This window comes from Bos indicus, chromosome 13, assembly GCF_029378745.1.
Source record: "Bos indicus isolate NIAB-ARS_2022 breed Sahiwal x Tharparkar chromosome 13, NIAB-ARS_B.indTharparkar_mat_pri_1.0, whole genome shotgun sequence".
Classification (NCBI taxonomy): domain Eukaryota; kingdom Metazoa; phylum Chordata; class Mammalia; order Artiodactyla; family Bovidae; genus Bos; species Bos indicus.
Genome location: NC_091772.1, coordinates 58,154,684 through 58,226,074, shown reverse-complemented (window position 1 = coordinate 58,226,074; position 71,391 = coordinate 58,154,684). Strand labels below are relative to the sequence as shown.

The 71,391-nt window shown below is 48.1% G+C and overlaps 2 protein-coding genes across 2 annotated transcripts; one reads left to right on the top strand and one right to left on the bottom strand.

The window, feature by feature from the left end:
• Nucleotides 1-4,435: 4,435 nt before the first annotated feature.
• Nucleotides 4,436-20,262, top strand: CIMIP1 (ciliary microtubule inner protein 1). Its single transcript, XM_019972695.2, has 4 exons — nucleotides 4,436-4,589; nucleotides 11,930-12,011; nucleotides 13,415-13,516; nucleotides 19,858-20,262. The coding sequence occupies exons 1-4, from the start codon at nucleotides 4,522-4,524 to the stop codon at nucleotides 20,017-20,019; spliced, it is 414 nt and encodes a 137-aa protein (XP_019828254.2). The 5' UTR covers nucleotides 4,436-4,521; the 3' UTR covers nucleotides 20,020-20,262.
• Nucleotides 20,263-55,742: 35,480 nt separating this feature from the next.
• ANKRD60 (ankyrin repeat domain 60) lies at nucleotides 55,743-66,409 on the bottom strand. Its single transcript, XM_019972694.2, has 4 exons — nucleotides 66,011-66,409; nucleotides 61,017-61,147; nucleotides 59,129-59,294; nucleotides 55,743-56,210 (listed from the first exon to the last, which is right to left on the bottom strand). The coding sequence occupies exons 1-4, from the start codon at nucleotides 66,363-66,365 to the stop codon at nucleotides 55,909-55,911; spliced, it is 954 nt and encodes a 317-aa protein (XP_019828253.2). The 5' UTR covers nucleotides 66,366-66,409; the 3' UTR covers nucleotides 55,743-55,908.
• Nucleotides 66,410-71,391: the final 4,982 nt, after the last annotated feature.

Here is a 71,391-nt window from a genome sequence, read left to right as displayed (position 1 = left end):
TCCAAACTCCCCACCCCAAGTCTGAGCCACCAGGGAAACCCAAAGTGAAAATGTTAGTCACTCAGTCATGTCCGACCTTGTGACACTATGGACTGTAGCCTGCCAGGCTCCTCTGTCCATGGGGTTCTCCAGGCAAGAATACTGGAGTGGGCAGCCATTCCCTTTTCCAGGGGATCTTCCTGACCCAGGGATCGAACCCAGGTCTCCTGCACCGCAGGCAGATTCTTTACCATCTGAGCCACCAGGGAAGCCTAGCACATAGAAATGACTAGATATTAGTTGGTTGAATGAATGAGTGGTCATTCAAAGTCATCTGGCCTTAAGCGTCAACCAGTGGAGGAGGGGAGAAGTTTGCCCGGTGCCACCTGGTGGGTAAATGCCTATGTTTGTAATCTTAGGGAATAGAGCCTGGAAACCAGCTCCCTCCTCACCTCCTTGCCCAGTGATCCATTTTCCCATAAAAAGCCTCTGTCTGGGGACTTCCCTGGTGGTCTAGTGGCTAAGACTCCAAGCTACGAAGTCAGGGGCCCCAGCTTCGATCCCTGGCCAGGGAACTAGATCCTGCATGCTGCAACTAAGACCCGGTGAAGCCAAATAACAATTTTTTAAAAAGTATGAAATTGTTAAATAAAACAAACAAAGAAACCCCATTTGACCCTCTGTCAACAGAACACAGGGCAGCAGGTCCTCTCTGGGATCTGAGCCCTCTGCATGGCCAGTCCAGCTCCATAAAATACCTCTGGGATAATAGATAATTACTGTACTTACAGTGCCATGCAAGTTCAGTTTTTGTGACTTGAAGCTACGCCTAAACCCTTCAGAGGTGACACCCCTGTCCTCAGAGCATATGCATCTCCAAGCTGTATTCTTGCCAAGCCCTTCATTGCAAATGCACAAATACCTTCTCTTTCCAATCCTAAGAGCCACCAGAAGAAGGTGGGGGTCCAGGCACCTACCACACTAAATGACCCAGATCCTCCAGCCACATTCACACCTGGAAATCAAAGTTAGTTTCTTTTCTTTACATCCAAATTCACTTTCCTTTTCACACAGGGCTTGGGCTTTTCTCACATCATAAGGGCTGTGACAAGAGAGGCAGGGGAGAAAGAGCAGGACACATGGAACCCTCGCCTGCGGTGGGGTCTCTAATTGGAGCAATAATTGATAATTAAGCCGGATGGTGAACAGGCTCCAGAGGGAGGCTTCTAGGGTGCTGCGGGGGTGGCAAGGGGAACTCAGCTTTTTTCTTCCACCACAAGGCACAGAGAATGACAATAATTGCTACTTTAGGTGTGTGGAGTGTAGACTATTTGTGAAGGAAGACAAGAGTTCTTTCTGCTGGGACTAAAGAGAGCATAATGGGTGTGTGAAGGCGAGAACTTTCAAGATCCTTAAGCTGAAGCTCCGGTAAGCCATCAAGTACATTCCGTGCAAATTGGCACCTTCAGTTCAAGCCTCCGCGTCTTTGTTGTACAGTCGAGATAATAATCAGCCATGCTGAGAAAAACGGCACACTGGCTGGCAGGGACCGCTCCCCGCACAAAGCCTTCTTTGGTTAAAAAAAAAAAAAAATCATACAATAAAAAAGAAAACTGTTTAAGCTTAAAACACTAAAAGAAGCAGTTGGCTCCAGTTGTTGGGATGTTTTATAAAGCAACAGCAAGATGAAAAAAATAAAAAATCAGAAATCAACCATCCTGAAATGCTGAGAGAGGGCCAAAATATTGATATACAGGAACATGGCAAAGCCTCTGCAAGCTATAAACACTGTCTCCATTTCCCACATCTAATCAACAAATATGGCCTTTTTATCTCTCAGCTCTCCCTTCAAAATCTGTGCTGCAAAACACGTTTTCCAATAAAATAAAAGCAATAGGTGAATAAATTATGTCTGTCAGAGGTCCATGAATCTTTTGTTTCAAATATCCTAAGGAGGAGATTTCAACCCCTTGAACCAGGACAGAAGGCGGATGTGTATAAAACAAAGAAACACAGGCCACCAGAAGTAAAAAATAAATAGAATTTCATATATGCACATGTATTTGTTTGAGTGTGGTAGGTACACTGGTGAAGAAACTCACCAAGGGTAGGGTGGTCATATAAGATATGGATGCCCAGCTATATTTAATAAATACATAATGTCTTAGTATATAGTATAGTATAGGTGTGCTTCATGAAATTATGTTGTGTTGTGTATTTCCACATGCAACCCTACCAATAGAAGGCTCGCTCTGGTGAGAATGGGCAAGACTGGCAAACTCTTATTCATCCTTCAAAACCCCACTCACTCATCACCTCCTCTATACTTTCCTGCCTCATCTGGGGTGCTCTCCTCTTATTGGTATTTCATCTATCAGGCTTCATTCTCACGTGGCTGCATTCACATCTGTGTGCTTACTTAGTAAAACTGGAAGACATTGTGCTTGTTTTCTCATTTCTGCACCTGGCCACGTTTTCCAGGAAGCCCTCCAGGTGCACTGGCCTCCTCACTGGCCTTCAAACACCCTGGGCTTGTTCTGCCTCAAGACCTTTGTCTTGCACCTCTGTCCTCCATGGAAAGGACAACGTGGGCTTCTGACCCCTTTGCATGGGGGCCTCCCTCCCCAGTTCTGTGCTCAGTCATCCTTTCCTCAGACAGGCCTTTCCTGACCACCCACTTAGAATAGGCCCTTCACTGGACCTGTCACCTCGAGCCCTCTTACCTGATTTAACTTTCTTGGCAACACACATCTCTGTCCGGGGTGACAGTACATTTGTTGATCCGTCTTCACTTGCTTCATTGTGTGTCTTCCTTCCAGACAAGTCAGCCCCAGGAGGGCAATGACTTTGTCAGCCTTTTTCCTTCCTGGATCCCCAGGCACATGGAGGCTCTCAGCAAACATTTGAAGAATGAATGAACCCTTGGTGTCTGGCATACAGACATTTAGCAAACAAATTTATTCTTAATTAATCATTGTAACAAAATCCTCTTAGAAACTTCCCAAGAGAGTAGCAGACTTTGTCCCCTATACAACAGATCCTCTTCTCTTCCTAGTATCCACCATTCACAGTTCTTCCCAGGACACCTTCTCTCCCGTCGTAGGAATGGCGATCTCAGAGACAAGGCTAGGCAGGAAACTCCAGGCCCACCTGCATCCCTGTCCACCTGCAGCAATTCAGCCTGTCGGGCTGGCTCGCTCAGCTGTGGCCATGGGGTGCTAACCATTAGCTGGTGAATCCCCACAGCTCTGATTCCAGCCCCTGCCTGGCCCCCTCAGTATTTTATTTGAAGCAGCAGTAGGGACCACCCAATCCTGGGCCTCCACCCAGCATTTCCAGCAGCAGAGAGGAGCATCACCCAGCTGACTGTGGGGAACATCATCAAGAGGGGAAGATACATCATCCAAACACTGTGATAAATGCTCAAATCTGTGAATACCCCAGGAGGTCAGGGATAGGGAGGGAGGGAGACTTATCTGCCAGGGAGAATCCCCCATCTCCAGTGAGGAGATGAAAGCACTCACAGGCTCTCAGTCATCTGGAGACGATCTTTCGGTCAGTGAAGCTTGCTGCCTCCTTCTCTCAGCACCACTAGGTTCTGGACACCTCTGTACCCTGCGGCTGCTCAAGCAGAGGAACCTTCCCCTGCCCTAGGAAGTGGATGCATGTTCTGTTGTTTTAGACACATTTTCAGTCCCAGGCCAATGACAACATGGTAGGATGGAAGCTAGGGCAGGGAGGTCAATAGGTCAGTCAACAAACACCCCATGAGCATCCCAGTGATGAGGGATTAGTGTTGATGGGCATGAAAGAGAGGTTGGGGTGTGGGGTTGGAAGGCAGTATTATCTTTGAGCTGCATTTGGAGATAATTATAAAGAGTGGATGCCAAAGAAATGCATGTATAGCCACATGCATGTGTAGCCAAAAGTCACGTGCGCTGAAATTCACAGCAGCACTTTCGTGGAGGCCCCAAAGATTGGCCCCAGTGCCGTCTGCATGGAAGTGACCACACCCTGGGTACTCGCGGCAATACGGCTGAACCTCTCAAACGTAACACTGGAACAAGGAAGCCAGAGAAAAACGACACCAGGATGCTAAGAGCAGTTGACAAAAGAAGTGGGCTGGGGTGACCTATTTCGTAATCCAGGAGGTGGTTACAGGAGTCTCTATGACGGAATCCATTAAGCTCGGTACGCTTAGGCTTGGTACACCTGGCGAGTATACTTGCGTGACAGGTCTAAAAGGAGGAGGGCGTGTAAGGTTTTGAGGTTTCCCCAAGGTTTTCCCCAGAGGAGGAGGGCTGTGGCAGCCCCGGACAAAGCAGGTGGGCAGGGAGGCGCGCGAAGAGCGTGACTGTGGACCGCGGTTGTCAGTAGGCGCCCTGACGCCTGGAGAGGAGAGCCCGGCTGCCCCAATCTCTCCAGGTGCGGCCCCGGCTCCGCCTCCGCGTCCCGCGTTGCTCAGCAACCGGTCTCCAAGGAGACTTGAGACGCTGAGCCCGAGGCCTGAGCGCGCGGGGGCGTGCCAAGACCCCAGGCCCCATGGCGCAGAAACCGATCAGCACGGCTGCGGCCGAGCGCATGAACCTCGTGGCCCAGGATGAGATCTGGTAAGGCCGGGGACTCAGTAACCCAGTGGGCTGGACTGTTCCCACCCAAAGTGTGCACACCTGGCAGCCTCAGTTTTCCCACCAAGTCCTGGAAGTGGTCGACTTCTGGGTGCTAGGAGTGTGTGCTGGAGGTGGTGGGGGTGCCTTGCGGAAAGAGCCTTTCTCTTTCTCTTCTCTTTGGCCCACCACAGAGGCGTGAAACATTTTGCATCTGGCCCTACAGCCCTCCGCAAAGCTTTGCTTGTTGAGAGCCGACGGTTGAGTGCTTATTTTTAAGATTTACCCAATGTTTTAAAAAATCTTAATATTTGTTCTGGAACTCTCTTGCTTTTTCCATGATCCAGTGGATGTTGGCAATTTGATCTCTGGTTCCTCTGCCTTTTCTAAAACCAGCTTGAATATCTGGAAGTTCATGGTTCACGTACTGCTGAAGCCTAGCTTGGAGAATTTTGAGCATTACTTTACTACCGTGTGAGATGAGTGCAATTGTGTGGTAGTTTGAGCATTCTTTGCCATTGCCTTTCTTTGGGATTGGAATGAAAACTGACCTTTTCCAGTCCTGTGGCCACTGCTGAGTTTTCCAAATTTGCTGGCATATTGAGTGCAGCACTTTCACAGCATCATCTTTCAGGGTTTGAAATAGCTCAACTGGAATTCCATCACCTCCACTAGCTTCGTCCTGGTTTTAGAAAAGGCAGAGGAACCAGAGATCACATTGCCAACATCCTCTGGATCATCAAAAAAGCAAGAGAGTTCAAGAAAAACATCTATTTCTGCTTTATTGACTATGCCAAAGCCTTTGACCATGTGGATCACAATCAACTGTGGAAAATTCTGAAAGAGATGGGAATACCAGACCACCTGACCTGCCTCTTGAGAAACCTATATGCAGGTCAGGAAGCAACAGTTAGAACTGGACATGGAACAACAGACTGGTTCCAAATAGGAAAAGGAGTACGTCAAGGCTGTATGTTGTCACCCTGCTTATTTAACTTATATGCAGAATACATCATGAGAAATGCTGGGCTGGAAGAAGCACAAGCTGGAATCAAGATTGCCGGGAGAAATATCAATAACCTCAGATATGCAGATGACACCACCCTTATGGCAGAAAGTGAAGAGGAACTCAAAAGCCTCTTGATGAAAGTGAGAGAGGAAAGTGAAAATTTTGGCTTAAAGCTCAACATTCAGATAACTAAGATCATGGCATCCGGTCCCATCACTTCATGGTAGATAGATGGGGAAACAGTGGCTGACTTTATTTTTTTTGGGCTCCAAAATCACTGCAGATGGCGATTGCAGCCATGAAATTAAAAGATGCTTACTCCTTAGAAGGAAAGTTATGCCCAACCTAGACAGCATATTAAAAAGCAGAGATATTACTTTGCCAACAAAGGTCTGTCTAGTCAAGGCTATGGTTTTTCCAGTGGTCATGTATGGATGTGAGAGTTGGACTATAAAGAAAGCTGAGCGCCGAAGAATTGATGCTTTTGAACTGTGGTGTTGAAGACTCTTGAGAGTCCCTTGGACTGCAAGGAGATCCAACCAGTCCATCCTAAAGGAGACCAGTCCTGGGTGTTCATTGGAAGGACTGATGTTGAGGCTGAAACTCCAATACTTTGGCCACCTCATGTGAAGAGCTGACTCATTGGAAAAGACCCTGATGCTGGGAGGGATTGGGGGCAGGAGGAGAAGGGGATGACAGAGGATGAGATGGCTGGATGGCCTCACCGACTCGATGCACATGAGTTTGGGTGAACTCTGGAAGTTGGTGATGGATAGGGAGGCCTGGCGTGCTGTGATTCATGGGGTCACAAAGAGTCGGACACAACTGAGTGACTGAACTGAACTGAGTATTTGTTCAGTTCGAAAGAGAGCACTTTATATTTACTCTTGCTTATCCTGGTTTTTCAACAAGTTTTAAAGAATTAAATTCATTTTCTAAAAAATTCATATTCAGTAAACATCTATAATGGATGTTTCTATTTGCCTTTCTGTCCCATTGCTAGGTAATATCCCATCTCTTTGAAGTTTTAACCAATATGGAAAGTTACTAATTTAGATACAAATAAATAAATGCAGTGTTAGTCACTCAGTAGTGTCCAACTCTTTGCAACCCCGTGGACTGTAATCTGCCAGGCTCCTCTGTCCATGTAATTCTCCAGGCAAGAATACTTGACTGGGTAGTCATTTCCCTTCACCAGGGGATATTTAGCAACAACAAACCATCATTGCTAACCTCTTAAACTTCAGTTATCTTATTTTCATCTCTTAAGACTTATACCATTTCCTTGAAAATCCTGTAATAGTCACTTCATATTTTTCTTTAAATTAGCTTTGTTTGACCTAATAAACTTCTTTTTATAGAAAACTTTATATCACTCTTGAAAATGGAAAGCCAGTGTTATTTGCAATAAATACAGGCTATTATTATTTTTTTAATCTTTATTTTTATCCAGGTACCCACAGTAGGAAATATTATACTACCATAGCAGGGTCTGTTTCCTCTGCTTAGAATGCCCTTTTCTCTCTTCCCCCACCAAACAAACTCCTACTTATCCTTCAAGACCCAAATCAGAGGGCCCCTCGTTGGTGAACAGAGCCAGTTAAGCCCTTAGACTGTTCTGCCCCATGTCACAGTGGCTGTTGAGCACTGGATAGGTAACTATTCCAAATTGGAATGAGCTATAATGGCACCCCACTCCAGTACTTTTGCCTGGAGAATCCCATGCATGGAGGAGCCTGGTAGGCTGCAGTCCATGGGGTCGCTGGAGTCAGATACAACTGAGCGACTTCACTTTCACTTTTCACTTTCATGCATTGGAGAGGGAAATGGCAACCCACTCCAGTGTTCTTGACTGGAGAATCCCAGGGACAGGGAAGCCTGGTGGGCTGCTGTCTATGGGGTCGCACAGAGTCGGATACAACTGAAGCGACTTAGCAGTAGCAGCAGCATAAATATAAAACACTAGATTTCAAAAACTTCATGCCCCTAAAAAGTGACACCAGAATTAAATTTACCTGTTTATTTTCGCTTTTTTAAAAATGTGGCTCTAGAATATTTTAAGTACATATATGGCTCATCTTTCTGTCTCATGTTACACTTTCTTTGGAAATAGACTCAGCTTTAGGTGCTCAATGATTCCTAAAATGTCAATGTTCACTCTTGCCATCTCCTGTTTGACCACTTCTGATTTACCTTGATTCGTGGACTTAACATTCCAGGTTCCTATGCAATATTGTTCTTTACAGCATTGGACTTTACTTCCATCACCAGTCACATCCATAACTGGGCGTTGCTTTTGTTTTGGCTCTGTCTCTTCATTCTTTCTGGAGTTATTTCTCCACTGTTCTCCAGTAGCATATTGGGCACCTACTGACCTGGGGAGTTCATCTTTCAGTGTCCTATCTTTTTGCCTTTTCATACTGTTCATGGTATTCTCAAGAATACTGAAGTGGTTTGCCGTTCCCTCTCCAGTGGACCATATTTTGTCAGAACTCTCCACCATGACCCACCCATCTTGGATATCTCTACATGGCATGGCTCATAGTTTTATTGAGTTAGACAAGGCTGTGGTCCATGTGATCAGTTTGGTTAGTTTCCTGTGATTGTGGTTTTCATTCTGTCTTCCCTCTGAGGGATAAGGATAAGAGGCTTATGGAAGTTTCCTGTTGGGAGAGACTGACTGTAGGGAAAACTGGGTCTTGTTCTGATGGGCAGGTCCATGCTCATCCAAAAAAGATGTCCTTTTCATTATAGGGGAATGAAATGCAAAAATAGGAAATTAAGAGATACCTGGAGTAACAGGCAAATTTGGCCTTGGAGTTCAAAATGAAGCAGGGCAAAGGCTAACAGAGTTTTTGCTAAGAGAATGCACTGGTCATAGCAAACACCCTCTTACAACAACATAAGAGAAAACTCTACACATGGACATCACCAGATGGTCAATACCAAAATCAGATAGATTATATTCTTTGCAGCCAAAGGAGAAGCTCTATACAGTCAGCAAAAACAAGACCCGGAGCTGACTGTGGCTCAGATCATGAACTCCTTATTGCCAAATTCCGGCTTAAATTGAAGAAAGTAGGGAAAACCACTAGACCATTCAGGTATGAAAAGAAAGTGAAAGTAAAGTCTCTTAGTCGTGTCTGACTCTTTGTGACCCCATGGACACCAGGCTCCTCCATCCATAGGATTTTCTAGGCAAGAGTACTGGATTGGGTTGCCATTTCCTTCTCCAGGGAATCTTCCTGACCCAGGGTTGAACCCAGGTCTCCTGCATTGTAGACAGATACTTTACTATGATCTAAATCAAATCCCTTACAATTATACAGTAGAAGTGACAAATAGCTTCAAGGGGTTGTATCTGATAGACCAAGTACCTGAAGAACTGTGGACAGAGGTTCATGACATTGTACAGGAGGCAGTAATCAACACCATCTCCAAGAAAAAGAAATGCAGAAAGACAAAATGGTTATCTGAGGAGGCCTTACAAACAGCTGAGAAAAGAAAAGAAGTGAAAGGCAAAGGAGAAAAGGAAAGATAAACCCGTTTGAATGCAGAGTTCCAAAGAACAGCAGGAGAGATAAGAAAGCCTTCCTCAGTGATTGATGCAAAGAAATAAAGACAAACAATAGAATGTGAAAGACTAGAGATCTCTTGAAGAAAATTAGAGATACCAAGAGAACATTTCACGCAAAGATGGGCACAATAAAGGACAGAAATGGTATGGACCTAACAGAAGCAGAAGATATAAAGAAGAGGTGTCAAGAACACACAGAACTATACAAAAAGATCTTCATAACCCAGATAACCATGATGGTGTGATCACTCACCTAGAGCCAGACATCCTGGAATGCAAAGTCAAGTGGGCCTTAGGAAGCATCACTACAAACAAAGCTAGTGGAGAGGACAGAATTCCAGTTGAGCTATTTCAAATCCTGAAAGATGATGCTGTGAAAGTGCTGCACTCAATATGCCAGCAAATTTGGAAAACTCAGCAGTGGCCACAGGACTGGAAAAGGTCAGTTTTCATTCCAATCCCAAAGAAAGGCAGTGCCAAAGAATGTTCAAACTACTGAACAATTGCACTCATCTCATATGTTAGCAAAGTAACGCTCAAAATTCTCCAAGCCAGGCTTCAACAGTTACATGAACCGTGAACTTTCAGATTTTCAAGCTGGTTTTAGAAAAGGCAGAGGAACCAGAGATCAAATTGCCAACATCTGTTGGATCATGGAAAAAGCGAGAGAGTTCCTGAAAAACATCTACTTCTGTTTTATTGACTATACCAAAGCCTTTGACTGGGTGGATCACAACAAACTGTGGAAAATTCTGAAAGAGATACCAGAATTTCTGGGAATACCAGACCACCTGACCTGCTTCCTGAGAAATCTGTATGCAGGTCAAGAAGCAACAATTAGAACTCAACATGGAATGACAGACTGGTTCCAAATAGGAAAAGGAGTACGTCAAGGCTGTATATTGTCACCCTGCTTATTTAACTTATATGCAGAGTACATCATGCGAAAATGCTGGGCTGGAAGAAGCACAAGCTGGAATCAAGATCACTAGAAGAAATATCAGTAACCTCAGATATACAGATGATACCACCCTTATGGAGGAAAGCGAAGAAGAACTAAAGAGCTTTCATCACTTTCTTGATGAAAGTGAAAGAGGAGAGTGAAAAAGTTGGCTTAAAACTCAACATTCAGAAAACTAAGATCATGACATCCAGTCCCATCACTTCATGGCAAATAGATGGAGAAACAATGGAAACAGTGAGATCAGACTTTATTTTTCTGGGCTCCAAAATCATTGCAGATGGTGACTGCAGCCGTGAAATTAAAAGACGCTTGCTCGTTGGAAGAAAAGCTATGGCCAACCTAGACAGCATATTGAATCACAGAGACATAATTTTTCCAACAAAGGTCCATCTAGTCAAAGCTATGGTTTTTCCAGTAGTCATGTATGATTGTGAGAGTTGGACCATAGAGAAAGCTGAGCACTGAAGAAATGATGCTTTTGAACTGTGGTGTTGGAGAAGACTCTTTTTTTTTTTTTAATTTTTTAAATTAATTTTATTTTATTTTTAAACTTTACATAATTGTATTAGTTTTGCCAAATATCAAAATGAATCCACCACAGGTATACATGTGTTCCCCATCCTGAACCCTCCTCCCTCCTCCCTCCCCATACCATCCCTCTGGGTCGTACCAGTGTGGAGAAGACTCTTGAGAGTCCCTTGACTGCAAGGAGATCAAACCAGTCAATCCTAAAGTAAATCAGTCCTGAATATTCCTTGGAAGGACTGATGCTGAAGCTGAAACTCCAATACTTTGGCTACTGATGTGAAGAACTGACTCATTGGGAAAGACCCTGATGCTGGGAAAGATTGAAGGTGGGAGAAGAAGGGGACGACAGAGGATGAGATGGTTGGATGGCATCACTAACTCAATGGACATGAGTTTGAGCAAACTCCAGGTGTTGGTGATGGACAGGGAAGCCTGGCATGATGCAATCCATGAGGTCGCAAAGAATCCGACATGACTGAGTGGTTTAACTGATTTAGGTGCTCAGCCCCTCCCCCCCGGGGAAATAGCTTGGGCCTCAGAAACTGTTGAGACATTAAAGGGGGCTTGGGGTGCAGACACTGGTTCCAAAAGAGGAAAGGAAACTTGAAAATCCAAATGAATAAATGTTTAATCAGTTTTTTGGTAAAAGACACACCTGCACTTCAACTGAAACTCACCTCAGCTCGTGGGTAGTTATGTATAAATTATATCACGTGTGCAGCAAAAGCAGGGCCAGGATTAGGGTGGAACAAACGAGGGGCCTGGGGTGCAGTGTTTAAGGAGGGCTCCCTGTCACGGTCATGCAGGTTCTGGCTCTGCCCTTGCAAGAACTGGGAATGGGTGCCTCCTTAAATTTTGCACCCTAGTACCTCACTCTGCCCTGGTCCTTGCTCTGGCAACAAAGGAACTTTACTTATACCTCCATCATGATTTAACACTCCCCCATTACTGCAGGTCCAAGGGCCCCTAAAATAAGGGATCCAGTATCGAGATGACCCCTAGGGCAGAGGCAGCCCTAGTCTTGTCTGGTCCTTGATGTACTATCCAACCAGCATCTCTGGTTCTAAGACACGTGTCTCCCTTTCATGAATGACAATCCCCCAGTGACAGGGCCTCCCACTCTCTCCCTGTTTGGGAATCATCACTCAGTCCAGGTGCATCAATGAAGGTCAAATTCTCCCCAGGGCACCTTTTAGGGTTTGCTATGTCAACCCTTTTCAAATGTTGTACATCACTTAAGAACTCTTCCCCCCGCCTCCCCCCAGGAAATATCGCCTGAAGGCTGAAAACGAAGCACGGCAAAACTGGGCCCAGAATTGGGGATTTTTATCAACACCCTTTGAGGAGGTAAATGTAAAGTTGATGACCCTGGAGGTTATAGACCCAATCATTTCCAAGAATAAGTGGTTATGAAGTGTTTAATTCAAAGGAATAAATTTATAGAGCATGTTGAAGATGGCTGACACCTGAAAGTTCCTTTGATTTAAAAATTTATTGAGTTTTACTACATGCCAGGCACATTCTAGGTGCTTCATCCAAACCAGCTTGTTGAATCCATAAGACAAGCCCTGTGCAGAGAAGGATGCTATTTGAGGCCCATTTTACAAATGAGGAATTTGAGCTCTAAAAAGTACAGTTACACAGCTAAGAAAGGCACCAAAGGAAGATGCTGGTCTGATTGATTCCAGGGCTACTCAGCCTTGGACTTGCCATCTGTAAAATGGGGTGATAGTCCTCACTGCCTCATTGGGTGACTGTGAGGTTCAGAGGGAAAGAAAGGAGAGGCCAAGTGAATATCTGCAAGATTATTAGGAAAATAACTCTTGGTATTTCCTACACCAGAAATGAGGGAAGGGACCAGAGATAATAAATAGGGAGTATTGGGGACATCAGCAGAGACCTCTGACCCCAGCCAGAGGCACCAAGATCAGCCTTGCTGAGGGCTCACAGGCAAGACAGACTCAGCTGCATTTTCTGATTGTTCAAGAGAGTCTGGAAATTCAGATGCTTTAATGAAAATGTCTGAGTCTAGAATAGTGGCTCCATTTATAAAACACCATATAAAGACCCACATATATGTGGGCTTGTGTGGACTTCACCAGCATGGTGGCCAGCGGTTTGCAACCTTCCATGAGATCCCTAGAACACAACATGAGGAAACCACGTTTCTCTAGAGGTGAGGCAGAATCACTCAAGGGCCGCATAATTCAAAACGTACTTGATTCTAGACCATATAAACCCCCTTTGTAATTCACCCTGTCCCACTGGCTCTGAAATTATGCCATTCTTAATGAGCTTTCTTAATACTTGGAGAGTTACACAATTTGAAATTTTATGCATAAAATGAGTCCTTATTAATATGATATGCATAAAGGAATCTGTATTAATAGTCTTCATGTGTAATTAAATCAGGATTTTGAAGAGCTCAAAATTGCTTTAAAAATTAAAAGTTGGGGGGTTGGAGGCTATCCTCCTAGTTTAGAGGCTGGTCCTGAACCTTGCTGGCAGGTTTTTAGTTTGAGTCCATAAGCTGTAACATGTTCTCACATCATGGGTAGGGCAGTAAATGGGCAGTCTGGGAGAGCCTGGGCCTGAGCTGGGCTGCCGGCAGGTCCCCACTCTGCCCCTTTCTAACATTGACCTGAGTCCCGCCTTTGTCAACTGAGAAGAGTCTTGTTCTGGGGGGACTGCGAAAGGAAGCTCCCGAAGGCTCAACCAGTGGGGCCCTGCCTCTGGGGATTGTGTTTCAGCTGATCAAGTGTGAAGAAGAACCAGCCACCCCAAAGCCCAAAATCGAGCTTCCTGAGCGGTTCCGCATCCGGCCGGTGACCCCAGTGGAGAAATACATCAAGGTTCGCAAAATCTTTTTAAGTACTTGTTTTCCTAAGTAAGAAATCTCCACCCCACCAGAAACAGTGTTGCTTCAGGTGGGCCAAGCCTTGGGCACAGGTAAGGACACAGCAGTGCCCAGGCCACAGGGACATGGGTTTCCAGTCCTTCCTAAGCCCACACATGGGAGACACAGCAGGTTATTGGTCCCTATATGTGCAGGACCTTAGAGTCCAGAGGAAGGAACTGGGATCTGAGCCTGATTTGCAGAGGGAAGCAGGGCTGCGGAATATTGAGAATTGCCTTCTTAAAATGTCACTCTTGTTGCTGAGTGAGTGACTGGGTCATCCAGAGGGGAGAAGACATAGATAGTATTCCTACCAAAGACCAGTCAGATGTGGATGTGGGGTAGATGCCTCTAGAAGTTGCTGAGCTCTGTATATCCCTGGTCTTCTCTCATGGGAAAAGTGAAAGTGTTAGTGGCTTAATCATGTCTGACTCTTTGCGACCGCATAAACTGTAGCCCACCAAGCTCCTCTGTCCATAACATTCTCCAGTCAAGAATACTGGAGTCGGTACCCATTTCCTCCTTCAGGGGATCTTTCCAACCCAGGGATCGAACACAGGTCTCCTGCCTTGCAGGCAGATTCTTTATGGTCTGAGCCACCAGGAAAGCCCTTCTCATGCCTTCTCTGTCATTTTAATCCTGGGTTCTGCTCTCCATCCACCTATGGAGCAGGCACTTCCGTGTCCCGATGTGGGGAGGGGGGATGAAAACTCAGGATGAAGGAGGCCAGGGATGGGTGAGTTCGATTCTGGATTTTCTTTCTCTGACACCCTCAGGGTCAGATGGGATGGCCAGCTTGTTTGAGTTAGGTGCTCAGTGGGTACGACCTATTAGCTGAATGAATGAAAGAATGCATTCCACTGAGATATTGAGAGGGTTCCTCTGCTGATTATACAGCAAGAGAGACTTGCTGACTTTTCTAGAAATGCAGCAAAATATAAATCATAAATTAAAATATCCATATACATACACTGACCCATGGTTAGCATTTGGGGGAGTTCTTCCAGATGCCTTCTACGCCTCATGTACCACCAGTAAATGCTGGCTCATATTCTTTTATTATTGCCCTTTAGTTGCTCCCCATACTGAGTGCTTTACATGATTATCTTATTTCCACAACATCCCTGGAGAATGGATATAACTGCCATCAAACCCATTTTGCAGTTGAGGAAACCGAAGCTGACAAAGACTGAACAACTTTTCCAAGGTCAAGTGTATCTGATTTCAGAGCCCTGCTCTTAAGTGCTATCCTCAGCTACTCCTTCAACACACACACACACAAACTCATACATGCATATATACATATTTAAAAATAAAATTCCACAGACTGCTTTGTAATCTTTTTTCATTCAACAATATAGCCTATTTATCTTTCCATGCAGTCACCCATAGCATTCTGAATCATTAATATATTAATGACTGCATTTTTCTTAATTGTACGAATTGACCATAATTTATATAATTCTTCCCTTAACCCTGGACGGGCTTCCCTGGTGGCTCAGCTGGTAACGAATGCAATGCAGGAGACCCGGTTTCAATCCCTGGGTCAGGAAGATCCCCTGGAGAAGGGAATGGCTATCCACTCGAGTAATCTTGCCTGGGAAATCCCATTGACAGAGGAGCCTCGTGGCTCTAGTTCAAGGGGTCACAAAGAGTCGGACACAACTGAGCAGCTAATATACACAATTTATACCATATTTTACACATTTTATACATCGTTTTTCTCTTAGCAGTTTATCTTCCAAGTCATCCCATCTCAGAACACACAGCTGCCTCCATCTTTTACATTGCTGTATAGTTTTCCGTGGTGTGGAGGGGCTGTGACTGAATGGGTCTTCAGGGGATGGACATGTGGGCTGTCCAGGCGCCTGCTGTGACACGCAGGGCTGCAGTCAGCCTCCCACAATAATCTTGGTGCGTGCACATGCAGGTATTTGGATGTCTTAGGATAAATGCTGAGAGGTGGATTGTCAGGTCAAAACATGTTTGTGTTTTCCTTTTTCATAGATGGCGGTAATGTTGCCCTTCACAGATTTTCCCTCTAGACCTTTGTTGACGGTGGTGTCTTCATCTCTTTGCCAGTCTGATGGGTGAAGTGTGAGCTCCCGGGGTGGATTCTGACTGCATTTCTCTTACAAGCTGGACTTGAAAGCTAGTCTGTGTGCCTGACAGCCAGTCTGGACCAGCATTGTGGAGAACTTGCTGGCTGGAGGAAACTGGCCCCACCAGCATCTGTTCATGACCCTCCCTGCATGGGGCCTCTCAGGAGATTAATGTTAATAGTTCATCAAGAACATATGTTAAGGGGCTTCTGCCACCAGTGGCAGCTGGCCCACCAGGACTGTCCCCTCTCGCCACCGCCTCATTCAAAGACCTTTGAGCTAAGCGTGAACTCATAACCCCAAGCATATTAAACCTCTTCATCTCAGTTCTTCTGCTTGAACGAATATTCCTCACTGCTGTCTTGGTTCAAATCCCCCCATAAGAGCAGAACAGAAGGTTATTTCAAATAGAAAGGCAAACCCTGCATAAGCATTCACCCACATTTTCCAAAAATTTTTCAAATTTCAAGGAATTGACAAATGAAATTGTGTTTTTTCATTTCAGATAGAATCCCATTTCCTTTTTGGTTTTTAATTAAAATCAATTTCTTTCACTCCTGTGGTATCTATGGTTTGGTGTGTGTGTGTGTGTTTACACACGTATCATAAAGCCTTCTAATCAAATCTGGAAGGTCTATAACTGCCAGGATACCATCTGACAATATTGCCATATATTTTATAAAGGGCACTATAAACTGTGGCTCCCCTGGTGCCTCAGTGGTAGCAAACCTGCCTGCCAATGCAGGAGACACAGGAGATACAGGTTTGATCCCTGGGTCAGGAATCTCCCCTGGCGAAGGAAATGGCAACCCACTCGAGTATTCTTGCCTGGAGAATCCCACGGACAGAGGAGCCTGGCGGGTTACAGTCCATGGGGTCTCAAAGAGTCAGACACGACTTAGCAACTGAACAACTATGAACTATAATAGTCTGTATATCTGCACCTTGCTTTTGTTTCTCTTTTTTGCTCTTTTACCAAATGAAAGTTATTTTACTGGAGGTCATGAATTAAATATGTTAAACGTTATGAGATAAAAAGACATGTTTGATGATTGATCATTATTTTCAGGGAACATGTGATCTCTGAGTCCAGCGGGTTGGTGCGTACTTACATTCAGTGAAACTTACTTAGGGACACTGGCTCTTCTTTCTGTCTTTTCTGACTTTTTTCTTCACTTTATTGACCTATAATTGACATACATTACTGAGTAAGTATAAAATACACAGCATCAGAAGTTGACTTACGTACATCATGAAATGATTATCACGCTAGGATTAGTGAAGATCCATCAGTCACTTCAGTCATGTCCAACTCTGTGCGACCCCATAGACAGCAGCCCACCAGGCTCCCCCTGTCCCTGGGATTCTCCAGGCAAGAACACCGGAGTGGGTTGCCATTTCCTTCACCAATGCATGACAGTGAAAAGTGAAAGTGAAGTCGCTCAGTCGTGTCCAACTCTTAGCGACCCCATGGACTGCAGCCTACCAGGCTTCTCCATCCATGGGATTTTCCAGGCAAAAGTACTGGAGTGGGGTGTGACTTAGCATATCATCTCATACAGATACAAAATTTAAGAACTAGAGAAACATTCCTCCTTGTGATGAGAATTCTTAGGATTTATTCTCTTAATCGTAACTGTTTTTGTATATAACATAGAGCAGCATTCATTATATTTATCATGTTGTACATTACATCCCTGGTATTTTTTATCTTATAACTCGAAGCTTGTACCTTTTGACCACCTTCATCCTATCCCCCTCCTCTCCAGCCTTTCCTCTGGTAACCTCAAAACTGATCTCTTTTCCTATGAGTTTGTTTTAGAAGTATAATTGACCTACAATGCTGTTGGTTTCTGTTATACAGCATAGTGACTCAGTGTTTCTAAACATTTCAAAATGATCACAAGTCTAGTTATGATCTGTCACCATACAAAGATATTACATAATTACTGACTATATTCCCCACACTACGTTTCATACCGTGACTCATTTATTTTGTAGCTGGAAGTCTGTACCTCTTAATCTCCACCTATTTCTCTCCTCCTCCACCTCCCCTCTGGCGACTACCTGTGTGCTCTTTGTTTCTGTGACTCTGTTTCTGTTGTTCATTTGTTTTTTAAGAATCCATATGTAAGTGAAATCATGCAGTATTTGTCTTTCTCTGTCTGACTTATTTCACTGCTAAGAATTCTTCTAGGCCCACCTATGTTGTCACCAGTGGGAAGATTTCGTTAGTTTTATTGCTGAGTAATATCCTGTTGTGTGTACAGACCACATCTTTATTCATTCACCTATTGATGGGCATTTAGATGGCTTCCTTATCTTGGCTATTGCAAATAATGGTTCAGTTAACATTTATTGCCATTTAGTCGTTAAGTCATGTCCAACTCTTTGTGACCACATGAACTGCAGCACACCAGGCTCCTCTGTCCTCCACTGTATCCCACAGTTTACTCAAACTCATGTCCATTGAGTTGGTGATGCCATCCAACCATCTCATCCTCTGTCATCCCCTTCTCCTCCTGCCCTCAATCTTTCCTAGCATCAGGGTCTTTTCCAGTGAATCGGCTCTTTGCATCAGGTGGCCAAAGGATTGGAGCTTCAGCTTCAGCATCAGTCCTTCCAATGAATATTCAGGGTTGATTTCCTTTAGGATTGACTGGTTTGACCTCCTTGCAGTCCAAGGGACTCTCAAGAGTCTTCTCTAACACCACAGTTCAAAAGCATCAACACTTTGGCGCTCAGCTTTCTTTAACATGTTCAATTAACATAGAGTTGCATATATCTTTTTGAATTAGTGCTTTCATTTACTTTAGATAAATATCCAGGAGTGGAATTGTTAGATCCTACAATAGTTCTATTTTTACTTTTCTAACAAACTGTTTTCCACAGTGACTGCACCAGTTTACATCCCACCAACAATGGCACCCCACTCCAGTACTTTTGCCTGGAAAATCCCAGTGACGGAGAAGCCTGGTAGGCTGCAGTCCATGGGGTCGCTAAGAGTCGGACACGACTGAGCGACTTCACTTTCACTTTTCACTTTCATGCATTGGAGAAGGAAATGGCAACCCACTCCAGTGTTCTTGCCTGGAGAATCCCAGGGACGGCAGAGCCTGGTGGGCTGCTGTCTATGGGGTCACACAGAGTCGGACACGACTGAAGTGACTTAGCAGCAGCAGCAGCAATAGTGCACGAGGGTTCCCTTTCCTCCACATCATTGCCAGCACATTACTTGTTGTCTTTTTGATGATGGCCACTCTGACAGATGTGATGTTTGGTGACACTGAACATTTTCGTGTGACTATTAACTGCCTGTATATCTTCCTTGGGAAAATGTCTACTCGGGTGCTCTGCCTACCTTTCAATTAAGTTGTTTGTTTCTGTGATGCTGAGTTATACGAGTTCTTTGTACATTTTGGATATTAACCCTTAATCGGATACGTTTGCAAATATCTTCCCCCGTCAATAGGCGGCCTTTTTTGTCCTATTGATAGTTTCCGTTTGATGTAGTACCCACTTGTTTACGTTTGCCTTAGGAGACATATCCAAAAAATTATTGCTAAGACCAACATCAAAAAGTGTGCTGCCAATGTTTTCTTCTGGAAGTTTTATTATTTCAGATCTTAGCTTTAAGTCTTTAATCCATTTGAGTTCATTTCTGTGCATGATGTGAGAAGTAGACCAGTTTGCTTCTTTCCCATGCTGTTGTTTCGCTACCAAGTCACGTCCGACTCTTGTGACCCCGTGGACTATAGCCCGCCTGGCTCCTCTGTCCATGGGATTATCCAGGCAAGAATACTGAAGTGTGGGTCGCCACTTCCTCCTCCAGGGGATCTTCCCCACCCAAGGATCAAACCTGTGTATCCCATGTCTTCTCCATTGCAGGCAGATTCTTTACACATTGAGCCATTGAGTAGCTGTCCAGTTTTCCCAACACCATGTTTTCCAGAGGATGTCTTTTCCCCATTATATATCCTGCCTCCTTTCAGGTGGATTAAGGGCCCATAGAAGTGCAAGTTCATTTCTGGGCTCTCTGTTCTATTCCATTGACCCATGTGTCTGTTGGTGGCCTGTACCAGGGTTCTTTCTGTCTTCTCCACACCAGGTCTCACACGCCGATCCTGATGCGTCTGGAGACACACCTCCTGTGGCTGTGGCCCAAGGCAACTCATCCTCTGTCCTTCTATTGCAGGTGCTTCCCTCCCCCCCAGTCCCGAAGACCACACAGGGCTTCATCGGCTGGCGGTCCGGGGTGCCAGGCCTGAACAAGTGTCTGGAGCACGACTATGAGATCAGAAGCTGCAAAGGGGCATATGCCAAGGAGCTAAACTGGCCGAAACAAGGCATACACTGAGTCCAGATGGAGACCCCGGCCCCTGGGGCAAGGAAGGGCAGACCGCCAGCCCCAGTGCCCATGCCCAGGAAAGGACAAGCTCCAGGCCTCCCCCGAGGTCAGAGTTCCCCCCAACACGTGTTCATGGGATGCTGTTGCAAAGAACACAAAACAGTCCTTAGACGTTTTCATCAGTTCTTCCCTTCTGGAACATTCTTGTAATGCATTCATTCTTGGCTAATGCAATGAATAAGGCAAAATAGACTCCCTGAATATTTTTTCATACCTTGAGAAATTTTAGGGATAGCTTTAAAAGACACAATGTGATCTCATTTTTAAATATTTGTCTAAATCCTTATTGTCGTCTTCCATCCCCTTTCTCACCATCCTTGTTAAGATGAGGTGGTTGGCCAGGTGTTTCTGTACCTCAGCACCCCTGGGCCTGCTTTTCAGGAGGAATAACGTGCTCTGAGGACCCCTCCCCAGTCATTCCCCAGGATATCGGCAATATGTCAACAGCTTTAAAGCAGAAACAAGCACAAAATTAGCAGTGAGCACAGATTTCCAGGAAGGATGGGTTTCCCAGTGCTCCCTAGAAACCCCATCCTGACCTGGTCCGCCCCCCACCCAACCACCCTCCCACCCACTACAGCAAAGACAGCAGCTGAGCTGGCCAGCGTCCTTCCCCTGGGGGCCTTTGACATCCACCCTGTGGTCAGCATTTGAGTTCACTGCCGTCTCTGAGGCTTGGCTCCAGTTCCTACAAATGGGGGTGGACGTGGGGAGTGGGGCATCCAGTTGGTGCAAGAGGACCAAGAGGAGCAGCCAACAGGCCCTTGGGCCCCACCAGCTGGACCCCAGGGAGCCGGAGGGGGAGAGTTTACACGTGGCCTGTGGAGGCCTGTGTTTCGTTTCTGAGTAGCAGAGGATGGTGTCTCCTTCAGCCCCGGGGTGGGCAGGGCAGGGGCAGCAACATCAGTTACCTGCCCTCCCTGACGTCACGCTCCTTCCTCCTCTTGGTGGTCCCAGTGTCACTGTTTATGGGGTGGGTTCCTCCCTGGGTTTGCTTGACCGAGGTGGGCTGCAAGCACTTGTACCTGGTGGAACCCACCTGCGAGGCCCACCCATCCTCCTGCTCACCTTCCTGTCCAGGTGTGGTGGGTATGCTTTACCAACCCAAGATTCCCTCATCTAGAAACGTCCCCTGACCCTAGCATGCTAGGCCTCAACTAGCACACTTCTAAAGGGGCTCTGTGACTCTGGGGCACCCAGTGCTAGGGGGAGAGGATTATTGCTGAGTCTGGGCCACCATCCCCTCCAAGTTCTGGGCTCAGTGTCGGAACCCCACAGGCCCTGGGGGAGAATTGCTCTTGTTCGGGGAGTGGTTCTCTATAAAGTCTGCAGGATGTTCCCTGAGGGATCGGTCTCCCTACTACCCTGGGGGTGGGGGATGGGGCCTGGCCGCAGACAGCTGCGGAGCCAGCTGATCAGACACTGAGAACAGAGGCACAGCACAGAGCCTCCTCCCAGCCTTCTCGATGGTTCTCTGCCCCCCAAGGCTTGCCTCCAAACCAGAGAAGGAAACTCGGGCTCTCACAGGCTACCTGGCCTGAAAGAGCCAGAACACAAGAGAATCAGCCCTTCAAGATGCCTGGTCATTCCTTCTGAGCATGGTGCCTGCCCTTATCGCCTGCCGCGTGGATCACATGGACCACGGCCGCCAGGAAATCCCTCAGTCATCCTGCTGATATCCCAGGGGCCACACATACAAAGGAGAGATGCCACAGCTCTTCAGGTCCTGAGAAACAGACGGCCAAGGTATTACGGGATGAACCGTGTACCCCCCAAGAAAGATCTGTCGTAGTTCTAACCTCCAGCACTTGTGAATGTGGCCTGATTTAGAAACAGGGTCATTGCAGAGGGAATTAGTTAAATTAGGATGAAGTCATACTGGAGTTGGGGCGGGGAGACTTAATCCAATATGACTGGTGTCCTTGTAAGAAGAGCAGAGACACAGGGAGGAGACAGCCAGGTGGAGACACAGACACATGGGGAAGAAGCCATGTGATGAGGCAGAAATTGGAGTGATGTATCCACAAGCTTCCCTGGTGGCTTGATGATAAAGAATCTGCTTGCCAACGCAGGAGACGTAGGTTCAATCCCTAGGTCAGGAAGATTCCCTGGAGGAGGAAATGGCAACCCACTCCAGTGTTCTTGCCTGGATAATCCCATGGACAGAGGAACCTGGTGGGTTAGAGTTCGTGGGGTCGCAAAGAGTCAGACATGACTGAGTGATTAAACAGCAGCAATCTATAAGCCAAGGATGCTGAGAATCGCCAGCAAATCACCAGAAGCTGGGAATAGACAAGGCAGGATTCCACCCTACAGGCTGCAGAGGGACCATGGCCCCGCCGACACCTGGATTGCCCTGGGAGAGGACCAACTCCTGTTGCTTAAGTCACCCGGCTTATAGTCCTTGGTTACAGCCATGCTGGAGCCAGGCAGAGTCTGGAGTAGATTTCACTGCCTCCTCTCCCTGCTCAGAAAACACTGTCTTCGGAGCATTTGTCTTTCACTGCTCTTGATCCAGGCTGTGTTCACATGAGACCAGGTCATGTGGCTCATTCACCTCCAAAGATGTCTCCAATCACGCAGATGTTGAGCCCGATGTAGACTAAACACCAGGATGCTCGGCCAAGTCCTCCCCACTTAAATCCTAATGTTTTGGCATCTCGGTCATTGCTGCAGGCAAGGCATCTACCCTTGAAGAAACCCATGTCCCTTGTTGTGATCAGATGCCGCTGCAGTCGAGCGGAGCAGCCAGACTCTTCTGTCTGCCAGCTTCGTCTCGACCCCACCAGGACCACATTCCCGTCTGACTGCTGTGCGTGACACAGCACATCCCTGCGGCCCAAATGTGATTCTGATTTTTCTTTTTGTTCTAATTTCTGATCATAAAATGAATCTGAGAGCCATCTTCCATGACAGTTTGTCAACAAAAATATCTAGCAAAATGGATGGGCTCCCTTTTGTCTGGACCCCAATTCAGTATATCTGGTTTGACTCTTCTGAAACTTTTTTTTGGCTGTGCTGAGTCTTTGTTGCTTTACACAGGCTACTCTAGTTGTGGGCTTCCCTGGTGGCTCAGACAGTAAAGAATCTACCCACAGTGTGGGAGACCTGGATTTGATCCCTGATTGGAAGGATCCCCTGGAGAAGGGAATGGCTACCCACCTGTATTCTTGCCTTGAGAATTCCATGGATAGAGGAGCCTGGCAGGCAACAGTCCATAACGTCAGAGTCGGACACGACTGAGCACCTTTCACTCCTTCACTCCTCTCTAGTTGTGGCGAGCGGGGGCTGCTTTTCACTGCAGTGTGTGGGGTTCTCATTGCAGTGGCTTCTCTTATTTCAGAGCACAGGCTCTAAGGCACATGGGCTTCCGTAGTCGCGGCATATGGGCTTAGCTGCCCTGCAGCATGTGAGATCCTCCCAGACCAGGGATTGAACCTGTGCCCCCTGTATTAGCAGACAGATTCTTATCCTCTGTATCACCAGGGACATCCTTCTTCTAAAACTTTAATTCTCACTTTAATTCGTTGGTCTGTGTTAATCAGTAGCCAGGCTGTAGGGAGACTGGTCAGTACTGTCAAAGGAAATGATCTGGAGGAGTAGAGCAGACCACGCCGTGGCTGAACAGCTGGACCTTCAGAAAGACCAGAAGTCTGGGTTCTAAAGGTTTTCAGGGCTCTCCTGGCCCTGGTGCCCACTGTGTACCAGCAGAGGAAATGGGCGCATCCATACTTAGATCTGGTGGACTTCAGTTCCTTGAGGGAATAGAAATTCAAGAGATTCGGATCAACCCTGTGTGCTGTCGGTGGGAATGTAAATTGACATGCTGCTATAGGAAACAGTCATGAAGATTCCTCTAAAAGTTTAAAATAGAACTGTCATATGATCCAGCAGTTCCACGTTTGGGCATTTATCTGAAGGATATGAAATCTCTATTTGGAAGAAATATCTACACCTCTGTGTTCACTGTAGCATTTTGCACAGGGTCTAGGTTTGGAAACAAGCTAAGTGCCCATCGATGGATGAACACAAGAAAATGTGGTGTGTGTATATACAAAGAAATGCCATTCACCATCAAAAGGAAGGAAACCCTGCATTTGCAACAACACAGATAGACAGAGAACACGATGCTAACTCAGAGAAAGACAAATGCTGTATGATTTCACTTCTATGTGAAATCTTAAAAAAAAATGCAGTCTCTTAGAGACAGAGCACAGATTGATGGTTGTCAGACGTGGGGGGTGGTGAAAATGGGTGAAGGAGGTCAAACGTACAAACTTTCAGTTATAAGGTAGATGAATCGTATGGCATGCACAATTGTATGTAACATTCAGCATGGTGACCATAAACTCTAAGATTTCTTTAAAGAGAGGGAGAGACTCAAATCAAAATCTGAAGACACACGTCCTCCAGACAATGAGAACACAAACACATTTAAATTTCCAGAAGACTATTTAATGCTCTTTGCTACTTAATTTAGATAATGCTTACTCCAATTTATGTCCATGTGTCTAACACCCCATAAAACTACTTCTACTTAAAACATTGATGTACAGAGATTCTTTTTTACCCTTTTGTGCTGGTCAATACACAGGTAGTTAGGTTTTATAAACGAACTAACATCTCAGAAACCTCAGTTGGTAGGATTTTTTTTCCTGCCTCCAGTAATATATTCACCAACTAACCACATATACGTTTTATTTGAAAAATAAAAATGAGACAACGTTCCTGCCCGTCTCACTTGACACTGCCCGGAGCCTCCCCACCCCAACCCCCCGGATTCAGACGACCTGAGTAATTTGGTTGGCACTCATGGGCTTGTAATGGAGCAGGAATGTCCAGCCAAAGGACATCTGAGAATGGGAGTGGACAGCATCAAGGAGTCCATCACCCTGGACCGTCTCAAACTTGACATTTAATCTATGGAAATCAACCTCCTTGTGGGTGTCCAAATGACCTCATAAATGTCACCACATTTCCAAGGTCAAGACGAGGCTGGCGAACCTGGATACAAGATGCTGAAATACATCACAGCAATGACCATCCAGACGGCCTCAGTCTAAATGAGAGACCTCGGAAATGAAGCAAAACATAATCGGGCCAAGGACTCGGAATGGATGCTGTCACAAGCACAGCTCATCCAAGACAAATTAGAAACTCTGATGCTTGAGTTTCAAGAAAATGACATGATCGAAGGAAGTAAGGCTAGTGGAAAACACATCTCTTGCTCTTACGTGTTCAAACACACCCGAGTACCCACCCAATGGACCCTGGGCTTTCAGCATCCACAGCATGGGACCAGAGGTGTCTGAGAATTTAGAGCTTTGTAGATTTTAGATGGTGCATATATTATGTATTACATAACCCTTCTGCTAAGGTCTGGGGCTTCCCTGATGGCTCAGACAGTAAAGAATCCATCTGCGAAGTGGGAGACCCAAGTTTGATCCCTGGGTTGGGAAGATCCCCTGGAGAAGGAAATGACAGCCCACTCCAGTATTCTTGCCTGGAGAATAACATGGACTGAGGAGCCTGGCGGGCTATAGTCCATGGGTTCACAAAGAGTCAGACACGACTGAGCGACTAACTCTTTCACTTTGACTTTCTGGTATGATCTAGGGCAGCCCCTCCAAATGAAATCCATTTGTATTTTTGTTGTAAAATGTATGAATGCTCACACTGAAAGGAATCAAGACTCTAAAGATTCTTGGTTCAGATTTTGCTACCAAATGAACTTTGCTGTCAAATGAGTATTTCTGGACCTGGAAGTGTTTTGGAGTTTGGAATTGGTAAGTCATCTGTCTTGGACATAAAATATTGTCACCACTTCCCAGATGAGGTTACAACAGGCTATGACTCCAGGCCCAGCTGTGTTCTCCTCTCCGTCTCCCTCCTGTTTCTTTCTTTCTCTCTCTCTCTCTCTCTCCCCCTGATGAGGCTGGCTGCCATGTCATGAGATGCCTGGTGGAGATGCTCACATGCCAAGAAACTGAGGGAAACCACTGTCCAACAGCTCATACGGCCTTGACCCTATGGCCCATGAGCAACTGAATCCTGCCAGTGATCCCATGAACAAGCCTGAACCCGATCCTTCCCTATGGAGCTTTGCGATGGCCACAGCCTGCGAGAGACCCCGACCCAGGGGACCCAGACAGGCTGCACCCAGGCTCCTGGCCCCCAGAAGCTGGGAGGCCACAAATGGTGTTTTAAGCCGCTCAGTTTGAGGGTAATTTGTTACACAGCAGAAGCTAACACCATTTGTGTGGTTTTTGGAAATAACTCATCAATAAAAGCTGTTTCCTCTGCTTTAAAAAAAAATGACTCGGTCATGTTTGTGTATGGCAGAAACCAACACAATTATCCTTCAGTTAAAAATACAGAAAAAAGTGAGTTTGAGCAAAAGTGACATAAAAAGGAAGAAGTTACTGAGACGTACTACAACATGGAAGAACTTCAGAAATGTGATGCAAGTGAAAAAAGCCAAACATAGATCGCCCATTATATGCTCCCATTTGCACAAAACGTCCAGATTAGGCAAATAAACAGGGACAGAAAGTAGATCTGTGGCTACCAGGGTCTGGAGAAAGGGGGCTTGAGGATCGCCAGCTAATGGGTACAGGGTTTCCTCTTGGGGCAATAAAGAAGCTTTGGGACTAGACAGAGGCAATGATTGTACAACGTGGTGAATCCATGAAACAACACTGAGCTATACTCTTTAAAATGGTTCTTTTTACGTAATGTGAGTTCAGCTCAATTTTTCTTAAAATGACTGAAAGTTATATTAAGTTGTCAATTCTGGGTAATGTGCATGAAATTACTCTTTTATATATATATTTTTATATACCCGACATAGATAACACAGAGACATATATTTCCCACTGCAGAGGGCAAGCTGAGTACAACCAGCCCTCAAGCCACCAGTTTGCCACGTCAGATCTCAGTCATTCATGGAGGCCATGTGGTCACTGCCTCTGTTGGCCATCTCCGCCCCATGGACCTGTTTAGTGGGATCTTTCCCAGCCTCAGGAAAACAGTTCTGGTGGGATCAGAGATAAAAATAAATCTGCAGGATGCTGGGCCAGAGAAGCCAGATACAGAAGAGAACGTGTTGTATGATTCCATTTATATAAAGTGCAAAAACAGACAAACCGAATGGATGCTGAGAGAAGTCAGCATGGTAGCATCTTTTTGGGGCTGGGACAGGCAACGGGAGAGGGTGGTCACATTTCAGGTCTCAGTCTGGATGCCAGTGACACAGGCATGTTCTGTTGGTGAAAACACATCAGGCTGAGCACTTATGATGCATGCATATTCCCATCAGACTCCTCTGTCCATGGGATTCTCCAGGCAAGAATACTGGAGTGGGTATCCATTCCCTTCGCCAGGGGATCTTCCCAACCCAGGGATCAAACCCAGGTCTCCCACACTGCGGGCAGATTCTCTACCATCTGACCCACCAGGGAAGAATGTATTATGATAGACTTCAGTATTAAAAAGTTTAAAAGTAAATAATAAATGCATAAATCCATTGGATACATTTAGGAGATTCATTTAGGAGATACATTTAATTTCCTGCCAAACTTTTGAAACACTGGCCAGGGGCTTGGCTTCAGGTGGCAAGCTCCAAGACGGGCAGGTTTGTGGCTCCAGTCCTCCAGGCCCTGGGATGCTGTTCAGATGCCATTTAAGGAAATCAACGCTCAGGAGGTGGATGGAAAATGCTTATTACAACTTCTCTCTTGTGCAAACAGGAGTGTGTCTTATCCCCTGCTCAGGGTCCTCTCTGCACTTAATCTTAGCCAGAAGGCCAAGAAGCTCAGGGTCCCCTCTGGAGATTAAGAGCTAAGTGCCTGCAATTTATCACTTCAGCCCCACCCAGCACAGGGAGCAGAGGGTCCAAAGCCACTCTCACGGACCCTGAAATGTGGGATATGAAGCGGGGGACTGGGACGTTACCATCCCAGACCAAACTATTCCTGGGCTTAGAGTTAGGGAAATAAACGTGGACTCACAGAGGGCAAACACTTCTCTAATTTCTTCGGAAAGAATCCAAATGCATAGGACTGTTACTAAGTCCTTGGAGAAGCTGCTGGCCCCCACCTCCCCTCCTTAGGCTTGCAGGCACCAGGGACTGGCCCCCCAAAATGGCCTTTCAGATGCCCCCTGTCAACCCCAAGCGAGGCCCAGCACGCCTGACCCTGTGAAGAGATCTTACCACTTCAGCCCAGGCCCTGTCAGCATGAGGGGTGACATGCAGAGTGGGTGCCCTCAGGGTTGGGGGAGAGGCAATTATCAGGTTATGCTTGGAGGCACCGTGCGCATCCACACGCACGCACACACACACACCAGGTGGGCAGCCTCCCACAGAGCAGGGCGGGGAGCCTGCCGATTCCTAGACACTCCAGATGCTTGCAACCCACGCTCTGCTCCAGTCCCCAAGGAGCACCTCAAATCCCCAACCCTGGGCTGGCAGAGCGGGGGGCGTCCGTTCACCCTGTTGGTGTCAGCCAGTCTGCCTCCTACTAAGAGGCACCTCCTGCTTCCTGGTGACAGTGGGGGCCTGACATTTAACACTGAGGATGTTTCTGAATTGGGCCTCGACAAACAGCAGTCGCTTCTGAATCCACTCCTCAGAAAGGTCACCAGCCAGACACGCACAGAAAAGCCAGCCGCCACTGCCACCCATCTGGGGACCCCCTGCCACCCATCGTCTTTCTCCACCTCCGTCTCCTCCCCCACCTGTCTGGCTTGTAGAGCCCGGCACAGGCGGGAGGGCACCAGCCAGGGCCCCCACCTGCCAGGATCATCACCCTCTTGACTTCTGCCCTTCCCCGAAACAGCCTCTGGAGGTGGCAGCAAAAAACGCTTGTGCCCTCTCCTGAGGACCAGGAAGCCCCTGGGGTCAGACGGGTGGGCTTCCCTACGAGGCTCTTTCCCTTCACCTGGAGATGCTGGGGCCCCTGAGCCAGGTGATAAGCCCCACGTCCTGAGGAGGAAATTGTTCATGAAAGCACAGCAACTGCAGATCCGTGCTACTTCTTCCCTTCGCCACATAAATGGAGAGCAGCTGTCACAAGCCTGGCTCCATTCAGGCAGTCTGTGAGCCTCAGCCACTTGGCCACACTGTTCAAAGTGCGGGGCCCAGGGCTGAGAGACTGGATTGCAACCCCCACCATTCCCCCATCCGGCTTCCCTGGTGGCTCAGTCAGTAACAAATCTGCCTGCATGGCCACAGGAGCCTGGCAGGCTACAGTCCATGGGGTCGTGAGAGTCAGACACAACTTAGCAACTAAACCGCCACCAACCCCTCCCCAGTGCTTCAGGTCGAGGGAGGGACAGAGGTTGTCCAAGACAAGGCGTCACAGCCAGCCCCCCACCCACCAGGGGGAGGAAAGTTCTTCTCCCAGACAGACCTGTGGGCCAGGACAGCTGAATATAAGGAATCAGCCGCTTTTCCTGGGGAGAGAAATCCAAAAGCCTCTTCCGTGATCAGCACGCATTCTTTGTTTTCCTTCTATGAGAAGTGAAGTGAGTGAGTCAAGTCGCTCAGTCATGTCCGACTCCTAGCGACCCCATGGACTGCAGCCTACCAGGCTCCTCCGTCCATTGGATTTTCCAGGCAAGAGTACTGGAGTGGGGTGCCATTGCCTTCTCCGCCTTCTATGAGAAAATGGAACCAAATCCTGGCTGCAGCTGACGACTCTGCCTCCCTACCCCTCAGCCACCCTGTGACACCTCCAGGCCGAGGGCTCACCACATTCATTTGTTCTCTTTTTCTTCATTCATCAGCACGTACTTGGGTGAGCACTTGCTCTGTGCCAGGGCTGCACTGAGCCAGGCCAGGCATCCTAGCCCCTTGGGGTTGATCGTCTCGTGAAGATGTCACCCCAACAGCCACGGATCCAGAGGGAGAACTAGCCAGTTGGGACCAGGGCTCTGAGACACCTGAGAAGGTCACAGCGATGCCGGGAGTTTGGCCAGGAGAGAGGGACTGGGGCAGAGGGAGGGGGTGGAAGTGGGGCTTGGGTGGGTGCTCCAGAGAGCCGGGAGCTTGCCAGCACCCCTGCCAGCTCCTGTTCCCATAACTCAGAGGCTGGCCACGGAGCACTCACCTGTGGGCCCGGGGTCCACATCCAGCAGGTGCAGGAGGCCTGCCCCTTGGCAGCTGGCTCTAGACAAGAGCTTGGCACCTCTGTGCCCCAGTTTCCCCATCCGAGGCTGCAGGTAGAGGCAGGGGTAGAGCAGCAATGTCTCACACACCTGGGTCTGCTGACCCTGAACCCTTGCTTTGGAGGACATCATGCTCTCTCTGTGGACCTCGAAGTCTCTGATTGGCCCACAGGGAATTTATCAACTCTGGAAATGTCTGCTTTTTGTGCTGATCATGCTGGAGAACCAATCGAGGGGGGTGTCAGGCAGTCAGAGGGGGCACCTTCCCCAAGGGGTCGGGAGCTGCCTCTGGGGCCAAATTCTGGTGCTAGAATCCTGATCCACTCCTTTGTGCTGTGTGACCTTTGGCAAATTACTTAACTCCTCTGGGCCTCCATCTTGATGAGAAATGGGAATAATAGTAATACCTGCCTTATGGGGTTACTGTGGGAAGTAAAAGGATTAATAACATGTGATCAGCACAGTATGTCAGTAACTATTGGGTCCTTGAGGGTGTGACTTTTCAGAGGGGAGCAACGCACTCTGCCCTTTGGAGGGGACAGTGGGCAGGCACTGATCAACCAGATCCAACCCCTCAGCCATCCACTTGTCTTCATCTCAGAAACCACTTTTGACCAAGCATCCTGCTAAGAGCTCATTTTAGCTACATTTTCTCAGTTAATATATCTCTAAATGTGCTCTCATCTGAAAGTCTTGATTTTTTATGGTTTTCTTTTCAAATTATGAGAAGCAATGCCTACTCACCTATGGTTAAAAAAAAAAAGTAAGTAAATGCAGAAAAAATGCAGAAAGATGAACAAAAGTCCCTCCACCACAGTTGGCATGGAGTGGGGGTGGAATCCTCCAGCTCCAGGTGTGACTCTCAGAGCCTGGGATGCGTCCCAGCTTCCTGCAGACACACCAACACCCGAGACATCAGGCTTCCTGGAGCCATCCAAAGTGACTGTCCTGGGAGCATCCATTCATTCTTCACACCCGGAAAAACTCCACCTGCCATTGCTTCACTCTCTGGTTCATGCGGCTAGCTAAGGCCATCACACCTGGGTCTGAATCCTGTGACCCTGGGACCTGGGACCTTTCTTCATGCATAAAATGGGTCTGCCGAAGGAACAAATAAGTCAAACTCTGCAAGAGCCCTCGACACAGCTCCTGGCATACATTAAGTGCTCAATTAACAGCACCAATAATGTTATTTCTGGTGGCCATATGATGGACAAGGGTGGTGTTATCAAGGCCAACAACCACCAGGGAGTCCCACTCAAGCCCACCTAAAAACTAGGGGAGGGGCACCCAGCATCCACTGCTCGTCTCACCTGCAGACAGAGAGCTGGGTGTTCATCCTCCACTCCCACCGCCTTGGCTGGGGGCTGCTCTGGGCGGCCATGAGCTCCTCGGCACTTGGTGAGTGCTGAGAGGGAGCGGACAGGACACCCAGCTGGAGCCACAGGGAGATCTCTAAGCCCCACTAAGCCCGGGTAGCCTGCACATCTCCAAAGAGGGGATTACAGTAGTGACCGCCTCTTGGGGCTGCTGTGCAGTCAGGGAGAGAAGAGTCTGGCACATAGTCAGCATTCATACTTATTTTGTCTGTCTGAACGTGTAGATTTCTTTTCAGTTCAAACCCAAGGGGGAAAACGCTGTTCACCAAAACAGAACTCAAAAGAAGTTCCTCCCTTTCACCATCCTTACCTGGGAGAGGGACTGTCAGCAAGGGATTAAAGAGCAGCCTTTTCGGGTGCTGTTACTGGGGACTGTTTGCACCAAGAAGGAAAAGCTCTAAAAGTGGGAAGAAAAAAAAAAAAAAACGCCCCCAGGTCTCAGGCTGGGAATGCACGTGCCCATGCCGCCCCCTTCTGGGCAGATGTGGAGTTGCAAGAGCAGAGAGCCCAAGGCTGAAGGCTCCTGGGATCCCTGAGGAATGAAGCTGCAGAGCTGGAGTCCCAAGCGCCTACCCTGCGGAGCTCTGGGTTCTCTTTAGGGGCAACTAATGTCTTAAAGAAGAGAGGGAGGGGCTGACTGGCTGGGGAGCGCTGAGGGAAGGGATCCTGGCAAAGGATCGCCCCAAGTCAGAAATGAGTACAGGTGGTCAGTTCAGTCGCTCAGCCGTGTCCGACTCTGCGACCCCATGAATTGCAGCACACCAGGCCTCCCTGTCCATCACCAACTCGTGGAATTCACTCAAACTCACGTCCATCGAGTCGGTGATGCCATCCAGCCATCTCATCCTCTGTCGTCCCCTTCTCCTGCCCCCAATCCCTCCCAGCATCAGTCTTTTCCAATGAGTCAACTCTTTGCATGAGGTGGCCAAAGTACTGGAGTTTCAGCTTTAGCATCAGTCCTTCCAAAGAACACCCAGGACTGATCTCCTTTGGATCTCCTTGCAGTCCAAGGGACTCTCAAGAGTCTTCTCCAACACCACAGTTCAAAAGCATTAGTTCTTCAGTGCTTAGCTTTCTTCACAGTCCAACTCTCACATCCATACATGACCACTGGAAAAACCATAGCCTTGACTAGACGGACCTTTGTTGGCAAAGTAATGTCTCTGCTTTTGAATATGCTATCTAGGTTGGTCATAAGTTTCCTGCCAAGGAGTAAGCGTCTTAATTTCATGGCTGCAATCACCATCTGCAGTGATTTTGGAGCCCATAAAAATAAAGTCTGATACTGTTTCCACTGTTTCCCCAACTATTTCCCATGAAGTGATGAGACTGGATGCCATGATCTTAGTTTTCTGAATGTTGAGCTTTAAGCCAACTTTTTCACTCTCCTCTTTCACTTTCATCAAGAGGCTTTTGAGTTCCTCTTCACTTTCTGCCATAAGGGTGGTGTCATCTGCATATCTGAGGTTATTGATATTTCTCCCGGCAATCTTGATTCCAGTTTGTGCTTCTTCCAGCCCAGCGTTTCTCATGATGTACTCTGTATAGAAGTTAAATAAGCAGGGTTACGATATACAGCCTTGACGTACTCCTTTTCCTATTTGGAACCAGTCTATTGTTCCATGTCCAGTTCTAACTGTTGCTTCCTGACCTGTATACAAATTTCTCAAGAGGCAGGTCAGGTGGTCTGGTATTCCCATCTCTTTCAGAATTTTCCACAGGTTATTGTGATCCACACAGTCAAAGGCTTTGGCATAGTCAATAAAGCAGAAATAGATGTTTTTCTGGAACTCTCTTGCTTTTTTGATGATCCAAAGGATGTTGGCAATTTGATCTCAGGTTCCTCTGCCTTTTCTAAAACCAGCTTGAACATCTGGAAGTTCACGGTTCACATACTGCTGAAGGCTGGCTTGGAGAATTTTGAGCATTACTTTACTAGCGTGTGAGATGAGTGCAATTAACTGTGAGTAGTTTGAGCATTCTTTGGCATTGCCTTTCTTTGGGATTGGAATGCAAACTGACCTTTTCCAGTCCTGTGGCCACTGCTGAGTTTTCCAAATTTGCTGGCATATTGAGTGCAGCACTTTCACAGCATCATCTTTCAGGATTTGAAATAGCTCAACTGGAATTCCAACACCTCCACTAGCTTTGTTCGTAGTGATGCTTTCTAAGGCCCACTTGACTTCACATTCCAGGATGTCTGGCTCTAGGTGAGTGATCACACCATCGTGATTATCTGGGTCATGAAGATCTTTTTTGTACAGTTCTTCTGTGTATTCCTGCCACCTCTTCTTAATACCTTCTGCTTCTGTTAGGTCCATACCATTTCTGTCCTTTATCGAGCCCATCTTTGCATGAAATGTTCCCTTGGTATTGCTAATTTTCTTGAAGAGATCTCTAGTCTTTCCCATTCTGTTGTTTTCCTCTATTTCTTTGCATTGATCACTGAGGAAGGCTTTCTTATCTCTCCTTGCTATTCTTTGGAACTCTGCATTCAGATGCTTGTATCTTTCCTCTTCTCCTTTGCTTTTTGCTTCCCTTCTTTTCACAGCTATTTGTAAAGCCTCCTCAGACAGCCATTTTGCTTTTTTGCATTTCTTTTCCATGGGGATGGTCTTGATCCCTATCTCCTGTACAATGTCACGAACCTCCGTTCATGGTTCATCAGGCACTCTATATATCAGATCTAAGATCTAGTCCCTTAAATCTATTTCTCACTTCCACTGTATATTCATTATAGGGGACTGGAATGCAAAAGTAGGAAGTCAAGAAACACCTGGAGTAACAGGCAAATCTGGCCTTGGAATACAGAATGAAGCAGGGCAAAGGCTAATAGAGTTTTGCCAAGAGAACACACTGGTCATAGCAAACACCCTCTTCCAACAACACAAGAGAAGACTCTACACATGGACATCACCAGATGGTCAACACCGAAATCATATTGATTATATTCTTTGTAGCCAAAGATGGAGAAGCTCTATACAGTCAGCAAAAACAAAACCGGGAGCTGACTGTGGCTCAGATCATGAACTCCTTATTGTCAAATTCAGACTTAAATTGAAAAAGTAGGGAAAACCACTAGACCATTCAAGTGTGACCTAAATCAGATCCCTTATGATTATACAGTATAGGTGGTACCTGGGTTGAACAGGCCCGCCCAATGGATCCCCAGAAATGCCATCCTTTCATGGTAACTGGCCTCTGGGAGCTGCTCCCCCAAGGCCACAAGTGGGGCAAATGGGGTGCAAATTTTAACGAGACATCCCCAAAACACAGTGTTCAAAATAAATACTATTTTAAAAATTCAAAATTTCCATGATAAAAAAAAATGGAAATTTTAAAGTGAAAACAGAATCATTATTTCTGATTTTTCCCTTTGCTTCAGGCACCAATGTGGCTCAGAACAACCCTGTTACTTCTTCCTGTTTAAAGCTTTGATATTTTGTTCATCATGGATTTTTGTATTAATTTTGATTTTTTGCAAATTGCATGAAAATACCATATATCTCGTTTACTGTTTCTGGCATCTCCTTGAATTTTGCCCCAGAGGTGAATGCGGCACTTGGCTCACCCTATTCCTGGCCATGCATGGCTCTCCCCCAGCTCCTGGGCCCTGTGGCCCCTGTCCTTGGGCCCTGCAGGCAGGCAGACCTGGTGGAGTCCCATGTGGCTTATCATCTGGGCCACTTGGGGTAAACAGCTCAACCTCTCTGATCCTCAGCTTCCTCATCTGCTACAGAGGATCACAGTTGTTGCTGCAACACAGGTTGTTGGGAGGATTCAATGAGCTACTCTCGGGCGTGCAGCAGTGAACCTTGAGCCAGCATTTTCACAAAGGCCTGTGACAGCCTTTGTTTCTACAGTACATGATTCAGAACCCAGCCGTGATTTAGAGGGATGTATACGCGCAGCCTATTAGCAGAAGGACTAACGTTCCTCTTACCAAGGATGCTTACGGAGGAGCAAAGCCCTGGGCAAAACACTGCTGCCTTTCGCAACAAGTCACTAACCATGCATCCTTTCTGAACACCTGTCCCTTCCAAATCCCCCAGTACCTGGCCTCAGGGAGGCAAGAGTCCAAAGACCACCCCTGGCTCCACCCTCCCTCACTGGGACTCCTGGGACAATGACATTCATTCTTGGACCCTCTGTTACCTCCTTTGTCCAATGGGAATGCTGGTCATGTCCCCTAAGGTCCCAGGAACAAGCGTTTGAAGAGTCCTTGGCACTATGATATGTACTAACTAGTATTACCTTCAGCAGAAGAATCGTAACTGACAGTGCTGGAAGAGAGTATGGGTCAGGGCAGACCTGTGCCCTTGGACACATGACCTCACATCTCCCAGCCTCAGTTACCTGGTCTGTGAAATGGAGTGATGACTATGACCACATGACATGTTCATTGGTGAGATTAAGTGGCATGATGCACATAGAAAGTTGCACTCTCTGCCTGGCCCATAGAGGGGCTGTCCTGCTGCCCCGACTGCCCGCAGGAGGAGAATGACCCTAGGGGAACTGGTGGGAGAACTGAGTCCAGGCCTCTCTCCTCCTTGGTAGCTCAGTTCTCCCACCACTCCCTGCACCACCAAGCACCACCACATCATTGAAATGTGAGATTCATCCCACTATTTTTCCCATGGTCAGCTGTCATTTCATATAATTCCTAGCATCAGGAACCAACCTCACGGGACTCCCCACATGCTCTTGGTGGTTTATGATCCCTACAGATGGAATGATAGCTTTATGATGTATAATTGGCCATATATAAGCCACATTTTATTTTTATTTATCATTATTGCTAATTATATGAGCAAATCCTTGTCACTTAGGGGAACATATAAATTATATCTCAATCATTTGTGCAGGGCTGATTCCCAAAGAAAAGAGAGTCAGTGGGCCCATCTAATATATAGATTTTATATATCTAAATTATACAGACACAGACACACATTTATATATACATACATGCTCACATAAATACATATATGTATGTGTGTATACATATATAGATACACATATTTATATTTTTTTCACACCTCTTTCAATCTCCCAGAATTAAGAGCACATTTTCAAAGAAAGACTGTCAAGGGCAGGCAGCTTGCTGTGTCAGCTTGGCTAGGCTACTGTCCCCAGTGATTCAGTCAAGCAGTGATTCATGTGTTGCTGATAAGGTACTTTGCAGATGTGGTCTTAGCCCATAGTTAGTCGTCTTGAAGCAAGGGGGATTGTCCCAGACAACCTGGGTGGGCCTGGTCCCATCAGTTGAAAGGTCATAAGAGCAGGACCGGGGTTCCCTGGGGAAGAGGAAATCCTGCCCGTGAACAGCAGCCTGAGTCGGTGCCTGGGAGTTTCAGCCCTTCCTGAAGACACATCCCATGATTCTAGGCCAGCCCAGCCAACCCCACGGGCACCTAAGCCAACTCCCCTCCCTGACATTCATCTGAAGCTGGTTCACTCTCTGGTTGAACCCTGACTGAGACAAGAACCTGGAGAATGACAACTCACAGGGCAGGCCAGGTGCCCCTGAGCTGGCATCGGGTATAAACACGTCTCATGGAAGTGTTTCTTGACACACCCACTCAAAGAACCCAAGAGGGTATAACCTGTCACAGCCAGGCCCCAGACTGAGGCAGTGTCACAGCCATCGCATCCTGCCAATCAGAGCAGACCAGGGCCAGCCCCGGTTCAAGGGTGGGTAAGCACCCCGCCGTGGATGGGAGGAGGGGTGTGTGCACGGAAGGGGTGGGCAGGAGGAGTTGTGGGCAGCTCTGGGGCTGCAGGATGGCTCCCAAAGAGTGAAGCTCCTAGTCCCAGAACCTGTGTCTCTGTACCCTTATAGGACAAAAGGGATTTTGTGGGTGTGATTAAATTAAGAATCTTAAAATGGGGAAATGATCCTGGATTATCAAGCTGGACCCTAAATGGGGAGGGGGAGGGGCCTAGGAAGGGGGAGGAGAGGGGAAGAGAGAGGGGGTAGGACTCAGATCCCCCTGTCCAGTCCCCCTTCCCCATCTCAGCTCAGAGCTCCTGCCACCCAGACCCTCCTTGCACAACAGGGAAGCTCCCAGCCCTCCCTCTGGCCAGGCCTGGCTCACACTGGTCCCCAGTGACTCCATTGGGATCCTAGGTGGTCACAGGCAACGAGGCCAAGACCCCCCTACCTGCCTCCCACAGATTTTCCACTTTGCATGCTAAACTGATGACTCTTCCCCAATTCCTGCCGGATACTCCCTCCCCTCCCAAACATAATGCCTTGGCTTTCAGTACAATTTCAGTCATGTTAATGGAAAAAAAATATGCTGAACGAATGCTTCTAATAACCAGCCATGCATTTCTACTCACCAGCCCATAGGGGAATGGATCTTGCTCATTCACTGTCCCCAGTGAGATCTGGGGTAATGTGTCCTGAACCTAATTCTCAGACTATAATGGTAGGGAGAACCCATTTGGGGGCCACATTTTGAGTTAATGATATATACTCATTTAGTGGATGGACAGCTAAAAGCAAAAATGCAGCAGCTAGAAGATTACTATCAAACTCTACTTTTTTCTTTTTTTTGCTTTAGTTTTAAGTTCCATGTATCACAAGAGCTCTGAAACTTCTCAAAGTTACATAAAATCCACACATGAAGTTTGGTTTCCAAACTAGGTCAATCTAGGGGAAAAAGAGGATGTTGCCTTTGTTTAATTATCAAAGAATGTATTGAATAGAAAAGTGTATTCTTTCTGCTCAACATTCTTTGTTTCCGCAAACTGCATCTCACACTCCTGCGATCTGTGAGTCCACAATCAAGTGTCAGTCATGGTACCCCACCCCCAAGAGACGTACTGAGCCGTGAATCAGGCTGGCCAATAAGAAGGCTCCATTCTACTGAGCATGTGACCCAAACAGACCAATCAGGGTCTTCCCTGGGACTTTATGCTAAGGGAGGAAATTCTTTCTCAAGCCGTGAAGACCACATAAGCTGGAGATTCCTGGCACCATTGTCCCCTGATGCACGGAGGGACCCAACTGCAAGAAAAGAGAGGGACATGTGAGGAAAAAAAGCAGAGCTTAGTGGAGATGTGAGAGGAAGAGAGAGAACCTGGTGGGATCATTTGATCCCTGGAGCCCCTCGACCCAGTGGTTGAGCCCACTGGGTTTCATGAGCCCAACAATGTCCAATTTAGCGTATGCAGTTTGGGTTGATTTTCTATCCTTTACACCCAAAAATGTCCTGAGTGATACAGAGAATTTCTGCCATTCAGTCATTCATTCACTCACTTGACCAAACACAAAAGACACTGTCCCAATCTTGAGAGTTGAGCAGAGACAGCAGCCATTATACAGACTGGCCCAGAGAGTTGGTCCCTGACAGGGTGATGAGGGCCACCAAGGAGAAACTGGGGTTTTCAGGGCATGTGCCAAGGAGGGCCCCCCCAGTGGGGAACTTGGGTGCCCTCCCCCAGAAATGACCCAGAAATGACCACAGCTCCTGAACTCTCTGCTATTGTTTCAGAGGGTTTCTTTTTTGAGTTCTAAAGTCATCACGGATACCAGCTCCTCTGGGGGAAATAAACATTGTCACTCACGTCTCTGGAGGGAAGCCTCTGCTTCCTCCTGTGCAGAGATAAACACTTTCCTCGCTGCACAGAGGCTAGGGTGGAGGGGGTGCAGACAAGCCCCTGAAACAATGTGTGGAGGGAGCCACGTTCTCACCACACCCCACCCCTCAAGGCCTGACTGCTCAGCGTCTCCCAGGAGGATGCATGGGAGGCATGCAGACCGGAGGCCCAGGACCACATTATGCAGGGTCCCACACAGAAAACCTTCCCGGGAGGGTGCCAGCCCCACTGCAGTCTCACCAGAGGTAACAAATACAGACACGTGCCCACAAGCAGACACACACACCACCACAGGTAAACACACATGCACATACCGACATGCACACACATGGAGACACAAATACATACACACATGCACTTGCACACAGGTGTGCACACACAGTACATTCACAGAAACGTACGGACACAGGCATGCACAGACACATGTTCAATCATAGACATGCACATGTGGACATGTGCACACACACGGAGTCACAGATACACACACACACACCCTGAGACGCACGCCTGCACATACATTCACACACAGACACACAGCAGAGGGGTGTGGAGGATGAGGAGGCGTAAGGAGAAAGCAGGCCGGAGGTGAAGAGAGTGTCTGAGGGTCTCTGCGGCCTATAAAGTGTGTGAGGGGACTGGGGCCCCGCGTGGAAGGGACCAGGCTTCAGCCACTCTGGGTGTGCTAGACATTCAGGGTCCAGACCCCAGCTCCTCCCCTAGCCCCCGAGCTTCCCTGCACCCAGTGGAGATGGCAGGGCTGCCCTTGTCAGGGAGGGGGCATGAGCCCTGCCTGAAGTGTTGAACTAAACAGTCATAGCACAGCACGTGGCCAGGATCGAGGAGGGGTCCCAAGTTGCTGGAATAGTGAGAAAGGAGCACCATGTCTGAGTCAGAGAAAGGAGCCAGGGAGCTGTACAGTCAAAGCAGAAATGGGGAGACGTGGGGCCCATCAGCACTGATGGGGACCCCCATCCCCAGCCCTGGCCCAACAGCAACGCAGGGGTCAGGGTCTTGTCCCTCCGCTGCAGCCCAGACCTGCTGGTGCTGTGGCAGCGCCCAGGGACACCAGCAGAGGGCAGTGATGACCCACAGACAGACCAGCTCAGGAGTACTTGGGTATCAACCTGGAGTCCCCCGGAAACTCGGAGGTGGAGGGCACACGGGCTTTCCCAGGAAGATGCCTGAACGGTTGACAGTAGAATTCAATGCACCCCAAGCAAGAGCGCTCCACAGCCGGGAAGAGTGACCCTTGCCACCCCGTGGGGAAAGGCTTCAACACCCTACCCCCAACCCCCAGCTCTTCTCTCCGCCTTCTTCCCCAGCCTGCTTCTTCAAGTCTCTCCTTGGTCCTTTCCTCCTCACCCTCCAGGCTCCCTTCAGGATTTCCTGAGGTCCCCAAATCCCCAGGCCTCGGAGACCCCACGTGGGTGCCACCTCCCCCATGTCCCCCTGGCCTGAGACTCAGCGGATACACAAGGCGCTCGGCCCCCCACCCTCCCACGCCGCCCACTGCTGCCCACCCACCACGCCCGACATGCCCACCGCATCATCAGCACCCGTTCACCCATCACCAGCGTCCTCCTCTCGCCTCCTCCTCCCACCTGCCAGGTCAGTAGATGAGTGAGGAGCTCGTTGTCCTAGACGCTCACAGATTAAGTCGACTGCTTTTCTACAGAAGAGACTCTGCTTCTCTTGAACTTCACAAACTTTCACCTGTTAAATATCTGCTGGGTGCCTTGAAAATATACAGCTTCATTCAGTAGAAACCAACAGCACTGTAAAGCAACCATACTCCAAAAAAACATTTTTAAAAAGTTTACAGCTTCATTGAGATAAATTCATATACCATGAAGATCACCCATAGAAAGTACACAGTTCAATAATTTTGAGTCTTTTTACAGAATTACCCGTCGCAACCATCATCCCATCCTAGAATATTTTCATCACCCCAAAAGGAAACTCCATCTGTAGTCAGTCTTCATTGGTCATGGCCCTAAGCCTCCAGGACTCTGTCTTCTGTAGACTGGTCTAGGCTGGACATTTCGTGTCAGTGGACTCCTACAGGACGTTGCCCTTGGGGACCATGTTTCACTCAGCAACATGTTTTTGAGGCTCTGCCTTTCAGACTGCCCACGAGGACATGGTGTTAAGCCAGATAAGCTCTGGTGTCTGCCCTCAGGCAGCTCCCCTCTATGAAGGAGGCAGATGAGAACAGTAAGGATAGCCCAGATCATTCATTACCATGTTGATAAGGAGAGCTCAGGGGTGCCCCAACGACTGTGAGCTCCGGGCCAGTGAGCAGGAACAGGCCAGGGACATAGCAATGAGGCTGCCAAACTCCTACTGCTACTCCCAGCAGGGTGGGTGGGAGTAGCCAGACGAGCAGAGGCCAGAAAAGTACCCTGGGCCCAGCTGGTGCTAGTGGTGAAGAACCCTCCTGCCAATGCAGGAGACATAGGAGATGCAGGTTAGATCCCTGAGTCGGGAAGATCCCCTGGAGGAGGGCATGGCAACACACTCCAGTATTCTTGCCTGGAGAATCCCCATGGACAGAGGAGCCCGGAAGGCAACAGTCCGTGGGGTCATAAAGAGCCGGACATGACTGAAGTGACTTAGCATGTGCAAATGCCCTGCTCCAGGAAGGAAATAATAGAAAGGCACGTGCCTGGAGACCCACAGGAAGGAATAGGGCTTACAGTGAGATCCACATGAAGTCATAAGGAGTGGGGAGCCTAGAAACCTCCGGTCAGGGGCTTTAACTTTATCTGAAAGGCAATGGGGAGCCATTGAAAGTTCCAAGCAGAGGAGAGATGTCATCACACTTTTGATTTGCAAGTTGGTTCTGAAGGCAGGGATAGGTGAGGCTCTGCGATGGAAGAGGGAGATGATTTGCCACAGACCTCAGAGGCAGGCTGGACACAGGGGTGGGAGAGAGGAAGGGGTGCCTGGGGCTCCATCCTGAGTTGGGGCAGGTGGAACTGCAGCAACTGGTGGGGCATCCAGGGCTAGGCACCATTGGATCACTATCCCACGTAATTCTTGGCCAAAGTAGCCAGTGACTTTCAGGCCCCAACCTCACTATCTAACACAGCTTGGCAATAAACTTTCATAGGCTGCTCACCAGCCCCTCTGCGCTGCCAGGTAATTGAAAATGCATCCAGCCCACTCCTCCAGGCAGCAGCCACCTCGCCATTTCACGTCCTCAGCAAACGGGCACCACTGTGAAATGATGCTCTGCTCTCGGCCCATGTGTCAAACCTCCATGTTTTCTGTAACCAGCACATCTTGTGCCTGCTTTAATTCCCAAATGATCTTCTACCCAAATGTATTATCAGGGCTTGATTCAATCAATACAGGTGGGGATCAGCCCTCAAGGGTGTTTGGTATATGCATGCAGCTACTCCTGCTCCTACACCACGGTGCCCCACAAACCCCAAACGGGTGGGCCTGCCCCACCACAGGGCAAACCAGCACGAGCATCCAGATAACCAACGTGAGATCCATAAGACCCCCAGATGCCATAGACACCCTCTCCCTGCCCAAAGGGCCCTGCAGTCCTGCTCCCTAACTGCCCTGGGCGGGCCCTGACCTCAGGACTCCCTTGGGGGGAAGTGTTTCACAAACTACGAAGGTTTTGTGTTAATCTGGGCAGAAACAGACTCTGGGAATGGGAGCATACGTGCTCTGCATGAATTGGGTCTTATTGAGATAGGATCAGGGTTTAAATTAGATCCTTATCTTTCACTCTGGACATATAACAACAGGATGTTGGGGTTTCTAGTTCCCAAGGATTTAGCAAAACTTTTGCTCAAAAAAAATGGAAAAAGATGCCAGAAGGACTTTTTCCCTTCCAAAAGGAGGGTCATGGGGTCTGAAACCAAATATATGAGGTCAAGTTCTCCCCTCTTGAACTTGCTCTGGCAAAAGTTCAATAGAATCATATCCTCTGGTTCTAATTCTAAACTTCCTGGAGGGGGGCAGCAGGAGGGCTCACTCAACCTATAGCCTTTCTCAGAATAAATCACTGGCAGGTCACGACAGCTGTACTTATTGAAATATGAAGTTATTTGACATGCTCACATTTTCACTTCCCCTCTGTTTAAGCTGACTGGGCAAGAAACGGCTGTAATCAGGGAGAATCGTTCATTTAGCACTAAATGCCTTTAGGGGCCTGGCAATCGTGTAAATGGGTGGCACTGCTGGGTGACAGAGGCAGTAGGGAGTGATAGGCACCGGGTAAAGTCAGGAAGGTGGCAGCTGCCACGCCAAGCCCATCAGTCACTGCCTGGGAATAGAAGCTGCAGACACGAGGGTGCTTGGCCTTGCCCCACAAATAGGTATATACATCCTTCACCATTAGGCCATGGAAGGACCAAGCGTCCTAGGATCAATGACTACAGTCCCACCCCCGAGAGCGGCAGAACCCGTAAGACTGACCAAAGCTCAATTTACCACCAGCCCCAAAGGGACAAAGCCCTGGGTCCCAATTAAATTTGCATAAAATCATATTTGTCCCTCTTCTTGCTCTCTCATGACCCTTGTCCCAGTGTGGGAACCAAGCATTTGGTGCCACTTCCTTTGAACAAGAAGGATGCTCCAGGAAACAGAAGAAAACCAAACAAAAACTCTGCTTTTATTTCAAAAGTCTCATCCATAAAGCAGGGCGAGAACTCGGGGAGAATGAAGCTGGGAGCAGGACAAAGGAGAGAAAAGCTTCTTAGAAAACATGCCCTCCCACCTCATCCGTCCCTGAGACAGGCAGAGTCTCTCTCCAAGTTTGTATGTGAGAGGGGGGAATCTTTCCAGGAAGAGCCCCCTTGGAGGGGACAAGCTCCCCCTGAAGCTACGGCTGCCCAGGGTACCCGGGTAGAGAGGACATGCTGCTGGGGCAAAAGAAGGGACAGCAGAGGGGAGCTGGAACCCCAGGATGTCAGGGGAGTAGCAGGGTGGACCCCCAAGTCACCCCCAGTGCTGTGAGAGAAGCTCCCTGCACCCTCTGTCCCTGGGAACAGAAGAAAGTGGCTAAGGGAGAGCAGGGACAGGCACAACCCTGCAGACATCACAAGGAAGGATTGGGCAGACACTGCACAGACCAGAGTCTGAGGGTCAGGCAGGACCAAACGTCCCAGCGGAGGCCAGACGCCCAGCCCTGACGCTCAGGCACACCACAAATGCCCCAGGGAAGAGATGCAAAAGAAAGTTACTTCTCTGTCTCAGGGAGCTGGAGGGCTTGGACCAGACACCCACCCTTCCGTGCTGAGGCTTTCTGAGGGTGGGGCTACCTTGGTGCCAACATGATGGAGACCTCAGGAAGAACACCCTGCAAACTCCCCGGGACCTTGTTAAAATGCACATGCTGATCCCATACGTGTGGAGTGGAGACTGAGTTCTGCATTCCTAACAAACTCCAAGGCGAGGCCAGTGAGGCTCGTCCAGGGACTGTGCTATCAAATAGAATAGGAAAGTTCTAGATGGTGCTAAAGGGGACCTCCCTGGTGGTCCAGTGGTTAAGACTCTGTGCTTCCATTTCTGGGGCACCAGTGTAATCCCTGGTCCGGGAACTAAGATCACACATGCCAGGTAGTATAGCCAAAACAACAAAAAAGAAAAAAGAACAAAAGTACTTCCTAGAAGGTGCTAAAGACCCAGAATCCACTGGCCAAATCACAGGGATTTGCCCACAGGCCTGAGTGCTGGTCAGAGAGTCAAGGCCAACTCACGGGCGCTCCCCATACATTCACCAGAATTGCACACCTTGGAATTGAGGGTAACTGAAAACACACAAAAATCGCCATGTTAAAATGTGAGTCTCCGGCCATTAAAAGCGAATGAAATAATGCTATTTGCAGCAACATGGATGGCCCCAGACTAAGTGAAATAAGTCAGAAAGAGAAAGACGAATCCCATATGATACCACCTACACGTGGGATCTAAAAGATGACATAAGTGAATCTACTTAGAAGACAGAGACAGGCTTACCAGCGTGGAGGTCGGTTGCCAAGGGGGATGGATTAGGAGTTTGGGATTAGCAGGTGCAAACTACCATATACAGGATGGATTAAGAACAAGGTCCCAGTGTACAGCACAGGGAGCTACATGAATGAACCTTGACAACTGAGGTCATGCTAAGAAGCCAGACACAAAGAGCCATGTATTGATTCCATGAATATGAAACGTCCAGAACAGATAAATCCGTAGCAACAGAAAGATTAGCGGTTGTCAGGGCCTGGGGTGACCGGGGATGGGAAGAGAGTATTTCATGGACATGGGGTCTCCCTTGGGAGTGATGATGATGCTTTGGAACTGCACAGAAAAGGTGGTTATATACTGAATAATAGCATACTGAAGACCGTTGAATTGCATCCTTCCTTTACACGGGTGAAGTGTACAGGTTGTGAATTAAAACTCAGTCTCAGTAAAGCTGCTTTTTGCAAAGGCAGATGGGAGGACAAATTTGGGGTGATTCCACTCACCTGAGAGACTTAGAGGAGTCAAGTTCATAGCAACAGAAAAAGGAATGGTGGTTGCTAGGAGCTGGGGGAGGAGAAAATGGGAGTTTCTTGGGGACAGAGTTCCAGTCTGGGAAGATGAAAACGTTATGGAGTTGGATGAGGCTGACGGTTACAGTGTGAATGTGCTGAATTCCACTGAACTACACACTTGAAAACAGTCCAAATGGTAACTTCCATGTTTTGCTTGCTTTACCATAAAAAACAAACAAACAAAAAAAGGTAGCCAGGGACCGGGTGTTCACAGGGTGAGAAGGGTCATCTCAAAATTACTTGCTAGTCCAAAGGAGGAAACAGACCTAACTTCCCAGTGAGGGGCAGCCAGCAGGACCTCAACCCAGGCTTGAGTCTCTCCTCCTGATGGTGGGACCAGCCTGAGGCTGACCCCTCTGGAGGTCACAGTTCACAGGAAGGCAGGGGCAGGAGACAAGTGAAAAGAGATCACTGAAACTGGTCTCTCCATCCATAGCCGGCTGGCTGCTCAGCAGCTTCCAGTTCTCATAGCCACGCCCACCACCACCTCAGCGTTTCCCTCCGTCCCCCACCCCCGCGCCCCTTCTCTCCTGACCTGCCAGACCCCCTTGACCTGAACTCTAAATACAGGCGAGCCTCAGGGCTCAGTCCCGCCCGCCTCCTCTGTTCCACCCTCCCCTCCCCGTCCTGGCACCCTCTGATTCCACCCACTTGCTGACAACTGCCACACTCACCGTGTGTCAGGTGAGTCCCACTCCTGTGAACCCGTTCCACTCAGGTGTGTGGACACCTCGAACAAAACCACTGGAGAGGTGAAACGGTGCCCGCAAAAAGACGTGTCCACCTGGGTGGGGCCTGTGAACGTGACCTTACTTGGGGAAAGGGTCTCCACACCCCTTCTCCCATGCCTGCATCTCACATCCATGCCACCCTCCCAGCCGTCAGCGTGGGCTCCGGCCACCAGCCAGGCCTCCAGTGATCGGATGGTCCCATTCCTGCCCCCGGAGGACAAAGGCAAGGACCCTCTTCCAGCAGGCCAAGTGGACACACGGAAGGCAGGCCGGGAGGCGGGTGGGGGCGGGCTGCAGGTGCAGTCTCCTCGTCCCCAAGAGCACAGAGGCCAGGGGGCAGGTCCGCCACTGCGAGAGGTCACGTGGGGGTCCCCCAAACCCACAAGTGCCTGGCTCCCCCTGATGGAGGGTCTTTGGGGGCCAGGGGGCCATGCAGCCTTTCTCACTCCCCCAGCATCCCGGGCCCACCACGGAGACACAGGAACAGCTGGGCCAGTGCCAAGCCATGGGTGGCAGAACGTGGGGGCTGGAGCCACAGGACCACCAGCCTGCCTGGGCCAGCCCTGAGATAGGGGAGCGACAGTGGAGGAGATGGCATTTCTACTGGGGCCAGGCTGGACTTCTTAAGATTTGCAAAAGACAGCTGAAGAATCTAGTAACTCCCTGAGGCAGGAAGAGGAGGCCAAAAAGGGTGGGCGTGCAGGGCAACTATGGAGCATCCATGAGACAGTTCCCAACAGCCCCCAGTCCGAGGAGCCGGGAGCCTGGCAGAACTCTGTCACCTGTGAGGCTCAGTCCCAGCATCCGTGGGATGTAGGGTGGGTAGCAGCTCTGACGCCTCAGCTCATCGTCAGTACGTTTGTCCGTCTAAAAGTCCAGGGCTCCGAGCTTCAGGGGACCCATTCATTTCCTTTCAAAGGAAGTGGCTTTGCTCCCCAAGCCTCTGCCACTGTGAGCCAGGAATAAGACATCATGGGGTCTTTACAAGACAGAAATAAGATACTTGATAGCGCTGGCAAACACAGATCATATACATTTTTTTCATCATTTAAATAGAATTCCTAAACCATGCATGAGAAGAACCAGGTATGAAATGTACTTCAGTCTGCTGAAGGGTGGAGATAAATCACGAAGTTCTTTGAAGGTGTAATTTGGTTAAAAAAAAAATAGCAATTCTGATGTGTGCTTATTTTTAATCTCAGCCCTTCTCCATGTGCTATATCAATACTTTGCTTGGGAAAAATATGTAGGATCTACCTGGCAAAATTCTTTGCTTTTTTTTGTTGCAGACCCTCCCGGGTGATAAGACATTAATTTAAACATTCATGAGAGTTGCAAGGAAGGTCCTAGACTTTTCCTCCCTTTGGGGTGGGGGGTTTCAATAAAGTTTATTTCTAAAGCTGCTGCTGCTGCTGCTGCTAAGTCACTTCAGTCGTGTCCAACTCTGTGCGACCCCATAGACGGCAGCCCACCAGGCTCCCCCGTCCCTGAGATTCTCCAGGCAAGAACACTGGAGTGGGGTGCCATTGCCTTCTCTGATTTCTAAAGCTGCTGGCTTTTATTCCTCATCCTAAGACCATTGGTGATCCCCTGGAGGAAGAATCTTTGGAAGCCCATATTTCTTTTTACAAGTCTTGTCCCATTAATTTTATGTGAAAAGATCCACATAAAGTTAGATAGTTTAAAAGATATTCTATACTATGCAATTCCCTCCTCCAGGGGATCTTCCTGACCAATGGATGGAATCTGGGTCTTTTACATTGGCAGGCAGATTCTTTACCACCTGAGCCACCAGGGAAGCCCCTATGCTATGCAAAGATCAAAACAGCATGAAATAATAGAATGGAAAGTCCTTGGGGGTATAACATCTGAAGGGAGAGGAGAGGGCAGCGATGGAGACACAGATGTAGGGAACAGACTTGTGGACACAGAGTGGGGAAGGAGAGAGTGAGGCAAATTGAGAGAGTACACTGAAAATATACATTACCATATGTGAGACAGCCAGTGGGAACTCGCTGAACAACACAGGGGGCTCCACCTATTACTCTGGGACAACCTAGAGGGGTGGGACGGGGTGGGAGGTGGGAGGAAGGTTCAAGAGAGAGGGAATGTATACATTCATGTTGATGTATGGCAGAAACCAACACATACTGTAAATCAATTATCCGCCAATTTAAAATAAATTTTAAAAATAAAATGAATAAACGAAGGGAGAGGAAGAAATTAAACCCAACAGGGTCTACATCCTGTACAGCTGGTTCCAGACGTCTGGAGGGACATTTTGGGATGGCAACCCACTCCAGTGTTCTTGCCTGGAGAATCTCAGGGAAGGGGGAGCCTGGTGGCTGCCATCTATGGGGTCACACAGAGTCGGACACGACTGAAGTGACTTAGCAGCAGCAGCAGCCCATCTGCGGTCTCGCTGCGCCACCTGGTGGCCATCAGCGGCAGCAGTGCTCAGCAGCGCCACCTGGCGGGCAGCCTCGAGTTGACCCCGGGAGACTTGGGAAGGGTCTTTTCCCTGAATTCAAGGCTGAGATAGGAAGAAAATGGTCAGGGGCCCCGTTGGCGTGTCCTGCTCTGGCTCTGATACAAGAAGGTGTCAGTGGGGTGTGATTACCTGCTCTCCATCCTGTGTTCTGCACTGCCTGGTGGTGCCCAGCCCAGGGGTCTGTCCTGGCAAGAAGGCTCTGGGTAGGCACCCCTTTGAGAGATGCTAGTATTTTATGCATTTCACAAGCAGGGAAAGAGGCCCTTAGAGAGGTGACCGAGCTCTCAGCCGGGAAGTCCTCCCAGACCGGCTGGTTCACGCCTGGAGAAGGATCATGGTCTGTGATCAGGCACAGTTCAGTACTGGCCCGTGCTTGCTAGAACCGTGGTTTAAAGTCAGACATCCTCACTCTGCCATTTACGTGCTGTGTGACTCTGGGCAACTTGCTGACTTCTCTGAGCTTCAGTTTCCTCAATGAAAACCAGGCCTGGATGGACTAGATCATGCTCAGTGCTGCTCAGCACTAGCATCCCTGGGAATCTGTTAGAAATCTCAGGCTCTGCTCCTGATGTACTGAATCCAGATCAAAAAGGGAAGCCCAGCAATCTGTGTCTTAACAAGCCCTTCCTAGGACCAATTTGCACTCAGGGTTGAGAACCTGTGACTCTCAGCATCTCTGAAACCGCTAAATGAGACAAAGCATTCAGAATGTCTGTTGGTCACTCAATCATGTCTGACTCTTTGCAACCCCATGGACTGTAGCCTGCCAGGCTCCTCTGTTCATGAAATTCTCCAGGCAAGGATACTGGAGTGGGTAGCCATTTCCTTCACCAGGGGATCTTCCCCACCCAGGAATCGACCTCGGGTCTCCTGCATTGAAGTCAGATTCTTTACCGTTGGAGCCACCAGGGAAGCCATGTGGAATGTCTGGCCCAGGATAATTGCTCAATAAATGACTACTGTGGTCCTCAAAGTTTGGAGAGTTCAGGTGGAAGGGGGATCTCTTCTTTTCCTTTTTCATATTTTTTTAGTTACAGATGTAACATATTCTGTTAAACATAGAATTATCTTATGACCCAGAGATTTCCCCTCCCGGGTATATACTCAAAAGAAACAGGTATTCAAACAAATCTTATACACCCATGTTCATAGCAGCATTATTCACAATGGTCAAAAGATGGAAACAACCCAAATGTTCATCAACTGACTAATGGATTCACGATAGGATATTATTCAGCCACAAAAAGGAAGAGACCACTGGTCCACGCTGCAACACGGATGAACCCTGAAAACATTTCAGAGAAGCGACCACCTAACGTCACACATTGTAGGATTCTGTTTGTGTGCACTATCCAAAAATGGGCAGATCCACAGAGCCAGAAAATGGATTAGTGTTTGTCGAGGGGTGGGGACTGTTACTGGGTCTGGGTTTTGTTGTTTGTTTTTTTTTAGGGTTGATGAAAATGTTCTGGAACTGGATAGGAGTGACGGTTACACAACACAGTGAATGCCCTAATCATTAATGGCAAGTTTTATATTATGTGTCTTTTGCCACCATAAAAGAAGACAAGACAGGCCTGCTGTGATCCTTCAGAGTTGTGCAGAGCAACCCTGCGACCCCGAAGTAAGCAATGCTAAGAGTTTAAGGACCTTTGACATCATCCTTTTTGCTCAAATAAACTTATGTCCACGTTTATTGGATTCGCCTCCTTTTTAGGATTCTAAGTCCATGAGCTCATACACATCTCCTGGGCAACTTGCTGCTTTTCACGTAATGACACGTCACAGACAACCCTCATGGCCACGCCTTGGCCTGGACATCAAATCATTTGTTGTTGTTTTTTTTAATAGCTGCAAAATGTGGCACCATCCTTCCCCCGTGGTGGGTACCTGGAGGGTTTCCAGGCACTCACCACCAGAAACAGCTGCCATGAACATTGACACACGCATCTCATCATGGCCGGGGGGGCTTCGTCTATGTCGGTATTCAGTTGCTCAGTCGTGTCCAACTCTTTGCATCCCCATGGACTGCAACACACCAGGCTTCCCTGTCCTTCACCATCTCCCAGAGTTTGCTCAAACTCGTCTCCATCAAGTCAGTGATGCCATCCAGCCATCTCATTCTCTATTGCCCCCTTCTCCTCCTGCCCTCAATCTTGCCCACCATCAGGGTCTTCTCGTCTCTGTAGGGGAGATTTACCCAGTGGGGTAGATGGGCCTTCTGAATACCTACTTTGCAATCTGGCAGGGCTGTGGGACGCTGCAAGTTCCCCTCTACAACACTAGAGGGAGCTGTGACCCAAACACTGGCATACACGCGGGCACACGCACACGGCACCACCAGATGGGACCAGTGTTTTATAATTTTTTCCAAATTGCAAATTGGCAGTGCGCACCCACCCAAGGGGTAGAAAGGATGTTGCATGGAGGTACTGATTTGACTCAACAACTGGGGCCTCTGCTGCTGGCCTCCCTTGTTACGCGCCCAGGTTTGGGGGATCCACGGACCCTCGCTGGACACAATGAATGTTCTCAGAAAATGTGTGTTTGATGGGCAATTTCAGGGGTTCAGGCTGAGAAGCCGTCTGAGAGTCCCCGTGGCTGAGCCCCACTCTCAAGTTTCCAGTGGGGCACAGGCTGCCGCAGCTCTGACATTTCCGATGAGCACAAACAGCCACGTTTTTCTAAATGTTAATGGGCTTCTGTGCCCTCTGCTGGGTGCTGGCTTAGTCAGGACGCACTGCGGAGGCTGAGCTGAGAGGCTGGAATTTTCCTCTCGCGCTAGAGCGCTTTTTTTTTTTTTTTTTTTTCCTCTCTCTCTCTCTCCTGCAGAACTGGCCCTGAAGTTTTAAGTTCAGAAAGATTTTCTAGAAGTTGCTGCGGAAGCCTTGTACTTAGTACTAAAATCAGCAAAGTTGGAGAGAAATGATCTCTCCCACCCTGGGAATGATTAGTTCTGGATAGAGACTCTCATGGTATAAGGTTTGCTGAAAATTTATGAAGCTTTCTGCACATGGGAAGTGTATTGATTCCCCAGTGAGTAAACATTTTAAGCAAATTAAGTGGTGGTAGCAATATTAATAATAATGGATACTATTTTTCAAGCATCTGCTCTGTGTCAGGCATTGCACCCCTCCCATGATGGCGGGGGCAGGTTTTATTTCCCGAACGCTATGGAAGAAGCAGCAGAGGCTCTGAGACACGCAGTTGCCTGGCCCAAGGCCACCCATCCAATGGCAGAGGGAAATCCTAAGTGGGACCTGCAGGGTAGCCCACAGGCCCAGGCCCTTTCTGAGGACCACCCACATGGGTCATCTCGACTAGGTTGGGATGGAGATGATGAGGGTCCCTGGAGAGTTGACAGTCTGCCCTGAGGTCGTGCACTAGTTAGGAGTGGAAATAAAAACAGAATCCCGGCTCACAGATACACTGAAAACAGACGATGTCATTAAATCCTAGTGCTGCCTGCAGAAGGTGGCCCTGTTTGTGTATCTTATAAAAAGGGTATTTGGGGGGTCGGCGGGGGGACCTGACCCTCTAACACCAAGGGGAGACTTTCCTCTTGTCAGAACTTAAAGGATTGAGAGCAATTTGAAAAGGGAATAACTTTCTCACCCTGTGTTTTGATGGCACTCACTGCAGCGAGGCGCCACCAGTGGGTGCCCTTCCGCTTTTCTGGGAAGGTCTAGTCAGTGTCTATGCTGCAGAGAAGGGAGCGTTCAGACCAGAGATGGAGGGAGGACCCGATGGGCAGAACTCAAGCATGCAGCCTCTCAGCCGAGTCTTTGGAGAGAGATGGCCACATGCCCAAGACCTGGGCAGTGACCCGGCGGCCAGGGGTCCAGAGGGGTGGCCAAGGCGAGTGGTCATGTGGTGGGGGCACAGCTGTGCTTAGCGTGAGCCATCCACCTCTCCAGAGAGGCTCCCCTGGTTCCAACGGCTGTTTTCCTGGCTGACATAAGGCACCCTGGTGAGCAGGGCCCCCGATGGCCAGGAGGCGCTGAGGGATCCGAGGACATTGGACAGCTCTTCTGTGGACTCCTGAGCTCAGAGATCATCTGTCTCTTGCTGATCAGAACTTGAGAGCCCAAGAAAGGGTTCTAAATGGTCTTAAATGTTTCTCCTCTCTTCCCCTTCCTCGATCATCAATAATGGAGCCCACTTTAGCCAGTCTGCACCAAGCTCTCAGCTGACAAGAGCCGGCATGTACTGGGTGCCCCCTCCCAACAACCTGGGGGCCCAGACACCATAACCACCCTCCATCCTCCGGTACCCCAAGGCCATAGGGCAGAGCCACCAAGATGCAACCTGGGGTCCACTCTGACCCAGCCCTTACATCCACACTACCCTGGTAGCAGTCCCATTCTGGCAATCGAGTTCAGCCTCTCAGGAGATACGAAATACAGAGCAGGGAGACGGATATTATACCCAGACGATTGATCGTAACTCCGAGGAAGCCAGTCACTCTCCACACAGAGGTGAGGCCCACCTGGGCAAAAGCAGACCACCACTAAAGACCACCCTCAATACCTTGGGCCTAAAAGGATTTCAGGATCCTATACAAATGTTTGAGATCAACCCCTTTAAAAAAAAAAAAATCTGTTGGCTCCAAAGTATGACCCCACAAAACTTCAAATGTTGAATAAAATTATCTGCAAAGCGTAACATGATTGCAACCAATTGCAAATCAACTCTTCTGAGGCTGTGGACAAATTTTATTGACAAGGCAATGCAAGGTTATTTGACTAGAACAACTCGGATGTTAAGATTGTCTGAAAGGAAGAGTCCCCAGGACCTACAGGAGGGTTTTAATGACCCTGCCACAGACCAAGCAAAATGTCATCACAGTTTGGAACTTGTTCAGTTCCTGGCCAAGTGTTTAGCTGAACTGGGGGTGATGAAGACAGAGGGCTTCCCTCCAAAGTTTTGGGGACAAGTGTCAGGCAGGTGACTCTCCTAACAATAAAGACAGGAGAGCAGAACTCCCGGAAAACCCATGACTGTGAGTCACACCACTTGTTAAGTTAAAAGGGTGCCCAGGTCCCCCTGCCAACACACCTCATCAGCTAAATGAACTGACCCCACTGGGTGAGGCTATTTAATATCTGCCTATTGACTTTGGGGAACATCTGCCAAAAACAGGATCTCTGTTTTGACATAGTTGATGCCGAGCTGTATTTTCTTTTTCCCCGACTATTATTTGTCAAACAGATTGCTGAGCTGGGTCCAGCCACGTCCACCAAGCGTAAAGCCACATCATCAACGCGGATCTTCCTTGCAAAGACAGCAGGAAATGCGGCCCATTGATGTAAAAGCTGAATCCAGTTCCAGTTCTTGGGATCTAAGTTGGAGAGAAGGGCAGCTGGGATGCAGTGCCATTTTCCAGCTCCTTAAAAATCAGAACTTCAGAACCAGGGTTCCTTGGAAAATGACTAAGTTCAGGTCTGAGACCAAAAAAAAAGAAAAAAAGAATCTGCACCAGTAGAGGGACCACTGCCACACAGACTAGCCCTGGAAGGGCTTCAGAGAAACACGTGTGGCTGTGGGGGCGAGGTTGGACAGCATCGCCCAGGAACAACCACGGCCATTCCCACCCTGAGGTTTCGGAGCCAGGGAGCAGTCCGAGGAGTCCTAGAGTGTGCCCACCATCTCCCAGGTGAAACAAGTTAGTTTGATGATGTTTGGCAGGCCCATCCGTGTGCCCCAAATCTTCTCCTTTTGTACCATATGCTGGTCTTAAAATAATTCAAAAGAAAAGAAAGTGAAAGTCGCTCAGTCATGTCCGACTCTTTGGAACCCCATGGATTATACAGTCCATGGAACTCTCTAGGCCAGGATACTGGAGTGGGTAGCCTTTCCCTTCTCCAGGGGATAATTCAAGCCAACACTTAAAAATCAAGATTTAGATTAAAAAGCCAGGTTCCTGGCTCTGGAAAGCTCTAGCTGCCTTTGGCTCACTTACTGCTGAGTGGCAGCATCTTCTTCAGGCAAGGTGTGGGCAGGGTACACGTCAGTCTGCTCCAGTCCTCACCCCTCCATCTGGTCTCCTACACTCAGCTCATCACTCACATGGCAGCTTTCATGGGCTGTCGAGCCCAGAGCCCAGCATAGACGCTGCCCCCTAGTAAGGATGCTGGAGCTCCCCCAGTTCTAGAAGGACAGGAGAAAGCTAGTGTCGGGGAGGAGAGTGCTTGGACCTTTGGGGATGGGACAAGAGGACAATAAGAAGCTGCCAGTTCAAACTCTCTCCTTTACGAGCTCTCGTCATCTTTTGCACTGGTCTCCTTTAAATCCAATGTCAACTCACCCCTTTTCACCAAGAGTAACCAGGGGCCCCTTGTGGGCAACCAAGCTCGGATGTCTTCTGGCCAGCCTCGCTTCCCACCCCAACCCTACCTCTGACTCAGACAGCAGACCCCTCCAGGAAGGCTCAGGAAAACTTCTGGAACATTGCGAGCTCAGGGAGCATCTTGTTCCATGAATTTAACGAGCTGGAATTCACAGGTGACACTGCCCACCAGCCGGCGACAACCGCCCGCCCTGGTTTTGTACCATAACAAGAGCTACTCTCATTGTGTCCATTACCCCTGCTATGCGGATGCATTAGATGGTGTCCAGACGGGAGAGGAGGTAATTGGTCCCCATCACCCCAAGCAGCGTTCCTGGGTATGATGAACAAATAGCTCGAAATTAAAGGCTGGCGTGGGAGTCTGTTAGATCCATAATGGGTTAGGAAATGAACACAAAGTCACCCACTTCTATCAATATTCTCCCCACGTCATTTGCAAACAGGACAGATCATTTTGTGTCTGATTCAGATTAATTGCCATGTTTCCCTGAATTTCTGCTCACCACGGCCACTGTTCACCGTGGACCTGAACTCAGGAAAGTTACCCCGAGTCGGTGTCAACATGCAAACGTTCCTACACTTTGCTGTCCTTGGTGCCGAACCCGGACTTGACTCTCCGAAAAGCCTTGTTCACCACAGGGTCCAGCGGGTCCTTAGTCCCCATCTTCACCAGCCAGTAGAAGAGGAACATCCGTCGCTCGCTCTGGGTACGGTTCAGGCGGCGGGCGACGGACATGGGCGTCTCCCCCTTGGCATCCTTGTCGTTGATGGAGGCCCCATAGTTGAGCAGGAGGCTGATACAGTCCAGCCGGCTCATGGCTGCAGCCACATGCAGGGGCGTCCTGCCCACAGGGGATCTTCCCTGACAGTTGGCACCTGGGAAATAAGAGTCGGCTCAGGGAGGGCCACCCTGCTGGCCAGAGCCAACCTTCAGAAACCTGTTCAAGAAGAAACTCACAGGGAGGGGCCGAGGTTTGGAAAGGAATGCTTTGGAGAATGAATAACTGCTCCCCACCCTGGTACCAGTGCCATGAAGGGATCACTCCTGTATCCCCCCGACCCAGCATCCAGCCCTGCTTCACCCTCAGGCTCCTCTTGTGGCAGACAAAGACCTTTCTACAATCCTCGCTCAAATCCTTGGGGCAATGTTCTCAGTCTTCACCGCTCTGTCCTACCCACCTCGCCTTATCACTCTAGCATTACCCACCCCCCGACTCAGCGATCTTCCTCCCCCACCATTCCATGCTTCACTTAACCAGCCTTCTAGCTTTATCCTTTCAACACACCTGCTCCCTTACCTTGCCTCAGGATCTTTGCACATGCTGTTTCCTTTGCTAAAAACACTCTCATCCTTCCGCCCCTCCCTTGGGATAACCTTATGTTTCTTGAGGTTTCATTCACTTCCTCAGGAAAACGCTCCTTAGTCCTCCTCCCCAAGAATCCCCCTCTGCATAGTTTAGTCACGTCTGACTCTTTGTGACCCCACAGACTGCACCCTGCCAGTCTCCGCTGTTCATGGGATTCTCCAGGCAAGAATACTGGAGTGGGTTGCCATGCCCTCCTCCAGGGGATCTTCCCACCCCAACGATTGAACCCACATCTCTCACATCTACCTGTGTTGGTAAGAGGGTTCTTTACCACTGAGCCATCTGGGGAGCCCCTGCATTTTGTTCAATAGATCTTCTGTGTCTCCAGAACATTCCACGCATGACTGACCATGGAATTAATTATTTGTAATAATTTGCTGACTTGCCTTCATAAACTCCACATGGGCAGAAAACATGCTTGTTTTGATCATTGCTGTTTTCATCCCCGGCACGTAGCCTGGGTGATGCCTGGAGAAGACAGGCCCCTGGAAGATGTCAGAGGCTGAGCAGCCTGACTCATGGACGGACTTCACTTGGATTGAATCCCTCACTGTCTCCCACAGATGGGTGGGCTAATGACAGGTGTCCAATATAGACTTGTTGAATTGAATCAAATTCTGGGTAACAAATACCATGACAGAGAGAACAAGGCAATTCAATTATACGCAGCTGACATTTTGGTAGCCAGTTTTTATGAGCTATGACTGGTCAGTGAGGTAAAGTTTTAAATGGGTTCTCACAACACCCTGCCTTGGCCCCAGTACCTCTTTACAGCTGCTGTCTGCAAAGGACAGAAAACTTTGCCAAGCTGGCTGTAATTTTTTAACTGGTGCTTTCAAATACATCACAGTTCCATCAGAGTGAAAATGACTTTTTATGAGCTTAAAGGACTGCTGGGCCGTGAAAAGCCCATATTTCATCCTACAACAGGAGAAGTGCAGAAAGAGGGGAGGACCGTCACAAAAACCCCTACCCATCACAGACATATGGCCTGTCATCCTGCCCAAGCATTGGAGATGTTTTCCCAGCTTGGTTGGTGAAAGTGGGGGAAATAGCACAGAGAGCCTGGGATCAAGGCCAAAGGCTGGGAAGAGGGGGTCTAATCTGGAGCCAAGTTGATGTGGGAGATCCTCAGATGAAGCCCCCTCCTGAGCCCCAAGAGTGTGTGCATGCCCAGTCATGTCTGACTCTTTGCAACCCCATGGATTGTAATCTACCAGGCTCCTCTGTCCTTGGGAGTCTCCAGACAAGAATACTGGAGTGGGTTGCCATTCCCTTCTCCAGGGGATCTTCCTGACCCAAGGATCAAACAGGCACCTCCTGCATTGGCAGGCAGGTTCTTTTATCATTGAACCACCTGGGAAACCAGTGATCAAATACTCTGTGCTTTTTCTGGAGGAAGCTGGTGGCCTGGGATGTCTGACACGGTTTTCTCATGTTTTTGAATGGTCTGCACCTCAGTCCCAGGCCTCTTTTCCCCCAAACGCTCTACATTCAGGAAAGATAAAACATACTCTCAAAGAACCTCAGGCAAAGCCCTTTAATTGGGAGACAAGCCAGGCTAAGGCTTCTGTGTCTGTGGACAGAGAGAGTAATTGCCCTTTGGTGGAGGAGAGATGAAAACAAGGGTGTGGGACAAATAATTCAAAGGCTTGGAGAAAGGAGACTGGCCAGCTTGCCAGCCACCAAGGGAGGGATGTCAGCATGGGGCTAGACTCCTTGGGCAGAAAAGGGACCCCAGGTGGGAAGGAAATAACAGGATGGTCTGGGAATATCCCCAGCGGGGTCTGGTTGGACACTATGAACCAGGAAGCCCTGTGACGTGGTGTCCTGAAAAATTCTGTCTTCCTGAACCCTGGCCAAGAGAGGCTGTATTGCCTCTCTTGGCCTCAGTTAGCATGTCCTCAGCCCCCTCAGACAGTGAACGAGTGGCCCAGTGGGGACCTTAATTGGTGGTTGACAAACTTAGGTCCAGGAAACCACTACTGAGCGAACCAGGAGGACAAGCCACTGTGACCCCCTTGCCTGCAAAAGACCCTACTCTTGAACATACTCAGTGGACATGAAGAAGAAACTGATCCACTCAGTCGTGTCTGATTCTTTGTGACCCCATAGACTGTTGTCTACCAGGCTCCTCCGTCCATGGGATTTTCCAGGCTAGAATACTGGAGTGGGTTGCCATTTCCTTCTCCAGGGTATCTTCCCGACTCAGGGATTGAACCCAGGTCTCCCGTATTGCAGACAGACGCTTTACTGTCTGAGCCACCAGGAAAGCCCCTCAATGGACATGAGTTTGAGCTGATTCTGGGAGATGGTGAAGGACAGGGAAGCCTGGCATGCTGCAGTCCATGAGGTTGCAAAGAGTCAGACATGACTCAGTGACTGAACACCAGCCACGTGAACATACCCAGCCGCTATGAGATTTACCGTGTTCTAGAAGGTATTGCACAGCCTCTGAGTGGCCCCTGTGTGAGGCAACATACAAGGCCACGAACGCTCTCTGGGAAATCCACTTCTTCCACTGCCTGTCGTCAAAACGCCCCGAATTTGCAGTTCGGTAGAAAGTGTCTTCGGCAACGCCGAGGCAAGCCAGCTGGATGAGACACACAGTTACATGCGTGAGTCTCAGTGACCTCGGGAACACAGAGGCACCTGGCTGGTGGGTCCCGGGACACCCTGGCGGGGAAGTCAGCTTGGACGCCACGTGCAGGAGGTGGATGGGACAGGCCGGGTTGGGGGGTGGTGGTAGCAGCCCCTAGGGGAGGGAGAAGCTGGAAACCAGCCAGGGGTATCTCTCTCTGCACGTCCAGGAAACACAAATTTACCACCAGACAGGCTTGGGAGGCAGGAAATTCTTCCTGTCCATGTTTTGAAGAGAGAAAAATAGCTTTTCTGGGTGTCCAGAGGAAGGGGGCTGCAGCCCTGAAGGAAGACCCCCGCCAACACCGAACACCCCCCCACCTCCAAGGGAGCACGCACTCCTAGGGAGAGTTGATGAACCTTGGCCTTCCGGTCTATTCTTAGGCCCATTGTCTCCGTTAACGTTTGGGACACTCTGAACTCTGCTGTCAGGTGAATAACAGCCCTGGGACAGAATCTTCTCATGGAGAATTAAAGATCTGAGCCCTGGAGGAAGGCTACGGCTCCAACGGAGAGGAGCCCAGTTCCTGATGCAGGGGGGTGATGACAGTTCTGGCCCAAGATGAGTTGGGGGAGACCCACCCCACATTCAAAGCAAGAGTCAGAGAACCCAGAATGGACACAGCCCGAGAGGAATCCAGGGAAGGCAGAGGAGGGGGAGAAACGCAGAGAAGGAACCAGAGAGTTGTGCAAATATTGGGGGGATGGGCTCTAAGGCTCTTGCTCCAGGGCAGCAGGGTTGCTGGGTCCCTGCCCTGACGTCCTAGAACCACCGCCGCTCCCCAGAACCCCATCCCAACCACCCCCCTCCCCATGATCCGCATCCCAGCCAGAAGTGAACTGTCTCCTCCACAGGTTCCTCGCTTGTCATCGAATTTATTTTCCACAAAGAACTTGCACTTGCCCCCTGTGTCTGAGCGATTCACCTTCACTGTTGGGTAGACATTTCCTCCTCCAGTCTCACTCCCGCCCCCGCCTGCCCCCACCCCCGCCCCACACCAGAGCCCTGCTCAAGGCCTGGCCAAGGGTCAGGGCTTCTGTGTTTCCAAGCCTCTACCTGTCAGGTAGGGGCAGACCCCTGGGACTTTTTTTGGTTTTTTTGCAGCGACGAACGCTCTGGACTGCACAGTTCCAACTTATCTGGCGTCCTCGGCTGTTAAATCAGGTTTTCAACTTTACCAAATATACTTGTGGTTGCTAGTGGTAAAGAATTTGCTTGCAATGCAGGAGACCCAGGTTTGATCCCTGTGTCGGGAAGCTCCCTTGGAGAAAAGAAAGGCAACTCACTCCAGTATTGTTGCCTGGAGAATCCCATGGACAGAGGAGCCTGGTGGGCTACTCCATGGGGTGGCAAAGAGTCGGACACGACTGAAGAGACTTAGAATGCATGCAAATATACAAGTGAATAGAAAAAGGGCTGCGCTGGTTCCTTTCGGGGTAGAGTGACTGGGTTACAAATCACAAGTCCGTGGACAGGGAGAAACCGCAAAGCCAAACAGCAAATGGAAACACACGATTTGATCATGATGACAAGTCATTGTTATTCTCTCTACTCTGCAACTTTCAATAAATATTCACATTAAAGAACAAGCAACTTCCCCCTACACACATACCCATACACAATCTACAGTTGCTTCATAAAGTATAATATCCATTTAAAGAAGCATGAAAACACCTTACTGGAATCCCCTTCCACAGCCGCCAAAACCAGTTCCGTCCATCCATCATAGTGCCAGATACATAATGAAATAATTCCACCAGGAATAACGTCGTGGAACTTCAGCGTAGCATCATCCATCAAAATTCCTATGGGGAACAATTTTTATCTTTAAAAAGAAAAATCAGGCATTAAAGATAAATTGTTACCCTGGTTTAGTGAAGAGATTATCTTATTTGTGATATTTGGGTATCACAAAAATACTTTGAGACACTTGAGCACTAGTCTCATTTGATAAAACCACGTATGTCTGTTTGTAGTAGCTGATATTTTTTTAGAAAATGAATTTGGCTTAACTCAAAGAGAAGCCAAACCTTTCCCCACCAAAAAAAAAAAAAAAAGCAATAAATCATAAAATTCTGTAAGTATAACTTGCGTGTGTGCATGCTAAGTCGCTTCAGTAATGTCCAACTTCTTGCCACCCTATGGACTGTAGCCTCCCAGGCTCCTCTGTCCATGGGATTCTCCAGGCAAGAATGCTGGAGTGGATTGCCATGCCCTTCTGCAAGGGGATCTTCCCAACCCAGGGATCACACCACACCTCTTATGTCTCCTGCATTGACAGGCAGGTTCTTTACCACTAGTGCCAACTGGGAAGCCCCAGTTATAATTTAACCCATCACACACAAAAAGTACATGAAGTGAACAAAAGTCATTTCAGGAGGCCAACTCTAAGTAGAACTACTTGAAGTAACTGTAAATTACAGACAGGTAATAAAGTGGTTATACAAGTCATATACCCCTAAACTAAAATACTGATTCTGGTTAATGTTGTCATCAGTTAGCTTAAAGAGGTAATAATGAGAAAAAAATGTTGGATCTTTCAAATTATAGTCTATGGCAGCATTTCTCAACCTCTGCACTCGTGACCCTTGGGGCCGAATGACTATCTGCTGTGTGGTCTTCCTGGACATTGCAGGGTCTTTATAGAATTCCTGGCCTCTACCCCCAAGGTGGCGGCAGCCTGCTCAGCTAGGTGTGACCACTGAAATGTCTCTAGACTTTGCCAGATGGCCTCCAGGGGGACAAAACTGCCCCAGTGGAGACCCTATGGTAATATGAGCATCTCCATGTCGACCCCCACCATAATTTGGACTTGGTATGGAAGAAAAGTATGGTATCCTGTCTATGTGTCATCACCCAAAACTGCCCCTTACTCATACCCTTGGGGGAAGATGGTCAGAATTAGTAGAAGAGGACTGTAGAACATTTCAAGAAAATGAAGTTGATTTCAGTTTACCTTTGGAAATACACACACACATCTTCCTACCTGGCCACCTGTAATCTAGCTGAAGGATTAATCGGCCTTTTCCAATAAGCAGACCTAGGAATGGAATGTCTCAACTCTGCCCAGGTTGGATTATCATTTATTCCGAGTAGAATTTGTGAGCATTTTTGGTTTCATGATTGAGTGATTACTAAGTGCCAGTACTCAGCACCCACATTCTTTAATCCTCACGACAAGCCAGGTTTGGCTGGTCCATTTGCCGCAGAAGCAGACCGAGGCTCACATGACCAGTGAACAGCAACACCGGGACTCCAACCAGCCCTGCCTCTCCTCGATGCCCTGCCCACTCACTCTAGACTTTGTTGGCACCCTTTGGTTCCCAGCAACTCCAGTTGGTGGATGGAAACATGGAACAGCGATTAGCAAATCTGTTAATTAGGGTCTTATTTGTGGTTCTCACACTGAGGATAATCAGTAATTAGTCTAAATAAGACAACTCGATGACTTCCTAACAACTTTGAAAAAAACTGGAGCAAGGTGGTGTTTCTCCGAGAAAGACAAGAGCACAATTCACACCAGCTAAACAGCTCTTAGAGGAGAAGGACATGGCAACCCACTCCAGTGTTCTTGCCTGGAGAATCCCAGGGACAAGGGAGCCTTGGTGGGCTGCCGTCTATAGGGTCGCACAGAGTCGGACACGACTGAAGCGACTTAGCAGCAGCAGCAGCAGCAAACAGCTCTTAGAGAAAATCAGAGCACATTCTCCTTTTACAGGCAGGCAGCAACTGCCTTCGGCTTGGACAAATACTAATTATCACCACCTAAATAAATTATTAGAGTTGACAACAAACATGGGAAGGGGACCCGCCTCCAGGAGAATGCTTCACCCCCTTTTAGAGTTAAGTCTTTCAGGGTTTTCACACACATTATCTCATTTGATCCTCTCTGGCAACCTTTGAGGTGGGTAAAGAGGCGTCAGACTGATTATTTATTGGAAGAAGCCCAAATTTCTTCCATCATCGTGGTATACCTTCTTTCTTGTTTGCCGTCAACAGTAAGGATGGCAACCACAAGAGAGGTCAAGCTTCTAACAGTTGCTAAGTGCTTGCTGACTAACAGGATTGTGACATCAGTGTTAAGCCACTTCGTCTCTTTCTTTCCCTCTTAGCTTTCTTGAATCTATCGCTCGGCATAGCTCATGGGTGAAAATAAATTAACAGGAGGGGTGTCAGACATCTGCAGTTCAAGACACATAATTCTTAAATTACTTGCTTTGGGACTCTAAGCACTTCCATAGCTCACTTCACTTTTAACACATTAAATCCAGGTACATTTCTTTCCACATAAAATCTCGAAAATGCTCTTAAGCATTCTTCCAAATACTGCTCTAGCAAAGCAAATACATCATGAAAAATGCTTAACCGATTTCCAAGAGGGTAAAGGACAGGACTTTGCTCTTCAGTATGCATTCTGTGTTTCTGGAGTCGTTTCTGCCTAAAGGAGGAAACGGCACTGAGGATTCCGGAGCTAATGGGGCTGTGGTTTACAAATCAGGATACTGAGCCCCAGAAGGGCAATGTCTGGGAGCTTGGAGCTCGGGGAGACAGGCTGCTTCAAGTCTTCATCTCTATCGCTTCACGGCCCCTGCAGTATAACTGCAGTCTCTCTGCGCCACCGGCTGTTCACTTTCTCTGTGCAGCAGCCCAGAGAGTTATTTTTTACCTTTGTTTTCTTGTTTTTGTGCTGATTTCAAGCAGGTGGGGAGATGGTAGAGGCTGGGGGGGCTTTGATCCTGCTCTCATATTCTGCATATCATAGGGATGGGATGGGGACAGCCAGACCCACGGGGTGAAGGAAGGAGACCCTAGGGGGAGAGGATGTGCTCTGGGTCCACTGGATGTCTCCTATGTGGGGTTTATCTGGACAGGGGACCTTGGGGTCCTGAGTCAGTCACAGGGAGCTTTGAGTGCTGGGTTCTGATTCCGGTTGGGCTAGCTTCGAGCTCCTGACATGGACAAGGAGGCAGCTTGAGATTTGAGGTCCTGATATGGACTGGGTCAGTGTCCAGTATTTGGGGTTCAAATGTGGACAGGGTTTGTTTTGAGATTTGGGATTCTGATGGAGGCAAGGTTTGCACTCTGCCTGGGGGTCCTGGTGTGGGAAGGATCTGTTCTGGGATGTAGAGTCCTTCTGTGGGAAGGATTTGTTTTGGCATTTGGGGGTCCTGGATAGCATAGGGATGAGGAATCGGATAGGTCTGCCCTGGATTCAGTGGCAACAGGTTCTGCTATGAGATTCAGAGTCCTGATATAGGCAGGGTTTGGTCTTGAACTTGGGGTTTAAATGTGACTGAGGCTGATGTGGGATTTGGGTTTCAAACACAAGCAGAGTTTGCTTTGAGTCTGGGGGGGGGGGTGGTCCTCATGTAGGCAAGGCTTGTTTTGAGCTTTGGCTTCCTTACACGCATATGGCTGGCTTAAACCTCGGAGGGCAAACATGATTTCCATGGAGGTTTGGGGTTCAGATATGAGTACACTGGACTTGAGTTTTGGGGTTCTATTGTGGGCGGACTCTGTCTTATGCTTTAGAGCTCTTCTGAAGACTCTTGGCCTGGGCTTCTGGTGTGGTCACAGTTGAGTTGTCAGATGTGGGCAGAGTTCATTTTGGGGTCTGACATCCTTATGTAGACAGAGACGGCTGATGGAATGGGGTTCAGATGAGTGATTGGTTAGGCAGAGATGAGGGACTCAGAATTGAGCCCATCTGCTCTGGGATTCAGGTTTCTGTTGTGAGCAGGGGGTCACTTGGGGATTGTATTTGAGGTTCAAACATGAGTATGGTTTGCGGAGAGATGTGGGTTCTGAGGCTCACAGAGTTTGTTTAAGGCTCTAGTGTCCTGGAGTCTACTTGGTTGCTGGAGGATTCAGGGTTCTCATGGTCACTTGGTTTAGTCTAGGGATTAGGGGGTTCAGTCTTGGGCAGATTGGTTCTTGGCTTGAGGGCCCTGAAATGAGCAGGGCTTGTTCCAAGCTCTAGTGTCTGTGTGTGGACACTTTGCCAAAGAATCCAGGGTTCTGAAGTAGTCACGGTAACCTTGGAGATTTGGGGTAAGTTTTAGGCAGGCTTGTTCTGGGCTTGGGGTCCTTGCGTGGATACAACTGAATGGTGGATTGGGGGTCCTGGTGTCCCACAGCGTAGCACAGACACTAGAAGTTTGCCTCCATTTGGGGGCCTGACATAAGCAGGTTTGTGGGGTCTGTTGAGGACAAATGTTTCAGGCTTGAGGTCTTGTGTGGCTTTGGGACTTGGGTCCCTGATGAAGAGAGACATGGGAGTCTGAGAGTCTGGGTGTCTGAGGGTCCTAGGGGGGTGGGCAGCGTCTGGTTTGGGATTGGGGGCTCTGACCTGGACTGGGTTGACAGGGTGGACTAGACAGCTGGCTTTGAGACTGGAGGATTTGCTACAGATCAGGGTCTTGCTGTGGACAGGGTTTGCCTGGAGATCTGAGGTCTAACAGGAACCCAGCTTTTCTGGAATTGGGAAGTCCCTAGGTGGCCAGGATTGGCTTTTCCACCTGGAGTTTCATGGTGTGGGATTTGTTTTGACCCATCTGGGGGTCCTGGTCTGGGCGGGCTTCCCTTGCCCCATTGTAGGTTCAGAGGGGACTTGGCAGCGGGGTGGAGAGGAGTGCACGTGGCCAGGAAAGGGGTCGGGCAGGGGCCACCTTGGTCCAGGTACTGCAGCCGCTGCAGGTTGAAGGGAATGCCGGCTGTCAGGTCCAGCTCCTCTTTGAGCTCCCGCACCGTCATGTTGCTGCGGCAGTTTGTTACGCGGAACATCTCCCCGGAATCTTCCAGCAGCACTCGCATGGCGAAGACATCCGGGACCACGTCAGTCGCCTGGTTCACGGCCTGCGGGTCCCCGACGTGGTTCCAGCCGCGGGTGCGGGACCGCAGCTGTGGGGAGTGGGGCCGCGGGCCGGCAGAGTCCGCCCCCGGCGTGGGCGGCCAGGCCGCAGCGGGGTCGCGGCGAATGGTGCCCCCCGGCGGCGTCGCTGCCTCCGCCGCCCCCCTCCTCATGGCCCGCAGCCCGGCCCCAGCCGCTTTACCCCGTCTTGCGCGCATCATCGCAGCCGCTTGACCCGTCTTGCGCGTCATCCCCGCTCCAAGAAGTGGTCGCGCGTCACCGGCGCCCCCGCCCCTCCTCCGGACAGGTGACCCCCCCACCCGCCCCGCCTACCCGCGGTGGGCCGATGGGCCGCCGCAGTTAACCAAAGCGGGCTTCACGTGGACCTGATGCAGCTTCTTGAATAAGGGGAATGGGCACGGGCGCTTTTAAAACAGTGGGGAGATTTACTGAGATCAATACAGAGGCATCACCACGAGGCGTGCGCCCCCGCACCACACCCCCAACTCCCCTTCCCAGCTGAACGTCAGGTCCTTTAAGCGGGAAAACTGTGGCCTCTTCTTGTCTGTTTAAAATACAGTCATTGCACAATTCGGGGCCAACTACCTGTAGGAATTATGCCTGAATAACGCTCTAAATCATCTCTGCATGCATCCTCTATGGAGAGCTGTAAAGTGCAGTCTTTAGTCATGCTTTAAAATCGTATTTCGAGCATAAATGAAAAAGGCAACATTGCAGAAATATGACTCCTTTCAAGCAGATCTGGATCCAACCTGACAGTGGGGGGGGGGGGTGGGGGGGGGCGGGGGAGGGGAGGGGAGATACTGGGCTACCCTGGAAGTGGGAGATGGACCTTCCCCAAAATTTGCAAATCTGCACTGAAATCCATCAGTGCTGAAAACGCTCTGGGATTCTTGGAGTGAGAAAGTGCCAAAGAAAACACTATGAGAAGGACAGTGAAGGACACGTCCACTTAGGGACAGTCTGAGACGGTTCTGTTGCTGAGATGCCTTTCAAAGCAGCCCTATTGGTGAGAAACCAGCTTGTGCTTTTCCATTATATTGCCAGAGGCCGAGTGCAAGTCAGATCACAGACACTCAACGCTGCATCTATGAACTAACATGTAAAGACCTAAACTGATGAGAAACCTACAGGAGAGAACAGCAAGGGCAACATGAACAATTTTAGGAAAAAATCTCAGTTGTTACAAAAGAAGAATAAAATGTGAGCTTTAAACATAACTTTTTGCAGAGAAGTGACAGTCATTAAAAAAAAAAAAAAAAACTTTGCACTGGAAAGGCATTCATATAAAACTATAGAAAATTTTAACACTTATAAACTGAAAATTTAAAGGTTAGGTTATTCATCAAAGAGTCTTGACCAGTCTCTACCAGCACAGATGATTCAGCAGGCAAATCCTACCCATCACAACACAAACTTAATTTGTTTTCTTTAATGGAAAGTGAAGCTCTGCACAGAATACAAGATTCCAGCTGAATAAGTCTACATTGCTGCTGGATCAACAGATTTCAACAACATGACAATCTCAATTTCTAAGCAATAAAAAAATTAAAATTTGCTTGTTACCGAAGCAAAACAATAGCTCCATCTATTTACTCTAAGCAAGCACTGAATATGAGATAATTTTTTTTTCTCTTAATATGTAGTCTCCAATGTATTAAATCACTCTTTCCTGAAGTTGCCAAAATGCTATCTCCTGGGTTAGCAATACAATTTGAAGTTCTCATACATGTGCCTTATTTTCTTTGGCACGGTATGGATTCCTTCCTTACTTTTTAGAGTCAGCCCAGTGGAATTTGGGGGAGGGGAAAGCATCAGAAACTCAATATTAGCTCAAGAAATTTTATTTAAAAAAAAAGAAAAGAAAGATAAGAAAAAGATCCCAGGGAAGAATGGAAATAACTCATGTGCCCTTTGCAGCCCGCTCTCGGACCCCAAACAGGCTGCTCCTTCCTCCCTGCCTGTTGGCCTTTGAGAAGATAAAAATAGAAAAAAGAAAAATAACATCAGCATACATGCATGCAAAACTTAATCAGATGTTTCTAGAACCTTGAGTTATTAATTAATCAAAAACCTTTTAAATTCTAGAGCATCTTTCTCTTGGTCTAGATTTTAAAAGCACAAACTCTTAAGTCTTATGTACTTAGATTTGAAGTGTATCATAACTTAAGCCCCTACATCACTGGTGTTTGTGGCCAACTATATAGATTGATCAGAACTGTGCTTTCCTATTTTTAAGATTCTAAAGCATCAGATATAAAGTTCAAATCCATGCATCTCAGTGATCAATTTCCCTCCCATCTCTTAAACAAATGATAATATAGCCATATAAGAATGAAAATTAAAAAAAAAGAATGAAAATCTTTCTGCTTTATGTCTCTATCAAAAGCCAATATATCTCTTTATGGAAACGGTTCCTGCAAGAAGGGGAGGCGTGAGTGCCTGAGAAAAAGGTCAGAGTACAATTTATAACAAAAGTACAATATTAGAAAGAGTGCCATAAATCATGCTTTAGTAGATTTCTTTAACTATCACATCTCTCACAAGTAAAAAAAAAATGGGGCTATATTTGCAGCAACTCCAAGTAGAACATAAATTTAAATGATGTATTTGTTCTGTTCACTGATAGGAGACTAATCTTACATTAATATATTTTCTTCCCGTCAAGAGTTATTTACATATGCACAATATTTCAGTTAAAAATAAAATATAAAACCATAAACTATATTTTATGGGAAAGCATGACGGAAGCCAAATACGCAAATCTATTGAAGACGTAAAAGCTTCTAGTAAAGTACTTTATTTTTGGAGAGGGGGTAACTGGGGGTCAAATAATATCATCAGTAATAGACAAAACAAACTGCTACCAGACAGTCTGATGTCATGGAGGCTCCCACACTCAGGGAGCCACCTGGTTCTACAACCTTTGCACAGACTTCCTGATCTGGCATGTAGGGGCACAGAAGCAACTCAGTGCCTGCCAGTGCCTGTCCCAGGAGCAGTCCCTGTGACCGCAGATGGAAAAGGGGTCCCTGGAGGACACAATATCAAAGTCTCAGAAACTTTTCCTCCCCAGGCAGGTATGACACCGTCAGCTCCTCTTCAAGTTACGGTAAGCAGCACGTGCCAAGCTCAAAATGATTGGCTTGCAGTGATCACAGATGGGTTAGTTCTGTTCTTGCAGCATGCCGAGGGTCTGTAACATTCCCCCGCTTTGGTTCTAGGGCAGCAAAAAAGGTAAGATCTTGGTTCTGGTCGGACAGCAAAGCCAGGACAGTCTCTTCAGAAACTCCAAGATGAGGGTTACCAGCATTTCTAAAATAAGCTAAAAAGACAAGACACGAAACTGAATCACAGGGGCCATGAACTGTGTCCTAAAACACACGCTGGTTTGGGCTGGGTTTTCTCTTTTTTAAAACCACGTCTCAGGACAATACACCGTGTTTCATAAAGCCCTTTAAAGTAGTAAAATTGCTTTAATCAAAGAGTATCTCCTAACTTGTAAACACAAACTTTTTAGAATAGGTAGGCATATTTTTAAAACTATGACTAAAAATCTTTTAATATTATCTTTTCTTCCCTCCAATACAAAAGAATCGGCAACTTAGAACACAGGAAGTGGGGGTCAGGTTGCTGGCAAGCTAGGGTACAGGATGGGAGAGAAGAAGCAAGACGGGTATATGCAGGGCAGGATTTAAGACATTTGCCTGTACCCCTGGTGCAGAATTGAACTATCTTATGTTAGGCTGTTCAGGCTTAAAATAACTGACTAGGTTGGGATATAAACTATTTCTGACTGACGACAAAATTAATATCATTAAAACCCAATCATAGTTAATGCTTAAATTGACTTCCTTTCATAATCTCTATGTCAGAGTTTAAAACTCATAAAAGTTTCTCTCGTTTCTAGAAGACTATGTAATGTTTTGTGTTTTAGCATATGTTTATTAAATATAAAATAGCTATCGAATTTTACTAGCCATTTTATAAGTAACGTTTTATGCATAAAGTAGGGCTTCCCTGATGGCTCAGCAGGTAAAGAATCTGCCTGCAATGCAGGAAACGCAGAAAATTTGGGTTTGATCCCTGGGTCAGGAAGATTCCCTGGAGTGGGAAATGGCCACCCACTCTAGAATTCTCACCTGGCGAACCCCATGGACGGAGGAACCTGGCAGGCTACAGTCCGTGGGGTTACAAAGAGTGGGATATGACACATACACATGCATAAGACATAACAATTTGTATAATAAATCTGAAGTATGCCATATCACACAATTTGCCACAGTTCCTGAAAGAGGAAAACCAGCTGCTGTCTGATGAAATTTAAAATCTGTAAGCTCAGAAAACTGGCCCAAGTACCCTTTTCCAATAGTATCTGCCTCAGAGCTTTGGCAAGCAAAACCCTCTCGTTTGGCACAGGATTTGATATGAGGCTTAAAAGGCTGGGCAGTATGTGTTCGACAGACTGGTCCATGGGGATACACTCTTTGCTCACTACTGCCTCTGATGAAAAGAAAGTCACAGCCAAAAAGTGGACATTTTTCACTAGGGGTCAGCATGCTATTTCTAAAAACATACACTTCTGTGATTCCAAAGAAGTAATTTCAGGATCGTTTGGTCTGAGAAGTATGTGTGTGAATTTCAAAATCTCAACCACTGAATTTGGTTATTACCACTTTATAATTCACTGCCAAGCACTGGGGTCCAACTGCCCGTAACATCTGGTGGAGAAGGCAAAGGCTTTGGAGTCAGATAAGTCCTGGTTCAAAACCCAGTCTGATCACTTACTGGCTTCGTGGCCATGAGTAAGTGGTTTTACCTTTCTGGGCCTCAGTTTCCTCATCTGTACAATGCAGCAGCAACGAGAATGCAGACATCCTTGAGGAGTCTAGCATGGCGCCAAAGTAAGGGTGAGGAACCTTCACGCCCGGCATTCACCAGGCCTCAGGCTCTGAGGACAGGGGCCATGCCTGTCACGTGACAATCAAACCCCAGACCCCAATCCAGCGCCCGGCCATCTGTGCATAGGTAACAAATGCAGCTTCCGTGATAACCACCAGCATTCACCGCTGCTCTGCTTACAAAGAGTCTCACGTGTATGCTCCCAACTCGTTCTCATAGCCAGTGGTGGAAATCAGAGCAAGCCTAGTTTTACAGGTGAGTCCACTGTGACGGTGA

Coding starts and splice junctions, on each gene's coding strand:
- CIMIP1 (XM_019972695.2), top strand. CDS start 4,522: ATGGCGCAGAAACCGATCAGCACGGCTGCGGCCGAGCGCATGAACCTC. Junction 4,590..11,929: donor GTGGCCCAGGATGAGATCTG/GTAAGGCCGGGG, acceptor GCCTCCCCCCAG/GAAATATCGCCTGAAGGCTG. Junction 12,012..13,414: donor TATCAACACCCTTTGAGGAG/GTAAATGTAAAG, acceptor ATTGTGTTTCAG/CTGATCAAGTGTGAAGAAGA.
- ANKRD60 (XM_019972694.2), bottom strand. CDS start 66,365: ATGAGGAGGGGGGCGGCGGAGGCAGCGACGCCGCCGGGGGGCACCATT. Junction 59,295..61,016: donor TGGAAGGGGATTCCAGTAAG/GTGTTTTCATGC, acceptor TGTCTCATCCAG/CTGGCTTGCCTCGGCGTTGC. Junction 56,211..59,128: donor GCAATACCTTCTAGAACACG/GTAAATCTCATA, acceptor CTTATTTCCCAG/GTGCCAACTGTCAGGGAAGA.